The following is a 60948-nucleotide window of genomic DNA, read 5'->3' as shown; positions in this document are numbered from 1 at the left end:
TGGGTAGTTCCTTCACATTGATTAATATAATAGGCTGGGTGCCCTTCTTAAACTGAGGGAAAACCAGTAAAACTTGAAAAAGACACATGCTGGTTCAATTTGTTTTTTTTGCACACCTCTGGAGTGCTCCAGCATGTCCTGGCCAGTAATTCATTTCCAAGTATTACTTCAAAACGAAACTTTATTTTCTCTCTCGGACTTTATAAAGGGGGTGGGTTCTGCAGAGGCCGGACCAGTGTCTTTGAGAGCTTCAATGGAGCCTCGTCTGCTATTCCTTACGATTTGCAAAATGCGTAAACATGAATAGACTTTGAAATACTATGTTTGGCAAACGATTGGTGTGAACATTCGCCTTGGGTTTGGCACTGCCGACATTTGGGAACATAACCCTACAGCTTTCTTGTGATTGGTGCTTGCAGTGAGATGAAGCTCCTCGATGCTGCCTGAAGTGCTGTGCTCTTCCAGCACCATTGATCCAGAATCTGGTTTCCAGCATCTGCAGTCATTGTTTTCACCCAGTGAGATGAGTCAGCCTAGGTTGCGAAAGAGCGAAGCAGTCCTTCAACTGTTGAAGCCAATGTCCCCAGGAGCGGATTTCCACAGATAGCGCGGCGCCTCACCATGGTCCTCTTCTCTTCTCTGACCCCCGTTATTATTGCACTAATGTGCATTTGTCTGGCTGCTCTGTGGAGCAGTAAGCGAAAAGCAAGGAGAGATCGAAAAGTGGGAACCGAAGACAGAGTTAATTCCAAACCCTGGGCGGATGAAGATTTGCGAGTTGACAAGGGTAAGGTTAAAAACAAACTAGCACTGGGTGTTAATCTGTTCATGAAAATGGCGGTGAAGTTTACTTGAGTAGACAATATTGGAACACTCACTTAAGTCTCTGCTAAATCACAGCCCACCTTAATTCCCTGATTTTGTGCCCATCGATTTTTGGTTTTGAAATGTTTAATTTACTCAAGCTGAACAATCTCTCGCGGAAGAGAGTTCCACATTTCCGCCAACCTTATCCTGAAGAAATATATCCTAACATCATCTCTGAGCAGCCAAACTTTAACTTTTTTAAAAAAAAATCAGGACTACCCCAGCTGAGGAAATGGGGTTAACAGGGTAGATGGAGACAAAACTATCTATTTTCTTAAACATATAAAAATGTTAACTGTAAGGTGCAGCAGGATGGCCCAACGTTTGCGCTGCTGCCTCACAGTGCGAGGGATCTGGGTTTGATTCCACGCTTAGATAACATTCTCCCCGTGTATGTGTGGGTTTACTCCAGTTTGCTCCCACTGCCCAAAGATGTGCAGGTTTGGTGGATTAGCCATGCTAAATTGCCCATCGTGTCCAGGGATGTGCACACTCGGTGGGTCACCCATGGGAACTGCAGGGTTACAGGGATAGGGTAGAGAGGTGAGTCTTGGTGCGATGCTCTGCAGAGGGTCCGTGTGGACCCAATTGGCTGAATGACTTGCTGTAAGGATTCTATGTAATATTTTATGTCCATAAATCTGCACAATATGACCTCATAATTTATTGTTTTCTAGTTCTATAGTACCTGCACTGTACTGTCCCAGAGGTTTCTGACGATTTTGCAAATTGTGTCTGACCAGTGGATCACATAAATGCAAATCAAATTCTGCACTTTTCGTATTACAGCTCCCTCAAGATAAAATTATCTCTTCTGTTTCAGAGGAAATTTACTGTGTTGAAATTTGTCTTTGGCCCTCTATAAAGCAGCACTTGGAACTGTGTCAAGTCCAAAGTGCAGAGTGGATAATTAATTTCTTTCTCTGAGCCCCAGAGCAGTACAAATGCCATGCTGTAGCCAATTTGATTCACTCCATTTGATATCAAGAAACAATTGAAGGCACGGGATACCACAAAGGCTGTGGGCCTTAACAACATTTTGGCAATAATACCTTGTAGGAGCCGGTGATGCACACTGAAAGAAGTAACAATACAACAGAATATTCAGTGAATGATAAGATGCTAAGAAGCTCAGTGGAGCAGAGGGGTCTTGGGTTCCTTTCCATACCTCACTGAAGATGGCAGGACAGATTAATAGGGTAGTGAAGAAGGCTTGCCCATATCAGCTGAGGCATAGGTTATATGAGCAAGGAGATTATGCTGGAGTTGTTATGAAGATGTAAAGGGATACTGTACCTTTAAGAGCTGGCAGAATTACCTGAATAAGGTACAATGTAACCTTTTAGTCCAGCAACTAGAGTAGCTGGTTGCCTGGAGACAAAAACACATTTGAATGCAGCCAATCAGTTTAAATTCTATCCCCAAAAATATTAAACTCCAAACAAGTCTTAATTTAGTATATTGACAATATTAAAAGCCAATGACACAATCTGATGCTTTGTGTGTATAAGACCGGGAAAAACTTGAACATTTGAGGGAGAACTGCCAAGCCACCAACACATGCTGACTGCCCACAGAATAGCTCTTTTAAAGGTACCTTTATTGATCAGTGACCTATGAAACAGAAATCCCTAAGAAGAAGAAAAGAAGACAGAGGGAGATATAAAGAGAAGATTCGACAGCTGGCTGGTTTTGAAATTTGAATTTTTGGTAAATTTTAATCAGGGGTTTTATTGGACTAGTATTGTAGAAGGGGAAGGTAAAAGAAAGGTCAAAGAAAGGAGTTGTGAATAGTTGTTAGTTAATTATCCACTTATACTTTAAGAAATAATGTTGTTAATTTTTACTTTAAATAGAGACCTTTGGGATAGTCTTGGTCTCTCGAATTTTCACAGATTACTGCATGGGATTTGCTGGTTAAAATGAAGCAGGAGGGTTTATCCCATGTCGTAACAGAGTTGTTCAGAGGTTTAGTTAGGTCTCAGCTAGAGCACTGTTGAGGTTCTGGTTACCACACTATAGGAAAGATGTGATTGCACTGGGATATAGAGGAGATTCACCAAGGTGTTGCCTGAGATGGAGCACTTCAGCTTGAAGAGGGGGTTGGTTAAGTTCGGACTTTTGTTTTGGAGCAAAGAATGTTGAGGGGCAGGGCCTGATACAAGTGTAGAAGATTTTGAGGGGCATAGACAGATGGATGTTAAGTAGCTATTCCCTTGCGTTGAAGGGTCAGAAAGTTTAGAGGGGTTTTGAGGAAAATATTTCTCATCCAGTGTTGGTGTTACTGCCAATGTTGGTAGTTGAATCTGGTAACAATCACAACCTGTGTGATTCTTTAATTCTAGCTGTGTCCCTGTTTGAACTGTTACTGTGCAACCGTAATATTGGCATCTACCTGAGCAAATAAGAAAAAAATACCCAGGTACATCATGACCACATAAAGCAGGACAAATCTAATATGGTCAATTACTGTTCTGTCTTTTTTCTCTCGATCGTCAACAAGTTGTTGACAGTGCTTCAGGTGGCACTTACAAAGTAATAACCTGCTCACAAATGCTCAGCTTGTATTCTGCCAAAGGTCATTTGTTCTTGAACTCATTATAGCTTTGGTGCAAACATGGACATAAGAGCTAAACTGGAGGTGCAATGAAAGTTGTGATTACCCTTGAATTAAGGCAGAACTTGATCATGTGTCCTACAGCCCGAGAAAAATGAGTTAATGGTAATCAAGTGGAAACTGTCCAGTGGTGTGAGTCACTTGTTTGTGTTCAGTTCTGGGCATCTCATTTAAAGAAGGATGTTAAAGCCCTGGATAGGGTTCAAAGGAGATTTACTAGAATGATACCAGTAAATTTTGGATAGAAGGAAAGATTAGAGAAATTGGGGTTATTGTCCTTGGAGCAAAGACAGTTAAAAGATGACTTTATTGAGGTGTTCAAAATTATTAACAATTTTGACAGAGTGAAGAAGGATATTTTGTTTCTATTAAGTTGGTATGTTTGTAACCAGGGGTCCCAATTTGAAGGTTGCCAGCAGGAGAACTAGGAGTGAAATGAGGAGAAACTTCTTTCCTCAGAGAATTGTTAGGATTTTGAGTGTGCTGCCTGGGAGAATGATGGAGGCAGATTCCATAGGAGGTTTCAAAAAAGTGCCAGATATATATTTGAAAGTGATGAATTTAGAGGGCTAGAGAGTTAGGGCTGGAGAATGGGACGAGCTGGGTAGCTCTTTAAAGACTTAATGGGCCAAATGGCTTCATTTTCTGCTGTAAAACTCGATGATTCTATGACTAGCACAAAGGAAGATGGTGTGGCTGTTGAAGCTTGTACCTTCAGATATTGCTGCATGAGCTCCTCAAGATAGTATCTTAGGCTCAACCATCTTCAAAGGTCATCAGGTCAGAAGCTATCAGTCCTCTGGAAGAGAAGGAAGTGTTTCTGCTCTACTGTAAAAAAGCATCTCAACCATGGTAGCCAGTTTATTTCACCTCATCTGTTTCTCTGAGCTGTGTTTTTGAATTAATAAGTCAGAGACCTTTCATAACTGTGAAGCAATCAACCTGTGCTTTTTGCAAATAAGTGAAAGCACTGGGAGAAGGACTGTTCTGGTCAACAAAAGAATCATCTCAACTAACCCTGTGGATAGGGACCACTAAACTGCCTTTCCAGCCTTTCACTGCCCATATCACCCATTTTTTTCTCTGTCTATATATGTGTGTAATAGAGCCAGAATAATACAGCATGGAAACAGACCCTTCAGCCCAAACCGGTCCATGCTAACCATGGTACTCACTCAGCTAGTTCCAATTGCTCACATTTGTACCCTATCCCTCTAAACCCTTCCCATTCATGTACCTATCAAAATGTTTTTTTAATTGTTGCTATTGTACCTGCCTTCACCACTTTCTCTGACAGCCCATTCCATATATGCACCACTGTCTGCGTGAAGAAATTATCCTTCAGGTCCTTCTTAAATCCTTCTCCTCTCACTGTAAACCTGCCCTTTAGTTTTCAACCTCCCATCCCTGGGAAAAAGACTATATGCATTCATTCAATCTATGCCCCTCTTGATTTTATATACCTCAATAAGGTCACCCCCTCATTCGGTTACGGTCCAAGGAATAAAGTCCTATCCTGGCCAACCTGTCCCTATAATTCAGGCCTAATAGTCCTGACGACATTCTTGTAAATCTTCTTTGCACTCTTACCAGTTTAACTCTGCCTTTCGTATAACAGGGTAGCCATAACTGCACACAATACTCCAAGTGTGGCCTCACCAATGACTTCTACAACTGTAACTTAACATCTCAACTCCTGTAGTCAATGTCTTGACCGATGAAGGCTAGCATGCTAAATGCCTTTTCACTGCTCTGTCTACGTGTGACGCTGCTTTCAAAGAACTATGTACTTGTACCCCTAGGTCCCTCTGTTCCAAAACAATCCTCAGGACCTTACCATTTACTGTACAAGTCATACTTTGGTTTGACTTTCAAAAATGTAACGCCTCCCACTTATCTGTATTGAATTGCATTTCCCAATCTTCAGCCAAATTCCCCGTCTGATCAATTATCCCTCTATAATATTTGATAACCTTCCTTGCTATCAATGGTACCTCCTAATTCTGTAACATCTGCAAACTTACTAATCATGCCTTGTATATTCACATCCAGATCATTTATGTAAGTAGGAGAAAGTGAGGACTGCAGATGCTGGAGATCAGAGTTGAAAATGTGTTGCTGGAAAAGTGCAGCAGGTCAGGCAGCATCCAAGGAGCAGGAGAATCGACGTTTCGGGCATGAACCCTTCTTCAGGAATGAAGGGCTCATGCCCGAAACGTCGATTCTCCTGCTCCTTGGATGCTGCTTGACCTGCTGCGCTTTTCCAGCAACACATTTTCAGCATTTATGTAAGTAACAAATAACAAAGGTCCCAGCACTGACCCCTGTGGCACACCACTAGTCAGAGGCCTCCAGTCCAAGAAACAGCCGTCAATCTTCAACCATCATCCTCTGCTTCCTATCATTGAGTCAATTTTGAATCCAATTAACTTGCTCTCCCTTGATCCCATGACTAGCCTGCCATGTGGGACCTTGTCAAAAGCCTTACCAAGTCCATGTAGACAACATTAACTGCCCTACCCTCATCTATCATCTTGATGACCTATTCAAAAAACTTTAAAAGATTTGACAGACATGACTTCCCACATACAAATCCATGCTGACTATCCCTAATCAGACCTTGACTGTCCAAATGTTGGTTGATCCTGTCCCTCAGTATTCTCTCCAACAACTTGCCTACCACTGATGTCAGGCTAAATGTCCTGTAGTTCCCTGGCTTGTCTTTGATTAGATTCCCTACAGAGTGGAAACAGGCCCTTCGGCTCAACAAGTCCACATCAACCCTTCGAAGAGTGACCCACACAGATCCATCTCCCTCTGACTAATGCACCTAATACTATGGACAATTTAGCAAGGCCAATCCACCTGACCTGCACAGCTTTGGACTGTGGGAAGAAACCCACACAGACATGGGGAGAATGTGCAAACTCCACACAGATAGTCACTCAGTGAGTTATGCCTCACTGAGGTTGTATGTTGGAAATATTCCCAGAGTCACCACAAAAGTTAAAGATTCTTTTTAAAAATAACATAGAATTCCTCCATTTACCAATCTTTTTAACCCAGGTTGACAGGAGCAGGAGTAAGCCATCTGCCTACTCAAGCCTGCCCCACCATTCAACAAGACCTATAGCTAATCAGTCCCAGTTCTCAATTCCTGCTTCATGCTAGTTCAGTATACCTGTCCACTTCAAAAATCTGTCCACCCCTTCTTCAAATACATTCAGTTATCTAGCAACAGGTTTCTATACTTAACCACAATAACTATTTATTACAAATAAATAGATTCCAACTACAGATAAACAATTATGAACCATTGTGATATAACTATTAGCTAAACCTCGACCGACCCCTAAACCTTCCCAGAATCAGAGGACAGTGGAGAATCATCACAGCAGAATTCTGGGAGACATCACCACAATTATCACAACTGTACAGCAGGTCAGAGCTTTGCTACCCTTCTTAAACAATGGAACAACATTAGCCACCCTCCAGGCTTCCGCAACTTCACCAGTGGCTAAAGATAAACCAAAAATCTCTGCAAGGGCCTCTGCAATTTCTTCCTTAGCCTTCCACAATGTCCGAGGATGGACTTGATCAGGCTCAGGGGATTTATCCACCTTAATGTGCTTTAAGGCTGCAACACCTCCTCTTAGTAACGTATATGTGGTTCAAAACATCTTCACTTGTCACCTTTATTTCCTTAGCTGAAACTTTATTGCTGGAACAGCACAGCAGGTCAGGCAGCATCTAGGGAACAGAAGATTCGACGTTTCGGGCACATGCCCTTCTTCAGGATTCCTGAAGAAGGGCATGTGCCCGAAACGTCGAATCTTCTGTTCCCTAGATGCTGCCTGACCTGCTGTGCTGTTCCAGCAATAAAGTTTCAGCTTTGATTCCTGAAGAAGGGCATGTGCCCGAAACGTCGAATCTTCTGTTCCCTAGATGCTGCCTGACCTGCTGTGCTGTTCCAGCAATAAAGTTTCAGCTTTGATTCCTGAAGAAGGGCATGTGCCCGAAACGTCGAATCTTCTGTTCCCTAGATGCTGCCTGACCTGCTGTGCTGTTCCAGCAATAAAGTTTCAGCTTTGATCTCCAGCGTCTGCAGACCTCACTTTCTCCTCCTTTATTTCCTTAGCATCATGAGGAGAAATATTTATTAACAATCTCCCCCATCTCCTGTGGCTCCAAACATTGACAGCCACGCTGATCTTTAAGGAGACCTATTCTCTCCCTAGCCATTCTATTCCTCTTAATATAGCTATAGAACCTCTTGGGATTATTTTTAACCTTATCTGTCAGGTCCACCTCATACCCTCTTTTAGCTCTTCTGATTTCCCTCTTAAATGTGCTCCTACACTTTTTAAAGTCATCTAGGGATTCTCTTGAGCCCGATAGCTTAAACCCAATATATGCTGCCTTCTTTTTCCTGACCAGAGCCTCAATATCCCTCATCAGCCAGGGATCCCTGAACCTGCCAGCTTTTCCCTTTACCTTAACAGGGACATACTGTCTTGGACTCATGATATCACACTTTTAAAAGCCTCTCATTTGCCAATCGTTCCTTTTACTTTGAACAGACTCACCCAATTGACCTCTGCAGGATCCTGCCTAATGGGTCCAAAGCTGGCCCTGCTCCAGTTTAGTACCTTAACCATGGACCTGTCCTATCCTTATTCAAAACTATGTTAACACTAAGAGACAAAGTTAAAAATCTCACAATGCCAAGTTATACACTGAGGGACAGGATCAACCAACATTTGGACAGTCAAGGTCTGATTAGGGATAGTCAGCATGGATTTATTTGGAAGTGCAAGCTTTTGGAGTACTGCTCCTTCGTCAAGTAACTAGGTTGACTAGCTACCTGATGAAGGAGCAGCTCTCCGAAAGCTTGTACATCCAAATCAACCTGTTGGACTATAACCTGGTGTTGTGTGATGTTTAACTTTGCTCACCCCAGTCCAACACTGGCATATGTCCAAAACTAAGAGAGTTATGGTCACTGGACCCAAAGTGCTCTCCGACTGACACTTCAGTCACTTGGAAAAAGTGAGGACTGTAGATCCTGGAGATTTGAGTCAAAGAGTGTAGTGCTGGTCAGGCAGCATCTGAGGAGCAGGAGAATCGACGTTTCGGGCATAAGCCCTTCATCAGGAATGAGGCTTGTGGGCCAAGGGGATTGAGAGATAAATGGGAAAGGGTTGAGTGGGGTTGGGGGGAAGGTAGCTGGGAATGCGATAGGTAGATGAAGGTGGGAGTGAAAGTGATAGGTGGGAGAGGAGGGTGGAGCAGATAGGTGGGAAGGAAGATGGACAGGTAGGACCGTTTAAGAGGGCGGTGCCAAGCAAGAGGGTCTGTCCTCCCTTTACTGTGCCTCTGGCATCCCTGAATAGTAAACTTGCTCTCGGTGGCGAATGTACTTTCCCTTGACTTCCAGATGGCCCGTCTCTTATTCAGAGTCCCTAGTTTAAACACTCCCGGGTAATACAAGCAAATCTCCCCGCAAGGATATTGATACCTCCTCCAGATCAAGTGTAATCCGTCCCTCTTGTACAGGTCATCTCTCCCCCAGAAGAGATCCTAATGATCCAAGAAAAGAAAATCCTCTCACCTACACCGTCTCCTCAGCCATGCATTCATCTGGCTTAGCTTTCTATTTCTATCCTCACTGCTGGGTGGCACTGGAAGTAATCCAGAGATTTTTTTTAATATTTCAAAAATATACTTTATTCATATATATTTAATCTATACAATTGGACATGTCATCATTCTGTAAACATTCCATTTCTTTGCGTATCGAAACAGGGTAATCATTCCTATTCACAGGTTGGTGCGATTACATTGAGCTGAGGCGCCAGCGGAGCCCAAATGACTGCGTGGGCCCACTGTTCTTCTTAGGCAGGCAGATGTTAGATGGTGGTCTTTCCCCACCGCGCCTTGGCGGCAGCTGCCCCAAGCTTCAGCGCGTCCCTCAACACGTAGTCCTGGACCTTGGAATGTGCCAGTCTGCAACACTCAGTCGGGGTCAACTCCTTCAGCTGGAAGATCAACAGGTTTCGGACCACCCAGAGAGGGTCCTTCACCGAGTTGATGATCCTCCAGGCACAGTTGATGTTCGTCTCGGTGTGCGTCCCGGGGTACAGGCCATAGAGCACGGAGTCCCGCGTCACGGCGCTGCTCGGGACGAACCTCGACAAACACCACTGCATTCCTCTCCAGACTTCCTCTGCATAGGCACATTCCAGAAGGAGGTGTGTGACAGTCTCGTCCCCCCCGCAGCGGCTTCGAGGGCAGCGTGCGGTGCGGCAGAGAGTCCGGGCGTGCATAAAGGATCTCACAGGCAGAGCCCTTCTCACCACCAGCCAAGCCATGTCTTGGTGCTTGTTGGAAAGTTCTGGCGATGAGGCATTCTGCCAAATGGCTTTGACAGTCTGCTCAGGGAACCGCTCGACAGGATCTGCCCTCTCCTGGTTTTCCCGAAGGGTCTCAAGGACACTACGTGCTGACCACTTCCTGATGGACTTGTGGTCAAAGGTGTTTTTCTTCATAAATTTCTCCACGAAGGACAGGTGGTACGGAACGGTCCAACCACTCGGAGCGTTCCGCGGCTGCGAGGCCAGGCCCATCCTTCGCAACACCGGGGACAGGTAGAACCTCAGTACGTAGTGACACTTGGTGTTTGCGTACCGGGGATCCACGCACAGCTTGATGCAGCCACACACAAAGGTGGCCATCAGGGTGAGGGTTGCATTGGGTGTGTTTTTTACCCCCATTGCACCAGTCTTTGTACATTACATCTCTTCGGACCCGGTCCATCTTTGATCTCCACACGAAGTGGAAGATGGCCCGGATGACTGCGGCGGCACAGGTTCTGGGGATAGGCCAAACCTGTGCCACGTATAACAATACTGAGAGTACCTCACACCTGATGACCAGGTTTTTACCTGCGATGGAGAGCGACCGTTGCTCCCATCTGCCCAGTTTCTGTCTCACCTTCCTGATCCGCTCCTCCCAGGTCTTGGCGCACGCCCCAGCTCCCCCCGAACCAAATACCCAGCACCTTCAGGTGGTCAGTCCTGACGGTGAAGGGGATAGAGGATTGGTCGGCCCAGTTCCCGAAGAGCATGGCTTCGCTCTTGCCTCGGTTTACCTTGGCCCCCGAGGCCCGTTCGAACTGGTCACAGATGCACATGAGTCTGTGCACAGACAGCGTATCCGAGCAGAAAACGGCGACGTCATCCATGTACAGGGAGGCCTTAACCTGCAGAGCCCCGCTGCCAGGAATAGTCACCCCTCTCAGGCTCGCATCCTTCCTGATGGACTCGGCAAATGGCTCTATGCAACACACAAACAAGGCAGGAGAGAGAGGGCAGCCCTGCCTGACTCCAGATCTGACTGGGAAGCTATCTGATTCCCACCCATTGATTGAGACTGCACTGACAATGTTGGTGTAGAGCAGTCTGATCCAATTAGCGATTCCCTCCCCGAAGCCCATTTTGGAGAGGACATCCCTCATATATGTATGCGATATCCTGTCAAAGGCTTTCTCCTGGTCCAGGCTGATGAGGCAGGTGTCCACCCCCCTGTCCTGCACGTAGGCAATCGTATCTCTGAGGATTGGCCTTGCTAAATTGTCCATAGTATTAGGTGCATTAGTCAGAGGGAGATGGATCTGTGTGGGTTACTCTTCGAAGGGTTGATGTGGACTTGTTGGGCCACTCTTCCACTCTGTAGGGAATCTAATCAAATAACATAAGTAACTCTTCTTCTATTCGAATAGTTTCATGATAATTTAAACGTTAGCCTAAGAGGGTAGTTGGGTGCCATTATTTAATGTTGTACCATTGACAGGACAGCATTACTGAGGCATTGCGTCATCCCTAGTTTGACCTCTGGCATGAGAGGTGTGTAAAGTATCGAGAACCGGATTCAATTCCCGCCTCAGGCGACTGACTGTGTGGAGTTTGCACGTTCTCCCCGTGTCTGCGTGGGTTTCCTCCGGGTGCTCCGGTTTCCTCCCACAATCCAAAAGATGTGCAGGTCAGGTGAATTGGCCATGCTAAATTGCCCGTAGTGTTCGGTAAGGGGTAAATGTAGGAGTATGGGTGGGTTGCGCTTCGGCGGGGCGGTGTGGACTTGTTGGGCCGAAGGGCCTGTTTCCACACTGTAAGTAATCTAATCTAATCTAAAACCAGTGCTATGTTCAAAAGTGATACAGGGCAGCAATGGGATATCAATATCGATTTTGCCGCAGAGAAGAAAAAGTTGTGTGAGAGAAACCACATACTTTCACTGTTCTTAGATGTGGAATGTAAGAAAATGCCTGTTACTGTTATCTCAGTGAATTATCAACCGACCTTTAACACTATAAAAAGATAATTCACTAATTCGGCTGTCAGTGTGCACCTTTGGCAACTGATATCAAGACCAGAACTAGGCTTGAAATGTTTATGTACAAATAGATAAAAAGCACAGCATAAAAACAGACCATTTGGCTCAATGGTTGTTCATGCTCTGTACAAGCCTCCGCTTAGCCCTCTTCATCCAAAGTTATTACTGTAACCTCTATTTCCTTTGTTTTCATATGTCCATTTAGATTCACCTTAAATGCTTCATTCTCAACAAATTACTCTTTGTGATACTGAGGTTCACATTTTAGCCATTGCCTGAATAAAGATGTTTCTGCTGAATTCCCTGTTGAATTTATTGGCCACGGCATTATATTTGATCCCTAATCTTCATCTCCCAATCTAAAGTGATTATATCAACCAGGACATTGACCACATTTAAAAGGCAGAGTCTGGTAACTATTGTTTAACATTAGTTTTATTCAGATTGATTCTGGAATTGAGAGATTGGACCCATCAAGAAAAGCTGAACTGACTGAGGTTTTTATCTACAGAAGAGTGAAGTCTGATGCATTAAGCTGATAGAGGTCTTTAAGGTTATGAAACCAATTGATTGGATGAATATAGGCTGATTTGTGCCAATATTTAGTTTCATTCTAGCCTCCTCTGACCCTATTCTGACCCTATTATCTTGCTTTTCTATTCCTTTGTCTCTCACTGACTTTTCTAGCTTACACTGAAGGTATTATTTTACTCAACTCTTCCATTTATTAGTGCAGTCCACATTCTAATCGTTCTGTAAGCTACTCATTGATGCTTTCAAAGGATTTTTCTCCCAATGTTCAGTTCACTGCTTGGCTTCTTGATATTGACTTTGACAAATTGCTTAGGCTTGGCAAAGACAGTTCTTTTCAGACTTACCTCCATTCACCCATAGACCCTTCAATGTGAAGGACACTCCATTCAATGAATGGTTGCTGCTTGACATTGTGAGCACTTATTCCACCAGCGTTTGGAAACACTTCTTAGTGCATTGGTGGTCATTCATGTAGAATCACAGAATAATGCAGCACAAAAGCAGCCATTTGACCCATTGTACCTGTGCTGGCTCTCTAGAAGAGCTATCCAATTAGTTACACAGCTCTGCTTTCTCCTTGTAGCCCTATAAACAAACTCCCTTCAAGTATCCAAGTTTGTTTGGAATGATACCATTGAATCTGCTTCCTCCATCCATTTCAATCAGTGTAACCCAGTTTACAACAACTCACTGTAAAATAATTTCCAGGGTTTTCCAGGCCCTTTTCAGGTTAGGCTGGGAGATAAAAATCACTGGCAAAATGGTGTGGGAAAGTGTGAGGGTGTGCCTGATGTCTTCTAAATCTCCAGTGTTACCACTTGACCAGCCCAGTCATTACAGTCTGTCTCCCTGACCCCCACCATTCCCCAAATCAACTTACCTTTCTTCAAGGGCATCTGGGTGATGGACACATTATTTTACTATAGTTACAGCCTTGGCAATGGCCACTCTGATTAAGATGGTAGCTCTTGGGTGTTTGGTGCTATCTTTCACTGGTGGCTCCAGGGGCATTTGGCAGTATAGCTCCATTGGTCCCACTGCCTGTCTGAAGTGGGGTCACCAGCCACCTCCAGCTCCAGGGCCTGTGGTGTCTCCACAGAATTTTAATTCCATGTTTCAGCACATCCCCTCTCATTGTTTTCCCAATTGCCTTAAGTATATGTCCTCTGGTTACTGATTCTATATCACTGGAATAATTTCTCCTTATTTATGATGTTGAAACCATTCATAAGTTTGAACATTCCTTATTAAAACTCACCTTTGCATTAAATAGAACATTCCCAGTTTCGCTGTATATCTAAAATTGCTTATCACTGGTACCACTCGAATACATGTCTTTTTCACTCTTTTCCAAAGCTTAGACCTAGGGGTCACAGTCTAAGAATAACAGGTAAGCCATTCAGAACCAGGATGAGGAAGAATCTCTTCACGCAGAAAACTGCGAACTTGTGGAGTTCTCTACCACGGGAAGCTGTTGGGACTAGTTTATTAGATATGTTCAAGAGGGAGCTGGATATGAGCCTTGCAGCTAAAGGGATCAAGGGGTATGGAGAGAAAGCAGGCATGGAATACTGAAATCGCATAATCAGTTATGATCATACTGAATAGCAGTGCAGGCTGGAAGGGCTGAATGGCCCATTCCTGCATCTGTTTTCTATATTTGACTAACCTAATTACACTAGGCATTGTGTGATTCATCAAATTACATAAGGAGTTGCTAGTGTGATTGAGCTGATTGTAGTAGTCATTGTTTGAAATTGCAACTTCAATTACTAGGAGGAAAATTCCTTTTAGCTGTTTTGCACCTGAAACATAGGTAGTGAGATGGGGAAGGGACCCTACAATTGACTTGCAACACCTACCTGATGCCACAGAATGTGGTATCATGCACTGATTTTGAGTGATTGATGCACAATCCATGCATAAATGGGCAGAACAAGCATCCCGTACATCCACCAAAGTACTGAAGTTTATTGTGGGTCCAGCTCATCCCCATCCCTTGGTACAAGCTGCCTTGCAGCATTTTATTGACAGGCTCATTAGGAGAGCATGGTCAGACCACCTCTTTCTCAACTTTTACAGAAGAAAATGTCATTGGACACATTTCAGAAGCAGTGAGTTTCAAATTATTCATGAGCTACCTGTCACTGTGCACATCCTGAGGATGGAAGCTTTGCTCTTCCCTTCCCATTACTGAAGGATGTAACTGTGGGCCAGGTCAGTGCTGGAGCTGACCAGGCTTTGAATGATAAACTCCACCAAGGTGCCTGTTTGTTTTTTGTAAGTAATTGTTTCTATTTAAAAGTGGTCTGACACTAGTTTCTTTTGGTGTCTCAGACTGGAATTGGGCCTGTGTAAACTGACCCCTTCACTGAAACTGCCCGAAATAGGTGACAATCAGGTCCCTCTTTCACTATTTGATTGAAAACAGTTAATTACTGAGGCCCTAGGGATTACATCTTGGGGCTCATTTGAGTTTGAAAAGAGCTGGTGTGGAACTATTTTTTTAAAACAGAGGCTGAGCTAATGATCAGACAGCTAATTTAACAAGTTTGGGTGGATTTTGACTCTGCATGATAATACAAATCACGTGACAACAAGTCCTCAGCATGTTTTGGCTTTTGTGACATAGCAGTAGTGTTCCTGCCTCTGAGACAGAAGGTCTGAGTTCAAGTCCCACATGCTCCAGAAGTGTGTAATAACATCTCTGAACAGACTCATTATTTTACTGAGTGATTCAGTCTGTCACACCCACGATGACAGACAACATGAGGTCTGCTAACTGGAGTAGCAGTGATGTAACCTTAAGTACCCGCTTGGCCAAAACGTCCATGGATATTTTGTGCCGTCAGCTTTAATTCAGAATTTTTGTTTTTTGCATCCCTCACTGAATGTTTAGTTCTATGTGGTTCCGTGTAATGCACCAAATTTCACTCTGATCCTTCCATTTCCAGCTGAGAGTTTTCTTAATGATGAACCTGAGGTGCAGCATATTCCATATTCATCACAGCGTTATTCAGAGGATGAAATGATCCGCAGAGCCAATGAGTTTTACCAACTGATGAATGCACGAAGGAGTGTCCGCTTTATCAGTGAGGAAGCAGTGCCCAGGGAGGTGATTGACAGCGTCATTAGGACAGCAGGTATGACCAGTTACAGCTCTGACAAAACAAGAAGCTGGAAATTCAACAGCATTCCACAGCAGCGAGTTTTAAATGATTAGATTAGATTAGATTACATTACAGTGTGGAAACAGGCCCTTCGGCCCAACAAGTCCACACCGACCCGCCGAAGCGCAACCCACCCATTCCCCTACATTTACCCCTTTACCTAACACTACGGGCAATTTAGCATGGCCAATTCACCTGACCTGCACATCTTTGGATTGTAGGAGGAAACCAGAGCACCCGGAGGAAACCCACGCAGACACGGGGAGAATGTGCAAACTCCACACAGTCAGTCGCCTGAGGCGGGAATTGAACCCGGGTCTCTGGCGCTGTGAGGCAGCAGTGCTAACCACTGTGCCACCGTGCCGCCCACAATGCCGCCCACAATTAATTGGCTACCTGTCATTGTTGGACATCCCGAGGATGTAAGGTTCACTTCCCCTTCACTTCCTACTACAAATCGTGTGGCCTTCCTCTATTCTTCTTCCTTCTCACCTTCTTTCCTTCATTCTTCCTGGCTATTGCTACTTTCTGTCTCTCCTGCCTCTTAGCTTTCTATCCTATCCTTCCATCCTGTTTCCTGCCTTCTTTCCTTTCCTAGCTACCTCTCTCTCCATCCTTTTCCCCCGATATCTGGCCTCAACCCACTTCAATCCTTTTCTGTCCGTCCTTTCTTTTTCACTCTTTACCTCTCTGTTTTCTCACCTGACTTCTTCCTTTCTGCTTTTCTTTCTTACATCTTTCTTTCCTTTCTTTCTTTCTTTCTCTCTCGCTCTTTCTCTCTCAACCCCCCCCACTTCCTTCATTGCTCTTGCCCCCCTTCATTCCTTTACCTCCCACTTCTTTCTTCTATCCCTCTGCCCTTCCTTCCTTTCTGTCCTCTTTCCCTCTTTCCACATTCCCTTCTTTTCCATGGTCTCGTTCCCTTCCTGTTCCTCAACTGTTGGGACTTGCATGTTCACTCTCTTACATGCTGAATTTAAAATGAAGTGCACTGCTATTCTGAGAATTCACTGGCTGCAACATTGCTCAGACTTTTTCCTATCTTGTTGGTACTACCCTTCTGGAAGTGCCATGTAAAATAAACTTCCATTCAAATTACACCAGCAAAGAGTGAACAGATCAGGGAATTTTACAATCACTCTAATGTGGTTGAAAGACAGGCTGTGGATCACCTTACTCTCAGGGTTAGGTTGGAAGTTGGCTGGACAATCTCTGTAGATTAGACCTTGTCTGTTATTAGGCAAAAAAAACCCTGCAGGTGCTGGACTCCAAGGTAGACAAGCTGGAGACTGGGAGGTCACAGCAAGCCAGGCAGCATCAGGAGGTGGAGAAGTTGATATTTTGGGTGTAACCCTTCTTCAGGACTGGGGGTGGGTGTAAGGAGACCTGCAACTCCCCTTACACCCAACCCCAATCCTGAAGTCGGGTCATACCCGAAACATCGACTTCTCCACCTCCTGATGCTGCCCAGCTTGCTGTGTTCTCCCAGCCTTCTGCTGATCTACCTTGTCTGTTAGTCGGCCATTTGCAGATCAACAGGGAAAAATGAGACGCTTTGAGGGAAAATATCAGTTTTTGTTTTCAAAGTGTCGAGTGCCAGCAAGTATCTATGCAATGATCGATTTATTTCTCAGTTCAACATGAATCCAAACAAACGTTACAGAAACCCCAAAAATGCTTTACAGCCAATTAAATGTTTTTGAAATGTTACGACTGTCGGAAACACAGCAGCCAATTTGGTCAAGGTTCCATTAACAGCTGTGGGGGTGCTGTATTAACAGTGTTGGTTGAGTGATGCAGATTGGCTAGGACAGCGGGAGAACTCTCCTGCTTTTCTTCAAAGTATCACCTGCATATCTTTTTTTGTCTACCTGAGAGAACAGACAGAACTTCAAATTAATATCTCTTCTGAAAGGTTTGCGTCTTACATGGCTGCACTAATGTCATCCTGGACAGTGTACTCCAGTTTCTGAACAGGGTCTCTGATCCACATTTGTGGCTCAGAGGTGAGTATATCAGTATGGATCTACAGGAGACTGGTTTATCTTGATCCTTTAAACATCAAGGGAATTCAAGGCCTTGTGAAGACTGGACAGGGACAGTAGCCTCTCCACGGAATATAAACATTTTTGGCAAATATAGTTTTAAGAGATTGATTTACCTCAGGCTTGCTGTAGTACTCCAGCGAAGCAAAGCTCAAGCTTAAAGAACCCTCCAGCCTTCTGGACTCTATCAAGTTCAATAACTTTAGAGCTTGAGCCCTCCCAAGTCCTTACCCCGACATTCACACACCAGGCCTTGTTATCACATACTATTACACATAACCCATTGTTAGCCACTAACAGCGTCCATTAATAGGTATGCATCCTTCTAGCCCAATCATTGTCCACTTCTTTGTCTGTCCAACTGTTCTTCTCCATCTGTGGGCACTATAGCCACCTACTGTTTTACACCTTACTCTCTCCCTCCATCCTGTCTTCTTCATATAAACTAACATTTTCATAGCTACCATCAACTCTGAGGAAGGCTTCCTTGACCTGAAAAATTAACTCTGAATACTCTGCACAGATGCTGCCAGACCTATTAAGCTTTTCCAGCAACTTCAGTTTTTGTTGCGAGTAAATTGTAATTGTTTCCAGGGGAGCTCCTGATTTACAGGAAACAGCTAGAGAATCATTCTGATAGTTGGGGAGAATGCTACAGTGCCTGAATTGGTGACAATATTTATTGTAGACATTGTACAGAAGAACCTTATTGTCGGTAGAAGGGCTGAAACCTTAGATACTTGATTTCATAGAATCATAGAATGCCTACAGTATGGAAGCAGGCCATTCGGCCCATGAAGTCCACATACTCCCCCCAAAAGAGCATCCCACTAGACCCATCCCTCCACTCTATCTCTTTAACCCTGCATTTCCCATGGCTAATCCGCCTAGGCTGCACATCCCTGGACACTATGGGCATTTTAGCATAGCCAGTTCCCTTAACCTGCACATCTTTGGACTGTGGTAGGAACCCCCCCCCCCCCCCCCCCCCCCCCCCCGGGGTACCTGGAGGAAACCCACGCAGACATTGGGAGAATGTGCAAACTCTACACAGATAGTAGCCCGAAGCTGGAATCAAGCCCATGTTCCTGGTGCTGTGAGGCAGCATTGCTAACCACTGAGTCACCGTGCCGCCCCAACTTGATTAAAGTACCTGCCAAAAGAGATTTTTTTTTCCCATAGTGAATCATTCTGGCAAATAAACTGCCCTGAAAGGATGATGTAAGCATAATCACGAATATCTTTGAAAGCAGAATTAGATACACACTTGAAAAGGAGACATTTGTAAGCTGTGAAGAAAATGCAGGGAAGTGAGATTGTTCCGATGGCTTTAAAGAGCTGCCACAGCTACAGTTGGCCAAATGATGGCTTCCTGTGCTGTAATAGTCCGTGACAGTACGTTGACATGGTTAACAATGGCCTCATTAAATCAGACAATTTCCTGCTTTCTTAAAGGTACTGCTCCAAGTGGAGCACATACAGAGCCCTGGACCTTTGTAGTTGTACAAGACCCAGAAACAAAACATCAAATTCGTGAAATCATTGAGGAGGAAGAAGAGGTTAACTATAAGAAGAGGATGGGGAAGAAATGGGTCTCTGACTTAAAACAAATGAGGTATGTCCAATCGCATGATGAGATCCGTTCAATAATTGATTGGAATATGGATTAGTGGTACTAGAAGAGCACAGCAGTTCAGGCAGCATCCAAGGCACAGCGAAATCGATGTTTCGGGCAAAAGCCTTGATTGGAATATGTTCAGTTAAGTGACCCAACAGAAAGATGGCACACCCACAAGTGCAGAATTTCCTCCGTGTTGGTTTACAATTTGCGTTCAGATCGCTGAAATAATATTTCAACCCACACTCTTCTAATTTGGAGGCATTGAGTTGGGCCAATACTGTCCATTGTCCCTTCAAGGATACCACTAATGGCATCCAAACAGATGGTCTGATTAAACTAGAACATGCTTAAAGTGTTGAAACAACAGAATCCAAATGTCACCTTACTGATTATTGCTGGTTGACACAGTGTAGTATCCATTGGTCATGGATATCCCTGCCCTGAGTACACTGCTGGTACTGCATGCTTCCATTTAGTGCCATTCACAACCCTGCAGAAAAGAGTCAGGCAACCAGAGCTACACAGTCCCCCTCATGACTGGATCCATAGTTCCACATCTTGACCAAATTGAGGAGCAGATCCATGAAAAGACTTTACTTGCCTCCCCTTCCCAAAACTCGTGCCCAAAGGAGCGTGGACCTGATGTACCAGCAGGAATTGAGGAGATTCCCCCTGCACTAATTGAATAGAGATTTCCACACTTCACATTTTGAGCACATGTCGAAAAGCGATTACCTTTACCTCTGAGGCTGGGGTGGCAGCGAGATCTAGTGGAAATGTGGCTTTGATACCATGACACTTAAATAAATCCCCTAAACCTTCAGTTAAAGTCAATAAAATTAGTTGTGAATTGATCATTCAGAAATCCTCAAGTAAATGAGTGAAGAAGCTGGGTTGGTGGTGGGAGTGGAAGATATTTCTTTATACACAATCTGGGAATGGTCATCTTGAAAATGTGGTATAAACAAATTTTTAAAAAGGCATACTTGAATGAATAAATTTGCATGGTTGTGGGGAAAGATCAGGGGAAATGTAGAAATAATAGGATAAATTTCAAAGAGACCAAACAAACAAGATGTATTGAATGATTACTTTCTGTGCTGTTTGGTTCTGATAGCACAGGAACAGCTTTCTAAAAATGTCACAACTATCTGGTAAACTGACATAAAATAGTTTAAAATTTCGACAGATTATTTTCAATACACTCGTGAGATGTGGGTCATTGGCTGGCTCAGTGTTTATTGTCCTTGAGAAAGTGGTGATGAGCTGCTTTCTTGAACTCTGCAGTCCATGTGCTGTAGGTAAACTCTCAATGTTGTCAGGGAGGGAAATCCAGGATTTTGATCCAGTGACAGCGAAGGACCGGCAATATATTTCCCAGTCAGGACTGTGAGTGGATTTGAGAGAAATTTGAGGGGTAGTGTTCCCATGCATCTGTTGCCCTTTTTGGTGTTAGTGGGTTTGGGGGATGTTGTCTGAGGATCTTCTTGTGAATTTCTGCAGTGCATCTTGTAGATGGCACACACTGCTGCTATTGAGTGTCAATGGTGCAGGGAGTGGATGCTTATGAATGTGGTGCCAGTCAGGTGGGCTGGTCTCAAGTCTTTTGAGTGTCATTGGAGCTGTACTCATCCACATAAGTGGGAAGTATTCCATCACACTTCTGACTTGTGCCTTGTTAATGGTGAACAGGTTTGGGGAAGTCAAGAGATACGTTGGTGCAGAATTCCTGGTCCCTGACCTACTCTTGTACCCACAAATGAGTCACCGTGTGGTGAGTCCAGTTCAGTTTCTGGTCAAAGGTAAAGCCCAGAATATTGATTCAATGATTGTAATGCAATCAGATTTCAAGGAACTCTTAAGAATTGTAAAGTTTTGAGGTTTGCAGTCTTTTCGTACTGTTTGATTTTGTTTGCGGTTACTGATTAGAAGAATCTCTCCTGTATAAATAAAATTAAGTCTAAGCCCTCAGGCGTATATGTCATGGTACTGTCAATGCTTGTGACTGAAGCTATATAAGGTACATATTACTGTTCTCCTTTTTGTAGGACACACTGGATTAAACCCTACCTTGACACTGCACCCTATCTCATCCTTGTATTTAAACAAATTTATGGAATCCTACCCACTGGCAAGAAGACCCATTATTACAATGAGATCAGTGTTTCAATTTCCTGTGGTATTCTCCTGGCAGCTCTGCAGGTAATCCTGATAATGTAACATACTATGGTTGAAGTGAATAGGTTCGACAGAATTAATTATTATTTTTACAGACTCTCCTCCCAATGCAATCGCGACTGCTACCTCTAAGCAGCTGATATATCTCACAGGGAACATGAACTTGTTTAAAGTGTGACTGCAGATATGAGAAAAATTGGAGAACGTTAGAGTTAATAGATGCCACTTCCCAGTGTAAACCAAGTCAGAAGTGCTAGCAATCTCCTTTGGAAATAATTCCCAAAACTCATCCTGCAAATTGCAAATTGTAACCTCAACTTGAGCATACTCATCCCAGTCAGCCCTACAAACTTTTCCTCACTAATATTCAAAGATTTGTGCCAAACCTGTTCTGCAGACCAGTTAAGCAACAGCCTCACATTGTCATACTGATTGAATCGAGTAGAACCAGTATTCTAGACTCTTTTAGCATAATCCTTGGATTTGTCCTGATCCAGAGCAAGACAGATCCACCAGGGGCATTGGCATGCTACACACAGTCGCTTGGGAGTTGTCCTGGGAATCCTTAATACTGACTATAGACCCATTGAAATCTCATGGCCTCATGTAAAACACGGGCAAAAATAAGTCCTGCTGATTGTTACCAACACCCTCCATCAATATGAAGAATCATTACTCCTCCATGTTGAATATTACATGGAAGATGTATGCATACTAATCAAGGCATATAATCTACTCTGGGTGGAGAACTTTGATGTCTTTCACCAAGACTGGCTCCATTGGCATGACCAGTATTGACCAAGCTGGATGAGTTTTGAAGTGTATAACTACCAGACTGGACCCATGGCAGGTGGTAAAAGAAAGAACGAAAGGAAGCCCCTTCTTGACCCCATCTTCACTAATCCATCTGTTGCTGATCCATGACAATATTGATAGGAGAGTGACCACCACAAAGTCCTTGTGCAGATCAAATATCAGCTCACATTAAGGATGCCTACCCTCATGTTGGGTGGTATTTCAATTATGTTAAATGGGATAGTTTCAGAGTAAACCTAGCAGTTCAAACACTGGGCACTCAATCAACTCCAGGGGCCATTAGCAGCTACAGCAGAATAGTAGCTAACCACAGTCTGTAACCTTGTGTTCCAGCATATCCTTAACTCTACCATTGTCACCAAACTGGGGGATAAACCAAGGTTCAGCGAGTGCTGTGGAAGAGCTTTTCAAGAGAGGTCAAACCAAAAATAAGATGTCAGCCTGGTCAAAGTAAAGACAGGACTGCTCGCAATCTAGGTAGAGGAAGCAGCATGCGATTGATGGACATATTTAAAGAAATCCTCTCAACTGATGGGTCAGATCAAAGCTGTATAGTTATGCTACCCATACACACATCCCCCCTGTAAATGTCAAAACAGCCTTGGTTCAAGTATACATGAAAGAGCTGAACTCCAGAGGTGAGAGTGACTACCCTTAACATCAAGGCGCCAGTGTGACATCAAAGAACTCTGGCAAAGATAAAGTCCAATGAATCAAGGAAAATTCTTCATTGATTGCAAGCAAGTCTAGAACAAATTAAGATGGTGGTTGGTATTAGAGGTCAATCATCTTTGGCCCAGAACTTTCTTCAGGAATCCCTAGGCCTAGCCATCTTCAGCTGCTTCCTCAAGAACCTTCTCTCCATCATAAGTGGAATGGCCCCTACTGCTTGCACAGTTTTCCATGCCTTTTACAACACCTCATACTGGAGCAGTCTGTGGCCATTTGTAGCAAGACCTGGACAATTGGTGATGTGTGCCAGTTGCACACATTCCAGACAATCTTATTGCCCATGAATGCAAGTGAGCTGTCTCTAGAAGTGTCACTGTCCATGCGGAGTGCACCCACAGTGACGTCAGGGAAGGAACTCCAGCTTTTTGAACCAGCAACAATGAGGGAACTTGTAGTTCCAGGTCAAGGTGATACGTGACTTGGAGGGAAACCTGTACCATGCACCTGCTACCCTTGTCTTTCTAGATGGCAGAGGTTGTGGGTTTCATAGGTAGAGTTATGAATTCACATATCACGGAAACAGAACTTTCAATTCAACCAGTTCATGCTGACTATAATCCCAAACTAAACTAGTCCTACCTGCCTGCACTTGGCCCATATCCCTCTAAATATTTCTTATTCATGTACTTCCCTAAGTGTCTTTTAAACATTGTAAATGTGTCCGCAACCCACTTCCTCTAGAAATTCATTCCACTATGAACCACTCTCTGTGTAAAAAGCAATTGCGCCTCATGTCTTTTTAAAAAATCTTTCTCCTCTTACCTTAAAATATTACCCCCTTATCTTGAAATTCCCTACCCTAGGGAAAAGACACCTGCCATTCACCTTATCTTTACCCTGCATGATTTTGTAAACCTCAAAGGTCACCCCTTAACCTCCTCCGCTCTAGTGAAGCAAGTTCCAGCCTAGCCAGACTCTCCTTATAAGTCATTCCCTCCATTCCCAGCAACATTCTGCTAAATCGCTTCGGAACCCTCTCCAGCTTAGTAACATCCTTCCTTTAACAGGAGACAGTATTCTAGAAAAAGCCTCACCAACATCTGTACAATCACAACAGAAAGTCCTAACTACTTTACTGTAAGGTCTGAGCATTGAAGGCAAGCATACTAAACACCTCCTGACCTACATGTGATGCAAACTTCAAAGAACTCCGAGGTCTCTCTGTTCTACAACACTACTCAAGGCCGTACTTTTAATGCCCTTGTTTGTTTTACTAAAGTGCAGTTCCTCACATAAATCCAAATTAAACTCCATCTGCCACTCTTTAGCCCATTGACCCAGTTGATCAATCTTCGATAAACACTGTCCACTATGCTGTCAAAGGAACCTTGGCAAATTTTGTAGATCTTGTATTTCTGCCATGAGATACCAATGTTGAAGGAAGTGATGGTTTAAGATAGTGACTGGGAGTTAATCATGTGGATCATGTTTTTTCAGTGTTGTTAGAGCTTTATTCATTCAGACAAAGGGGCTGTATTCCATCAAAATCTTCTGATTTTGGAAAGATTTGGAGCTGGAACCCATTATAAATGATGAGACAGACTGAACTTATTATTCATGGAAAGACATAAACACTTACACTCCACCATTAAAGAAAATCATGAAAGTTAGAAACCATTATTAATGGAAACCTCTGGGGAGTGAAATTTTGAGGCCTGTTGATACTGGGAACATGGATGGACGGGAATCTAAAAATACCAGCTTTGGCTTTCTGACGGCATTACCTCCATTGACCATTTTTACCAAGCTGGGCAAAGGGCCTCTCTGGCCTACAAGTACCGAGGAGGTAGGCACCAATTAGACTCAGCAAGCGCTCTGTTAGCCTCAGTTAAAGTAGGCTGTGATTTTCCAGTTCCCCCAACACAACACCAGGCAAGTAGCCAGCAGCAGGCCAGGTGTCTGTGTTCCACACAGTTCACAACTTGCCCTGCCAGCATTGGTAGGCATGCAGTTAAAGACTGCATCTATTCACTCCCTCAAGGACGACTCCATATTGAAGTGCCCTCTGAGATAATGACCTTGTATTGCAACTTTCTATTCCCCTAAAGCTGGAGGGTCTATGATTTCCTGTTCAACTTGGCACACATTGTCGAATGGAATGTGGTGCTGAAACCCGTGCTTCAGGACCAGCCATGCAGGTAACCAGTAGCACTGTCCCATCTCAGCAATAATACTGGGACTCACCCAACAAAGGAGGAAGGCAGTCATGTATTGACAATGACACTTGATTAATGGTTCAGAACTCCAGGCTAATGTTCTTGGAGGGTGGGGAGTTATAGATTTGAATGCCATCGTGAAAGATGTGACACTTGAATTCAATTTAAAAAGGAAAATCTGGAATAAAAAGCTATTTTATTGGTGACAATACTGTCAATGATTGTAAAAGCCCATCTGGATCACTGATGGCCTTTTGGGAAGGAAATTTGTCATACATACCTGGTCTGGCCTGTAAATGAGTCCAGACCCACAGCAATGTGGTTGACTTGGGCAATTTAGGATGACCAAAAAATGCTGATATAGCCAGAGAGACTGACATCCCATGAGCAGTGCAAAAAAATGTGGAATTTGCCTAAGTATACCTTGTCCCTATAAGGCTGAACAGAGCCAGTCTGACCATTTAGCTCAATCATTGGTAACATGATGGATTGTATCATTGGCTTTTAAGTGGCACCCGCTCATCAATAACTGGCTCACTTATGCTCAGTTTGGGTTCCAAAAGGACCACGAACAGCACAGTGTGTGGATTAGGGATGGGTAATAAATGTTGGCCTTTCCAGCTACATTAACTTACCATGGATGAATAAGAAGTTTTATCACTGAGCCACAGCTTGAAAGGACAAATACATCAATCTTCAAGAACATAATTGTTGTGTAGTGGCCTCCTCCTAAAAAGAAAAGATTGTGCTTAGGCATGTTATGACCACCTTCAGGGTAGTTGGGACGTGAACCTTCAGACTCAAAGTGCAGCAAACCTTAACTGGCACCTGAATGAACTGTCACTTTTGATAAACCAGCAAAAATTTGTGCGTCAATACCACAAAGTTTACTCTCTTAATCTGTCCATTTATTACAGTTTATTTAATATATTTACCTTGATGTAAATATACTTGTTGCTCAATTGAGTGGCCACATGAAGTATCAACAATTGATTCAATTTCAAATATCCCAATCCACCACGATATCTGAGTGGTGAGAAGGCTCGCTGCCAGTAAGTTTTATTTAAGGCAAAGTTGCATTATTATTGAAGTGATTTATACTGTAAATAATGCATAACAGTGTGTACAGCCCCTGCATTGTGTTTCTCTTGTTTGGTGTGTGTTTTTACATTGATTATATGGACCTCTTAATTATCCAGAATATTTGATCAAATAGCACATTCCTGGTTCCATAAATGCTGGATAATAAAACATTTACTGTAATTTATTTTTAATTAACCTGTTCGAACATGTTATGACACAACTCCAGAGCAGATGGACTTGAACATGGACCCAGTGTAATTTATTTTTCATTAACATGTTATGACGCACCTCCTCAGCCATTACATCCTGAGGTGAGGCTTGAACTTGGAGCTTCTTGGCCCTGAAGTCAGGACAATATTACTGCATTACAAGGTACCGAGTATAGTATCCTCCTCTATTATTTTAAATGAACGTCATAGCCAAATCTTGGAATTGACAGCCACTTAGTGGCACTATAATCATATCAAAATTTCAAAGGAACCTTCTCAAATTTACATATTATTTGGAGGAGTGATCATACACTCCATTGCCATGTCTGTCCACTGGTTGTGGAAGGTCAGGAGGATGCTGGCAGATGGAGTAAAATCCTCCTCCACGGGCGCTCAGGAACAGGCATAACCACTAAAGAGAGGCAGGCATTCAGGTACAATCACCCTTAAGTTCCAGCAACAACCACGGTGAAAAATGCACCTGTGTCCCTGCGATGTTTGAGAAGAGTTGTAGCTCAGGTTGAGGTTTGCGCACTAAGCTGGAAGGTTTGTTTTCAGACAACCAGCAAAATGAATGGGAAATAATCGCAGGCTTTTATTTTTAACCAGTCTGCTCGGACATGTTATGATATGACCCTTTGTGCCAGTGGGGCTTGGACCCAGACTTCAACAGCACTACCTCTACCAGTACACTAACAAGACCCTATAGTAGCCTCCTCTCTGTAAACCATTTACAAAATACCCTGCAAGAACGGTAACAAACACTACATCGGACAGCCAGGCAGAAAACTAGCCACCACGATACACAAACACCAACTAGCCACCAAAAGGCATGACTCAGTATCACTAGCATCCTTACATACAGACGAACAAGGACACCACTTTGACTGAGACAACACATCCATCCTAGGACAAGCTAAACCGAGACACGCATGGGAATTCCCAGAGACCTGGCATTCAAACCGGAACTCCTTCACCAATTTGGACCCCATTTACCTACCTCTAAGACAAAGAACCAGAAATGATGTCACCTACCTTAAGAAACCAAAACACATAAATAGAAAGCGGGACATAACAACAGCGCTTCACTGGGTGCTCACTGATGATGTTACCTAGCATGGTGACAAAACATCTGAAAACAAACCTTCCAGTTCAGCGAGCAAAACTACAACCTGAACCTGTGTCTCTGTTTACTTGTCCAGTGACATTATTCTTGTCTGTCCACAAACTAATGCAGGTTGGTGAGCGCAGGTCAGAGGGGAAATAATCGCAGGCTTTTATTTTTAACCAGTCTGCTCGGACATGTTATGATATGACCCTTTGTGCCAGTGGGGCTTGGACCCAGACTTCAACAGCACTACCTCTACCAGTACACTAACAAGACCCTATAGTAGCCTCCTCTCTGTAAACCTTTGGACTCATTAGCAAATGGCAAGTTGGAGATTTGTGATAGTTGGGTTTTGATGTCGAAACGTCAAGTGCGTTGTATCAATTCCCAGCTGGAGTGGCTCCTAGTGAAACAGCAACTCAATTTAAAATGAGATGTCATTGACACGTGTTCTCAAGTGCAGGGATACAGGAGTTTTCAATGTCTCCATTAACAGCACCATCTTAGTACAAGGTACCGAGGTAAAATATCTTAGGAAAAAAGGAGAAAAGTGAAGACATAAATTAGAAGATCATCATTACAGTTCGTCTCAGTATAGAGTAGTAAATAAATAATTACGTTAAAAGTTCCAAATTACAGTCCTCCTTTAGATCTGGGCCTGCACTCAGTCCTAACTGGGCTTTCCCCACAAGGGCTCAATCTCTCTCTAACATACTTAGTGTTCTTAGCTCAGCCCAGACCTGTGTTGAAGTTGTGAAATGAAATGTTAATGAAGTGTTTAATTTCTTCACCCTTCTCACAGAATGCTGGCCTTGTGACAGTCACTACAACACCTCTGAATTGTGGTCCTCGGGTGCGTGTTCTTCTTGGGTGCCCAGAGAATGAAAAGCTGCTGCTGCTGCTGCCGGTTGGTTACCCAGCGAAAGATGCTACCGTACCAGACTTTAAGCGCAAGCCACTGGATGAGATTATGGTGTCTGTGTGACTTGGAGTATGTCAGAAAGTCTGCAGACTGGAAGTTCTTGAAGTAAATATTGTTTATAGCACTTTAGAAGCCGGAGTGTCTCCATAAAGTCTCTGAAGACAGGACTGCACCTTGACTAACCTCGTGATGTCGGAAATCTATGACACTTCATCCAGGGTCCTATTATGGAGAATTGAAGACACCATATCCAATTACCAAGATTAGGAATATTGAGCATCTTGTTCCAATTCCTGACCTTGGGGATATATAATACCTTGTAAATCCAATTGGCTATACCAAATACTCAAAATTTTGAAACTAGCTGAAATCCCTACATTTCAAAAGTGTTCAAACTCTCCATAATGGCAATATAGCGCAACTTTCTTGAAACTGTCAAAACTGTCGCTGAAATGTCACAAAGCTTGTTCTGATTCCCAAGAAAAGCAAAACTGGGAATATCTGGGAAATGAGCTGGTTACAACACAGACTGACCAATGGGGAATTGCTGAGCTGGGGGTTCACTCCAAAGGGAGAGACAGGGCTTTAACCAAGACGCAACCCAGTGGATCGTAAATAATCAGAATTAGTTAGATAGAAAGGGATAGGAATTAAAATGAAAAGGAGGATGTCATAAGTGGAGAGACTTGTGAGCAAAGTAATCAGGACAGTCATCTACAATTCCTGTGCCATTTAAACACCAGGAGGTTATCAAGTGACCTGCATAACCATGTGTGAGAAGTGCCTCTCGTTACTCAAGTTCAAGATTTCTAGTATTGAAGACCAGCAGGAGGCACTGCAAAGCAGACGGGATGACAATTTCTGGAAAAATAGGTTTTAGGAAGTGGTCACCCATGATTACAAAGTATTGAGGAGAATACTAAATGGGTGGCCTACCTAAATACCACCAGGAAAGGAAGAGGTAATAAGAGAAGGAAACCATTGAGAGTGTAGTTCTCAAACTAGATTGAAGTGCTGTAGAAGACAGTGATATCTCAGGGAAGTGCAGACTGGAACTCTTCCTCAGCACTATGGAGTGCAGCAGTGCAAAGTAATGCAGTGGTCATAAGAAAACACTATTCAGAGGGCGAGGCAGGTATTTCTGTAACCACTGACATGAGTCCTGCACAGTGTCTCACCTCTCTGATGCCAGGGTGAAGGACATCGCTGAGAGGATACAGAATATTTTGAGGAGCGAAGGTGAACACCCAGAAGTCATGGTGCATGGGGGAACCAATGCTGTACGAAGAAGAAGGGGCTTTGGTCATAGAGTCATCAAGATGTATTTCATGGAAGCAGACCCTTCAGACCAACTTGCCAAACAGCTAACCTAAATTAATCTAGTCCCACCTGCCAGCACCTGGCCCACAACCCTTTAAACCCTTCCAATTCATATACCCATCCAGATGCCTTTTAAATGTTGTAATTGTACCAGCCTCCACCACTTTCTCTGGCAGCTCATTCCATACACACACCAATCTCTGTGTGAAAAAGTTGCCCCTTAGGTCCCTTTTATCTTTCCCCTCTCATATTTAAGCCTACGCCCTCTAGTTCTGGACTCCCCAACCCCGGGGAAAATACTTTGTCTATTTATCCTGTTCATGCCCCTCATGATTTTATAAACTTCTATGAGGTCACCCCTCAGCCTCCAAACCCTCCAGGGATAACAGGCCCACCCTATTCAGCCTCTCCCTATAGCTCAAACTCTCCAACCCTGGCAACATCTTTGTAAATCTTTTTTGAACCCTTTCAAGTTTCACAACATCCTTCCAATAGGAGGAGACCAGAATATTCCAATAGTGACCTAACCAATGTCCTGTACAGCTGCAGCATGACCTCCCAACTCCTATACTCAATGCTCTGACCAATAAACGCATGCATACTAAATGCCTTCTTCACTATCCCATCTACCTGTGACTCAATTTTCAAGGAACTATGAACCTGCACTCCAAGGTCTCTTTGTTCAGCAACATTCCCCAGGACCTTACCATTAAGTGCATATATCCTACTCTGATTTGCTTTTGCAAAATGTAACACCTCACATTTAAAATGTAACATTCAAAATGTAACACCTCACAAGATCAATTCCTGGAATGGCGGGATTACCTTACACTGAAAGACTGAAGCGACTGGGCTTGTATACCCTTGAGTTTTGAAGACTGAGAGGGGATCTGATTGAGACATATAAGATTATGAAAGGATTGGACACTCTGGCAGCAGGAAACATGTTTCCGCTGATGGGAGAGTGCCGAACCGGAGGACACAGCTTAAAAATATGGGGTGGACCATTTAGGGCAGAGATGAGGAGAAACTTCTTCACCCAGAGAGTGGTGGCTGTGTGGAATGCTCTGCCCCAGAGGGCAGTGGAGGCCCAGTCTCTGGATTCATTTAAGAAAGAGTTGGATAGAGCTCTCAGAGATAGTGGAATCAAGGGTTATGGAGATAAGGCAGGAAGAGGATACTGATTAGGAATGATCAACCATGATCATATTGAATGGCGGTGCAGGCTCGAAGGGCTGAATGGCCTACTCCTGCACCTATTGTCTAGTGCCTATTATCTAAATTAAGCTCCATCTGCCACTTTTGAGCCCATTGGCCTATCTGAGGTACTTTGCTGTCCACCACACTTGCAATTTTGGTGTCATCTGCAAATGTACTAATTGTACCCACAATGTTCACATCTAAATAATTTACGTAAATGACAAAAGTCTTGCAGTCAGAGTTTCAGGAGCTCTTGAAGAAATTAAAGAGCAGGATCTCCAAGCTAGCAAATCTTCGATTACTCCCTCCGTCACATGCTAAGATCTGTAAGAATAGTACAATAAAGCTAGTTAACGCATGGCTTGAAAAATGGTGTAGGTGGAACGCTTCGACAGTATCACAGACTTGTTCATGGTTCACAGACTATATCTTGAAGCTAGAACCAGTGCCCGTGAAGGAAGCATAACTAGCACTGTGGTGGTGGATTTAACCTAACTTGGCAACTCGGTGGGCACCAGGCTGAAGAAGGGAGTAGCAGCTTATACATTGCCGTAGAGTAAAGAATAGCTTAGTCATGGTGGGAATCAAACAGTGGGCTAATTCAACCCAAGATGTATTTAGCAGTTCATGTGTAGATGGCAATTAGGTTACTGAGCTGCAGGCATAAGTCATAAAACAAGGATAGAAGCAGAGTCAGAAAGGACAATGTTGTCGTGGCAATGACTGAGGCCTAGCTCAAAGAATTGACCAATTGAGACCTTGATATTCTTAGGAACAAGGTGTTCCAGTCAGATAGGGAAGGAAGAAATAAGCTGGCACAGTATTGATCAAGAAATCTATCATAGCACTGAAGAGGATGTATAATTCAAAGATAGAATCTATTTGATTTAAACTAAGGAATACCTATTATACTTCTGTATGTACAGTGTAAGTCATCATATAGTGAGAGGGAATTGGAGGAGCCAAAGTTGCAGAACAATTTCTTCAGAATGTAATAACCACAGAATGTTGATACTGGGACCTCCAATCATCCATAATTGTAAGTTAGGATAGTAACAACATGAAGGGATAAAATTCCTGAAATGTCTACAGGAGTATTTTCTTGATCTGTGTGTTTACAACCCAATGTAGAATGAGGTAGGGACAGTTGTAGCTCTGGAAGATACTGTGGTGCAAGTGACGTGTCTTTCAGTTTGGAATATTTGGGGAAAAGTCACCATCATGTCATTTGGAACTCAAAAAGCAATAATGCATAAAATAATTAAGTGGAAGAGGGGCACATTCACTGAGTTGAAAAGGGGCCTGGCTCCATGTGGATTGGGATTAAAAATTGGCGTTGAAATTGTGGTGCTGGAAAAGCACAGCAGGCCAGGCAGCATCCAAGGAGCAGGAGAATTGATGTTTTGGGCATAGGCCCTTCATCAGGAATGAGGTTTGTGAACCAAGGAGGTAGAGAGATAAATGGGAGGAGGGTGGGGGTGGAGGGAAGGTAGCTGTGAGTGCGATAGGTAGATGAAAGTGAGGTAATGGTGATAGGTCAGAGATTAGGATGGAACGGATAGGTGGGAAGGAAGATGGACAGGTAGGACAGGTCATGAAGGCGGTACCGAGTTGGAAGGTTGGATCTGGGATGAGGTTGGGGGAGGGGAAATGAGGAAACTGGTGAAATCCAATGAATCCCGTGTGGTTGGAGGGTCTCGAGGCGGAAGATGATGTGTTCTTCCTCCAGGCGTCGGGAGGTTAGGGCTTGGCAATGAATGAGGCCCAGCATCTGCATGTCCCTGGCTGAGTGGGAGGGGGAGTCAAAGTGTTCGACCACGGGGTGGTGGGATTATTTAGTGAGTGTGTCCCAGAGATGTTCTCTGAAACATTCCGCAAGTAGGCACCCTGTCTCCCCATTGTAGAGAAGACTGCATCGTGAACAACGCACACATTAAATGATGTGTGGAAGAGCAGGTAAATCTCTGATGGATGTGGAAAGCTCCTTTGGGGCCTTGGATGGAGGTGAGGGGAGAGGTGGGGTGCAGGTTTTGCAATCCCTACGGTGGTAGGGGAAGGTGCCAAGAGTGGAGCATGGGTTGGTAGGGGGCATGGTCCTGACAAGAGAGCCGTGAAGGGAATGGTCTTTATGGAATTCGGATAGGGGTGGAAAGGGAAATATATGCCTGGTGGTGGGGTCTGCTTGTAGGTGACAGAAATAGCGGAGGATGATCTGATGTATCCGGAGGTTGGTGGGGTAAAAGGTCAGGACCTGGGGGGGGGGGTTCCGTCCTTGTTAGTTGGAGGGTTGTGGTTCGAGGGCAGAGATGCGGAAAGTGGATAAGATGCACTGGAGAGCATCATCAACCACGTGGGAGGGGAAATTGTGCTCTCACTACACCCCCATGTTGTCTCCTCTGCCCTGAAGCTCTTCAGCCACGTCCTAGAGCAGACTCGCTACCACAGCCACATCTCCTTCCTCAGTGCCTGCCTACAGAACTGACTGATCCCGTGTGGACTCTGGACTACATTCAGACCAACACAATTTGGATCTGACCAGGACAACCAGTACCTACTACAAATTCAAAACCTCCAGAAACGGTTCTCCTTCCGAATCCTCCGCTCCACACTCGCAGCAATGAACCGCCACCTAACCTCTCTACAGTCAGCCCTGTCTCAGCTGAGGGCCACAGTCTCTCAGAACTGCAAAGGATCCCTGCTGTTTTACATCCTCAGAAGAATTCACACACTCAACAAATGCTTTTTTCTACACCATATTGGACATCAAAAACTGTAAGTACCACAAACCTTCATGTACCTACCTCAATAGTCGGGATTCCTCGAACATTCCAGAAGCTTCCCCAGGCTTCCAGAACTGCTCAGCCACCATCCAGCCATCACCACCGAGGCAAACAATTACGTCACTTCTGTTCCCACAGCCACGGCTGACTCTGCTGCCGCCGTGACCACCAGCCAGGTAACCACCTCCGCAACCACTACTACATCCATCGTGCCTGAAACCAACGCGAGACCTAACCGGAACATCACTGCCCACGCTGTTGCCACTGCCTCAGTCACATCCACCCCCACTGACATCACCTACTGTGATGTCACTTCCACCCCTATAGCTGCCGCCGTCGCAACCACTTCCGCCTCCACTGACATCACTCACCTGAACACCGCCGACAGCATCGCCTACGTCACACATGATGCCACTTCCACCCCCATGCATCCCACAGTCACCACTGGAGGAAAGGAAGAAAACTTCCAGGCATTCAGCTCTTCAGATGACTAAAGTTATAACAGTTAAATAAGAGAAATAAAGGAGACATAAAAAATGTAAGATTTGTACAACAGATGAGAAACAAACATAAATGTTTCTTGGTTGATTTTCTGAAGGCGATCAATCAGTGTCACCTTTTTGGTTCACACAGAGGAAGATTCAGTAACATATTATTTAATTTCTATTCTCTGAACGTCCAAGAGCTGATAATGGATGGTTAGTATTATGGACCAAGTCAAACCAACCTTCCTACCCCAAAAGTATGGGAAGGGGATAGCCTATACCCAAACTTTTATAGTTACTTAAAGACTGTATAAGGTACTGTGTTCTAGATGTGATTAGATGGGTCCACCACCAGGATTTAACCAAAACACATTTTATTTCCAACACAGTTAAAATACAAAAACAAACAAAAAAGAATTGGCATGGCTTTAACTCTATTAAATTACTTAAAAATATAACATATTATTTAACCACTAATCATCAATTGTTCCAATATAGGCAGCAAACACATACTTTGGCAAAAATGCAATTCAGCAAAAACAAACTGTGGTACTCATGCACTGCCGCTGTCTGGTCCAGAAGAAAGGAACAATGTGCCTTTCTTGATTTTTAAGAGGAAGCTTATTGTCTAAGACTTCAGTCTAGCAGTTTTCAGGCCCCAACAGAAATCTTCTCACCAATTGAAAGCAATCATAAACCCCTTTCTGCATCTGTGTGAACCCTGACCCCCACCCACTCATGATTCTTTTGTCTCAGTTTACCACCTGCCTGTCTGAAGGAGACATTTCAGCATCATTGTGGCAATACCTGTCTGCAAGAGAGACAGGACAGCATGCATCTCTCCGACAGGCACAGAGCTATCACTCTAGACAGGGAGCTTTCAAATCTATGCTGGAGCATCAACATCAAACTTCTCCTCCTTAGAAACACAGTCCAAAACCCAGGTCAAACTCTTTGGACTCTCCCTCTGTTTGACCATCATGATCTCGCCCACTTGACCTCATTAATGGTCAAATATCTGCTATCTGGTTAGACATACTGCTTTCCTCCATTGTCCAAGAGTCTGCAGAATCTTTTGAACAAGAACCAATTTGCAATTAACTTCCAGGCCTGACCTTTCAAACAAAGACTGACTTGTTTGTCCCTTTCTTTTCAGCGCAAGTTCCTGCTCACAATCCAAAGGTCATTTTCGGCTCACAGTTCACAGCTCCAAAGGGTCATTTACATAAATGATTTGGATGCGAGCATAAGAGCTACAATTAGTAAGTTTGCAAATGACACCAAAATTGGAGGTGTAGTGGACAGCGAAGAGGATTACCTTAGATTACAACAGGATCTGGACCAGATGGGCCAATGTGCTGAGAAGTGGCAGATGGAGTTTAATTCAGATAAATGTGAGGTGCTGCATTTTGGGAAAGCAAATCTTAGCAGGACTCATACACTTAATGGTAAGGTCCTAGGGAGTGTTGCTGAACAAAGAGACCTTGGAGTGCAGGTTCATAGCTCCTTGAAAGTGGAGTCGCAGATAGATAGGATAGTGAAGAAGGCATTTGGTATGCTTTCCTTTATTGGTCAGTGTATTGAGTACAGGAGTTGGGAGGTCATGTTGCGGCTGTACAGGACATTGGTTAGGCCACTGTTGGAATATTGCGTGCAATTCTGGTCTCCTTCCTATCGGAAAGATGTTGTGAAACTTGAAAGGGTTCAGAAAAGATTTACAAGGATGTTGCCAGGGTTGCAGGATCTGAGCTACAGGGAGAGGCTGAACAGGCTGGGGCTGTTTTCCCTGGAGCATCGGAGGCTGAGAGGTTATAGATGTTTACCAAATTATGAGGGGCATGGATAGGATAAATAGGCAAAGTCTTTTCCCTGGGGTCAAGGAGTCCAGAACAAGAGGGCATAGGTTTAGGGTGAGAGGGGAAAGATATAAAAGAGACCTAAGGGGCAACTTTTTCACGCAGAGCGTGTTACGTGTAAGGAATGAGCTTCCAGAGGATGTGGTGGAGGCTGGTACAATTGCAACATTTAAGAGACATTTGGATGTGTATATGAATAGGAAGGGTTTGGAGGGATATGGGCCGGGTGCTGGCAGGTGGGACTAGATTGGGTTGGGATATTTGGTCGGCATGGACGGGTTGGACCGAAGGGTTTGTTTCCATGCTGTACATCTCTATGACTATGACTCTATGACAATCAGTGTTAGGGAAGCTTTTAGAGGAAATAATCTGGGATACAATTAATACCTATTTTGAAAATTGAGCTAATAAATTAAACTCAGATTTGTTAAAAATAAATCATCATTCATGAACTTGATTGAATAAGGTGACAAAATAATGTTCAGGGGTGATGAGGGTAATACTGTTTTTTTAGATTAGATTACTTTTTTTTAGATTACTTACAGTGTGGAAACAGGCCCTTCGGCCCAACAAGTCCACACCGACCCGCCGAAGCGCAACCCACCCATACCCCTACATTTACCCCTTTAACCTAACACTACGGGCAATTTAGCATGGCCAATTCACCTGACCCGCACATCTTTGTGACTGTGGGAGGAAACCGGAGCACACGGAGGAAACCCACGCAGACACGGGGAGAATGTGCAAACTCCACACAGTCAGTCGCCTGAGTCGGGAATTGAACCCGGGTCTCTGGCACTGTGAGGCAGCAGTGCTAACCACTGCGCCACCATGCCGCCCACAAATTGTGCAATTGGACTTTGTGCAATTGTGCAATTGGACTTTGCAATGTTCCACATTATGGACTTGCAAGAAGGGTGAAAGCCCATATGAGCAAATGGAAAGTGGGATCATGGATATTAAACCAACGGAGGGACAGAAAGGTGAGCGTAGTACTGTAAGGTTACTTCACTACTTAGGAACTCACTGGACTCACCACATAAACACAGTGACTACAAGAGCAGGTCAGTGACAAGGAAAACTGCAATGAATAACTTATCTCCTGACTTCCCAAAACCTGTCCACCATCTATAAGGCACAGGCCAGGAATGTGATGGATGGGTGCAGTTCCAACAACACTCAATTGACACCTTCCAGGATAAAGCAGCCCACTTGATTAGAAGCACATTAACAAGCAGCATTCTCACAGCACCAAAGCTTAGTGGCAGCTTTGTGTACTATCTACAAGATGCACAGCAGAAATGGACCAAAGATTTGGAGACAGCTCTCTGAGCCAATACCCTTTGTAAAAGTACAGCTGCGACCATGGAACTCCAGCTTCTGCTTTGATTTTATTTTTTAATTCATTCATTCGATCGTGTCAGGTTGACACACATTTGTTAACGTACATCAGTTGTTCCTTTTTGTTCGAGGCTGCAGATTTGTAAAGTGGTGCTGAGGGAATTATTCACAAATCTCTGCAGTGTGTTTTGTAAGTGCACCATTGCTGCTTCCACAGAATGCCAGCAGTGAAACAACTGTACGTTTACACTAGTGGATGGGGTACTTCTTGATGGTATTGAACTGAAGTGTTTTTGGAGATGCATTCATCCAAGCAAGTGGTGAGTATTCCATCAGACACCTGCCCTGCACCTTGTAAAGAGGGAATAGGTTTTGCCAGGGCATCAAAGGATGGGTTATTTGCAGCAAACTTTCAACCTTTTCCAGTCTCCACAATATACAAATTGCTGGTGCAGCTTAGTTTTCAGGTAATTGTGAATATCTCCACCCCTTACGTACATTTGCTCCCATGTAGATCTTTCCTGATGAAGAGCTTTTGCCCGAAATGTCGATTCTCCTGCTCCTCGAAAGCTGCCTGACCTGCTGTGTTTTTCCAGCACCACTATGTCGATCCCCATGTAGATCCCATGAGTTGAAGTGGGGAATTCACCAATGATAATCCTGTTGGACGTCAATGTGAGGTGATTAGATTCTCTCTCATTCAGGATTGTTACTGCCTGTATTTTTTATCCAACCTGTTCAAGTGTGTTGTACACTTCTGCAGCAGGTGGAACTTGAGACCATGCCTCCTGCTTCAGAGGTAGGAACACGACAAGAGTCCCTGGTCACTGTCTAATACTGATATAGAGAAAATGTTGCTTGCCAATTATCAGGCAACTTTAAATACAGTCAAGATCGTGCTGCGTGTGTACATGAGCTGTTTTATTATCTAAGAAGTTGATCACGGAACATTTTGAACACATGTCCTGATGTAGAGATGAGAATATTCCCAGTTAGCTAAGACTTAACATGCAAATATGTATCAATTTTAAAGGCAGATTTCATTATAAGTGTTTTATATAGCTGTGTCTCAGATTGTTTTCATTATTTGACATATTTAAAAATTGAAGACAATGGATACGTTATTATGTTTATCAATTTTTTTCTGAATTTACTTTGAGCCAGTGCATAAACACATGTGTTTGTACAGGAGCTCAGCAGTTGAAACATATCTGCAGAATATTCTGCAATAAGAAAGGGATCCGTGTACTGATGAGGATTGTATTGATTGTCTGTAATTCTGGAAATGAGGAAAAATACAACATATGGCATCCACAGCACGATGAAAGTGCCAGAAATGGCGAACAGTAAAATGATGGATTTCCTTCGGCTCTGCATCTCTGGATCGTCGCTGTTCTGGGTGTTGCGTTGACCTTGCAGTGCTCTGCGGGTTCGATTCGCCATCACAATGTGGCGAACAGTCAGTGCGTTGAGCAGTAAAATGAGAAAGTATGGTAACAATGGGTTTACAATTGTATCAAGCCAGTCAAAAGTCACCCATCCTGTTAATGTGTAATAAATTGGTTTGAACTGAGCACCCCACTCCACATTGTTAATTACATAGACAGGTTCAAAAGCAAAATACAAGGGCATGTTTTTGAAGCAGAACACAATACAGACAGTTGCTATAATCACAGCTGCAGTCTTCTCCCTACAATACTTCTCTCTGAACTTTTGACAACAAATGAGGACAAAGCGATCCACAGTGAAAGCAACTGTCAGCCAAACAGAGCAGTCAATGGCCACATAGTTGATCACCTCATTGATACTGTATATGGGAGTGTAGTCGAGAAATGAGAATGGTAAATAATATCCAAGCATGTAATAGATGATCACATTGAAAATAATGACCAGTAGGTCTGCTGTTGTCATACCCACCAAGTATAGGGTGATCCCTTTGGACAGACCACAGCCTCCTTGGGACAGAAGGACAATTGTCAGGAAGTTAGCTACAAAGAAAAGAGTCAAATCTCCAAATTAATGACAGAGCATTGCTTGGAAATTATTGCTCAGCATCAGGTCATTTATTCCAACAAGTCTGTGTGGGTGTTTGTGCTCCACAAGAATCTCCACCAATGTCACTTGTCTCAGATATAAAAATGTCACATAAAATTAGAAGGTGCTGGAGAAACTCAGTAGATCTAGTGGCATTAGTTGAGAAAGAAATAGCATTAATGTTTCAAGTCCAGTCCAGTATGACTCTTCTTCAGAATACTTCTTCAGGTTTCCAGCATCTACAATATTTTGCTTTTATATCAAAATGTTACTTCCTTCTTTATGTACTTAATGACTAGCTCCTAACTGATAATCACCACATCTATATGGGTGTGGCAAAACTGCACAGATTAAAATGAAATAAATTCCTCTCCTAAACTGGAAAAAATTAGGAACATGACCTGAAACATAGGCATTTATAGATAGAAAAGAGCAAAGTCTATTGAGTTTGCCCATCCTGATATTTGCCTGTTACAGGATAATGGAGTTGTTGATTAATCATAACAATCAATCTTTACCCATGGATCGACAACTGACCCAGACATATATGAGGCAAGGAAAACCATCAGTGATAGAGTCCTCTCAAACATTGCTAACTTACCATAAATCAATTCTCAAACATCTTATGCTGAATCTCAAACTGTTTTTTTGCAAGAGAATAAACTTAATAAATAGCAGAAAGAGTTGTTAATTGAAAGAATGCCCTGAAAGTTAATTCAGCGCAGAGAGAGAGAAATTGAAGTGTTGTATGTTGAGAGGGACATCAAGAGCAAGAACAGAGTTAAAAAGTCATTAGGATAAGAATAATCAGATTGATCTTCTTACCAGGGACTCCAAAGATAGCAAGAAAATGATAGTAAATGAAAGTTGTCTGTTCAATTATCGACAGTTCCATTAGATCCATTTTCCGGAAGAGGAGATGACAAAAATCAGTGAGGATGGACCTGAATCACCAGATGTTCTTCATTTGTGACAGCTCCTTAAATAAAACAACCAAATCCTCCAGTGATTCAATTAAATGGCAGAGAGAGTAGAATTAGTTTGAGGCATAATTAATTTTAACAGATATTAGGCAATATAATGTTTGTTCACACAGAAAGATCGGAAAACAACATTTCCAGCTGAAGAACTTTGGTCCAAAAACTTAAGTACAGGAAAAGTGGACATTTAAATTGCCCACTAATAAAGTGAAAGGTTGCTACTTACAAATTGTAACAAGATAGTTCAGTCTTTGGCACAGTAATGGTTAAAATCTCTTCTACCTTGGGACTTTATTAATACATGCCACAAGTTTCTAAAGTCAGGGTCAGACACCATGGAAGCAGACACTTTGGTCCAGCTCCTCTATGCTGACTACATTTCCCAAACGAAACTAATCCCATTTGCCTGCTTTTGGCCCATAACTTTCTAAACCTTTCGTATTTCCTGTCCAAATCTCTTTAAAATATTGTAACTGTACCAGCCTCTGCCACTTCCTCTGGCGGTTCATTCCACGTAAGAGCCACTGTCTGTGTGACAAAGTTGCCCCTCATTGTCTTTGTAAATCTTTCTCCTCTCAATTTAAAATTATACCCTCTGGTTTTGAACTCTTCAATCCCAAGCTATTCACCATATCTATACCACTCATGACTTTATAAACTTCAATAAGGTCACCCTTCAAACTCCTACACTCCAGTGAAAGATGCCCCAGTTTATCCAGTCTCTCTTTCTAATTCAAACCTTCCATTCTGGGCACATCCATGGACATCTTTTCTACACCCTCTCCAATTTAATAATATCCTTCCAATAGCAGGGCTGGAACACAATACTCCAAAAGTGGCCTCACCAACATTCTAAATAAGGGCTCATGCCCGAAACGTCGATTCTCCTGCTCCTTGGATGTTGCCTGACCAACGTTCTGTCCAAACTCAACATGACATCACAACTCCTGAACTCAATGATCTGAACAATCTTTGGATGGGAGAAACATACTGACTCACCCTGTCCCATCCCACTATTTCCACAGCACCCACTCCCCTCATATTCCTTTCTCATCTACAAATCCTTCATGGTCCATTTCCAGCATATTGACTGGTTTCACTTCTCTGCCTGATTGCCAGTCAAACAGCCAATTATACTCCCATCCCCACTATCTTTAGAATCCAGAAACAGAATTATTCAAGGAAAATGAAATTAAAAAAATTCAAGGCCTCTTTGAATTTTCTCTAACCTCTCACAATGACATTTGGATTAATGTTTTAGATTGTTGATGATTGGACAGTTCTGGCATTCACCATGAGCTATCAAGTCTGCCTGTGATATAATTTGTGGTAGAGCAAAAGTGCTCTTACTCATAATAAAAATAATACGGTTTTAAAATTAGAAGTCACCATTTTTGGATAGATAAGGAGATTTTTGTTGGCTGCAGCAAATTGGAACCTTGCCTCAGAAGGCAGTGGAAGGAGAGTCGTTGAATATTTTTATAGAGGTAGACAGATTTTTGTGAAGGAATGGAATCAATGGGTTCCTGGGGACACATGGGAATGTGGAATTAGAAACACAAACAGATCAACCATCATCTTATTAAATGGCAGAGCAGGCTAGGGGGCTCCTACTTCCTATATCAGCTCAAAGGTGAAGAATGATGAATTGTACTAAATCACACCAAACACCTTTTTCTACGTCTATGACATTGTGAACTAACACTTGGAGGACAGAAGGAAAATAAATGGGAGGGGCTGCAAGAGGAAGCACATGTAGAAGTGTACCACATGTAGAAGTCATGAAGAATGGATGTTCCTGTTAGATATTTGGGTCTCCTGTTTCCTAACAATATAAATAGTCTGAGAAATGAGATATTTCTGTTCCCCAAAACCATTTGTTCACCTCATATCTGTAGCATCAGTCCAGGAACTCTCCATATGCCATGATAGATACAGAGGTTACTGTCATGTTATTACAATACAGTTTAACACTATTATCGGGCATGTATCTGAGACCTTTTGTTTTTGCAATGTTTATTTTTTTCATGTTATTTCCACTGAAATTGAATTGATGAAAATGAATTCTAACATGAAATTAGACTGAAGTTTCAATTTGAGGATCTGATTTTCCCTGATCTTCATTTACTCATTGGAAGAAATCCATTTTGGTTTGGGCTGTTTTTCTGAAAGAATTATCCAATCATTCCCACTCCCCTGTTCATTCCCTGTAAATATTTCCTTTACAGATGTAACTGTGGCTCAATTGGCATCCCCTCTGTCTGAATCACAAGGCTCTGGGTTCCAATCCCCTGCAATTCTTCACTCAATGGCTGGTGACCCAATGTCATTCTCTCCCACAGGAGGCAGTGGAGGCCAAGTCACTGAATATCACCAAGAAAGAGATTGATCACATTTCAGGTATTAAGAATATGAAGAGGTATGGGGACAAAGTAAGAATATGGCATTAGGATAGGGGGTGAGGTATGGTCATATTGAATAGTGTCCTCGTTCTCCCAGTTTCTGTTTCTGTGCTTGAGCAGAAATGTCCAGTGTAGAATTGAAGGAGCACTTCACTTTTTGAGGTTCAGTTTTTAATAAGAAACCTTAAACAAGACCCTCTCTACCTTGCCAAGTTGCTGTAAAAGATCCCATGGCACTGCTTAGAGGTTATGTTCGGAGGGAGACTGAAGCATTGGTTTTGATTTCTGCAGCAAACTCTGTTCCTGAGCTTCTGATTCTATCCCTCAAACAACTGTTTAATAATAAAGCAGGCTTCCTGCAAATAGAGTCATATCTGACTCATCTCTTACTGAAACCCTCATTTGTTTCCATTCCCTCTAGGCTTAACTATAATAATGTACAGCTTGCTGGCTTCCCATATTCTACCCTCCATAATCTTGCAGCCATCAAAAACATTGTGGTCCATATTTACGTTGCACCATGTTCCATTCATCTATCAACTGACCTAAAACGGACCCCAGTCAAGCACTGCCTTGATTTTAAAATTATCATTTTTGTTTTCACATCCCATGTAAAACCCAATGGGGAATGGTGATGCTCACTAATACAATAATCAGAGGAAGAGACTCCACAAACATCCCCATTAGCACATTTGTTTCTGACCCATGTTTCTCCTGCTCGTAATTCACCTCCTGATTCCCCAAAGCCAGGTCACCATCTACAACACACAGGTGAGGAGTGTGATGGAACACTCTCCTCTTGCCTTGATGACTGCAGCTCCAGAAGCTTGATACCATCCAGTACAGAGAAGCCCATTCGATTGGCTCAACATCCACAAGCATCCACTCTCCCCACCACCGACTCAGTAACAGTAATGTACACCAGCTCGAAGATGAAGTGCAGAATTTCTCCAAGGTTCCTCAGACAGCACCTTCCAAACCCATGACCACTGCCATCTAAAAGGACAAGGACAGCAGATACATGGGAACACCACTATCTACAAGGTCCCCTCCCAAACACCTACCATCTTGACTTGGAAATATATCACCGTTCCTTCACTGTCACTGAGTCAAATCCTACAACTCCCTCCCTAATGGCTTGCAGCGGTTTAAGAAAGTGGCTCATCATCACCTTCTCAAGGGCAACTAGGGATGGTCAGTAAATGCTGGTCCAGCCAGTGATGCCCACATCCCCTGAATGAACTGTAAAAAAAAAGACGCTACTTGATAAGAGAAGTGCCTGTGGAAGCATTGATAGAAGATTGACTAACTAATAGATGACGGAGAGTTGGGATAAGGGAGACATTTTAGGAGGGCAACCTGTAACTAGGAGAGTGCCACGTGGGTCAGTTCTGGGGCCACAGTTATTTAAAATATGCATCAATGACTTGGATGAAGAAGATGGATGTGCTGTAGCCAAGTTTGAGGACAACACAAACTTGGTGAGAAGGCAAGTTCATGCAAATCACACAAAGAGTCTGCAGAGGAATATAGATGAGTTAAGCGAGTGGAACATAATGTGGGAAAATGTGAGTTCACGTATGAAGGATATAAGAACTGAAGATTATTTAAATGGGGAAAGACAGCTGTAAGCCACAGTGCAGAGGGATTCGGAGATCCTGATTCACGAATCACAGAAAGCTAGTATCCAAGCTTCATGGGTGATAAAGCTAACAATCAAAGTATTGGTCTTTATCTCAAAGGCAATGGGATGGAAAAGTATGGGGTTCTTGATAAAACTAAGACATTATGGACCAGGCCAGACCCATCAAAACATTTCAAGAAGGTAGCCCAACCCTAACTTATTTAGTAGTTTTAGGCAGATGTAAGGTGGAAATCCCAGGAGTGATGCAGCTGGTCAAACCACTTGACTTCAAGTAAAACAATTTATCTACACGCCAACAAATGAAACACGAGCAAATGAGAAAAGAATTTAGATTGACAGCAACATGAAAATCTAACCGACTTTGTTGTAATTTAACAAAGCTGATCCAATTTCCTGCAACATTCCCATAAACACCCATTCATAAAAAGGTAAATTCAAACACAGGGTCTTACAGGCAGAAGAGGATTCAGAGAGAACATTCCAGCATGATGTCTGTTGAAACATGGAACCTCTTTTCACTGTAGCTCCTTCTCTAGGTCTCCAGCTAAAACTAAACCAAACTAGAAAAGTGGGGTTTGGGATGTTGTTTGATGGTAACTGCATCATGCCAAGGCAAATTTGTAGAGATTCTGCTGAAAACTCAATGGAGGCAACTAATTATTGTGGCTAGGAACGTTCACTGAAATGCGTTAGGTATCCTCAATGCATCTGTAATGTTGGTCACAAGGAGCTGCCCTCTGAAGCCACACAGTATGATGCTTTCCATGGCAGTGTGCTGGTTAGGGAGGAGACCAACCTGGATTCAGTATGAAGAGGGAAAGACTGAGGGTTTACATGGTGAGAGACACACCAACAGCAAGGCAGGATTAAAGTATAATTAAAAACACAAGAATAATCAACTTCAATTTCCTACCAGGCACTCCAAAGGTCACAAGAAAATGATAGTAAATGAAAGCTGTCTGTTCGATTGTTTACAGTTCCATTTTTGGAGAAAGGAGGCAAAATGAGAACAATAATGACAGACCTGAAACCTCAGCCTTTCCCCAGATGTTACAGCTCCTTATACAAAGGAGCTAAAGGAGTAGAATCAGTTCAAGGTTTTTGAACCAATATGGGTGATTAATTTTAGTGCCTCTTAAGTAATACATGTTTTCTGAATGCAGGGAGATTGAAGCCAAACTATTCCAGTTGAAAAAAATTGCTCAGCAAAAAGTTGCAGTGAATTACTCTGGGTTAATCCATATGTTTACATTTTGTAATATTGAAAAATCAGTGGTGTTGCTTGGCAAGGCTTACAATCTATTCTAGCTGGCATCACACCGATACTTCAGTTTTGAAAACTGCTGCATCTTTTTGTGAAGCTCTCTCCTTTTACAGGTAGCAATAGCACAGACAGTTTCAAATAAGATTGTTGATGCAAGTGACATTTGAGGCATTCTACCTGATTTCCAACCCAATGTACATATAAGCCCCAGAAAACAAACTTCCAATTCTGAATTTTGCTTTTTGCCCATTTATATCTTGCTTTTGATTTAATTACTCTCGCCATGCAATAGAAGTATCTATGTGCATCATAAAATGTCTGAAAGCTGCTCCTCATGATTCTAGTAAGGCACGATAAGGTCTGCTTTTAACTGACAACAGACCAATTTTATTAAGACAGAACTTACCAAGAAGGACTAAATTCCAAAATTACCATGTAGCCCTTTATAAACATTTATTAAACTTCTAGAATGTTCCCATTCCATTTGATGTCTCCACTGGAGGAAAATGGTGTCATTTTTGCCACTTTCTAATCCTCTGGTACATCCCCTATACCTAGAGCAGATTAGAAGCCTCTCCCCTGCTAACTTCTTCCCCTGTATCCTTAAGCAACTCAGGATATAAGCCATCCCCAACCATACCTAGCCGTTCCATTACATCCTGCATAATAATTTTCAATTTTCACCCTGCCCATTATCTCTGCCATATTCAATATACTGGTGTTTTATTAAAATACTTTGCCTCAATAAAGACTCATACAAAGTACTCATTAGGTCATCTAGCCTTACCCTCTAGTATATCTCACCCTCTTTTTCTTGACAAGAACCTACACCGACTATTAATAGAAGCCTAATATTTATGTTGTGTGAAATGATAACTGGTTTCCTTAAAATAAACTTGCATATTATTTTTGTACTGTCTATTTTCTAGTTTTATTTTCTTGTTAACCTCTTCACCCAAGTTATTGCATTTGGCCAGGTTCTCACTTATAGAACTTAACTCACATGTACCCTCTTTTCTATGTTCTCTAAGGGGCCGATGTTCACTTTGGCCTCTCTCCCTTTCTGTGTGTTTAAAGAGAACTGTTGGGCGAAGTTCACAGCACAGAATCAGATAAGTTAATTGTTGTTTTAAGTCTGTCCAAGAGAAAGGCTGCAGAGTGGGTACAGTGGATTCTTTCTTGATTATATGTTTTGGAGATAAGTCTCTTGATTAAACTTAAAATATAAGCCATAGCTATTAATTTAACCTGCGGCAGTGTTTGTAGAGGAATACAACGGTGTTATTTTCTGGGTCTGTAGATTGTGAAGGAGCAAAAATGGCCTTTGCAGTGATATGTACTTCTTGTCAGATGTGGGAGTTTAAAGAGAGTTTAAGGGTTACTGCGGATTATATCTGCCATAAATGCTGTTGGATGCGAATCTTATCAGATTGGGTGGATCGGTTGGAGAGACAGATAGAAGCGATGAGGAATTTGCAACAGTATGTGATGGATGGCAGTTATAGAAAGGGGGGAAAGTCTCAGATACAGTCACATAGATGGGTTAATTCCAGGAAGGGTAAGAGAGGTAGGCAGCTAGAGCAGGAGTCTTTTGTGGATATACCCATTTCAAACAGGTATGCTGTTTTGGGAAATGTAGAGGGTGATGGTTTCTCAGGGGAACGTAGCACGTACAGCCAAGTTTCTGGTATTGAGACTGGCTCTAATGCAACGAGGGGTATGTCGGCTTCCAAGAGATCAATTGTGTTAGGGGATTCTGTAGTCAGAGGTACAGACAGACATTTCTGTGGCCAGTAGAGGAAAAGCAGAATGGTGTGTTGTTTCCCTAGTGCCAGGATCAAGGATGTCTCAGAGAGGGTGCAGAATGTTCTCATGGGAGAGAGAGGCCAGCAGGAGGTCATTGTCCACATTGGAACCAATGACATTGGAAGGGAAAAGGTTGAGACTCTGAAGGGAGATTACAGAGAGTTAGGTAGAAATTTAAAAAGGAGGTCCTCAAGGGTAGTAATATCTGGATTACTCCCAGTGTTACGAGCTAGTGAGGGCAGGAATAGGAGAATAGAGCAGATGAATGCATGGCTGAGGAGCAGGTGTATGGGAGAAGGATTCACATTTTTGGATCATTGGAATCTCTTTTGGGGTAGAAATGACCTGTAAAAGAAGGACGGATTGCACCTAAATTGGAAGGGGACTAATATACTGACAGGGAAATTTGCTAGAACTGCTTGGGAGGATTTAAACTAGTAAGGTGGGGTGGGGGGGGAGGGGGGGGAGGGGGGTGGGACCCAGGGAGATAGTGAGGAAAGAGATCGATCTGAGACGGGTACAGCTGAGAACAGAAGTGAGTCAAACAGTTAGGGCAGGCAGGGACAAGGTACGACTAATAAATTAAACTGCATTTATTTCAATGCAAGGGGTCTAACGGGGAAGGCAGATGAACTCAGGGCATGTTTAGGAACATGGGACTGGGATATCATAGCAATTACAGAAACATGGCTCAGGGATGGGCAGGACTGGCAGCTGAATGTTCCAGGATACAAATGCTACAGGAAGGATAGAAAGGGAGGCAAAAGAGGAGGGGGAGTGGCATTTTTGATAAGGGATAGCATTATAGTTGTGCTAAGGGAGGATATTCCCCGAAATACATCCAGGGAAATTATTTGGGTGGAACTGAGAAATAAGAAAGGGATGATCACCTTATTGGGATTGTATTATAGACACCCCCAATAGTCAGAGGGAAATTGAGAAACAAACTTGCAAGGAGATCTCAACTATCTGTAAGAAGAATAGGGTAGTTATGGTAGGGGATTTTAACTTTCCAAACATCGACTGGGACTGCCATTGTGTTAAAGGTTTAGATGGAGAGGAATTTCTTAAGTGTGTACAAGACAATTTTCTGATTCAGTATGTGGATGGACCTACTAGAGAAGGTGCAAAACTTGACCTTCTCTTGGGAAATAAGGCAGGGCAGGTGACTGAGTTTTCAGTGGGGGAGCACTTTGGGGCCAGCGACCATAATTCTATTCGTTTTAAAATAGTGATGGAAAAGGATAGACCAGATCTAAAAGTTGAAGTTCTAAATTGGAGAAAGGCCAATTTTGACGGTATTAGGCAAGAACTTTCAAAAGCTGATTGGAGGCAGATATTCGCAGGTAAAGGGACGGCTGGAAAATGGGAAGCCTTCAGAAATGAGATAACAAGAATCCAGAGAAAGTATATTCCTGTCAGGGTGAAAGGGAAGGCTGGTAGGTATAGGGAATGCTGGATGACTAAAGAAATTGAAGGTTTGGTTAAGAAAAAGAAGGAAGCACATGTCAGGTACAGACAGGATAGATCGAGTGAATCCTTAGAAGAGTATAAAGAAAGTAGGAGTATACTTAAGAGGGAAATCTGGAGGGCAAAACGGGGACATGAGATAGCTTTGGCAAATAGAATTAAAGAGAATCCAAAGGGGTTATACAAATATATTAAGGACAAAATGGTAACTAGGGAGAGAATAGGGCTCCTCAAAGATCAGCAAGGCGGCTTTTGTGTGGAGCCACAGAAAATGGGGGAGATACTAAATCCATATTTTGCATCAGTATTTACTGTGGAAAAGGATATGGAAGATATAGACTGTAGGGAAATAGATGGTGACATCTTGCAAAATGTCCAGATTACAGAGGAGGAAATGCTGGATGTCTTGAAACGGTTAAAGGTGGATAAATCCCCAGGACCTGATCAGATGTACTCGAGAACACTGTGGGAAGCTAGAGAAGTGATTGCTGGGCCTCTTGCTGAGATATTTGTATCATCGATAGTCACAGGTGAGGTGCTGGAAGACTGGAGGTTGGCAAATATGGTGCCACTGTTTAAGGAGGGTGGTAAGGACAAGCCAGGGAACTATAGACCAGTGAGCCTGACCTCAGTGGTGGGCAAGTTGTTGGAGGGAATCCTGAGGGACAGGATGTACATGTATTTGGAAAGGCAAGGACTGATTCGTGATAGTCAACATGGCTTTGTGCGTGGGAAATCATGTCTCACAAAGTTGATTGAGTTTTTTGATGAAATAACAAAGAAGATTGATGAGGGCAGAGCAGTAGATGTGATCTATATGGACTTCAGTAAGGCGTTCGATAAGGTTCCCCATGGGAGACTGATTAGCAAGGTTAGATCTCATGGAATACAGGGAGAACTAGCCATTAGGATACAGAACTGGCTCAAAGGTAGAAGACAGGGTGGTGGTGGAGGGTTGTTTTCAGACTGGAGGCCTGTGACCAGTGGAGTGCCACAAGGATCGGTGCTGGGCCCTCTACTTTTTGTCATTTACATAAATGATTTGGATGCGAGCATAGTAAGTAAGTTTGCAGATGACACCAAAATTGGAGGTGTAGTGGACAGCGAAGAGGGTTACCTCAGATTACAACAGGATCTGGACCAGATGGGCCAATGGGCTGAGAAGTGGCAGATGGAGCTTAATTCAGATAAATGCGATGTGCTGCATTTTGGGAAAGCAAATCTTAGCAGGACTTATACACTTAATGGTAAGGTCCTAGGAAGTGTTGCTGAACAAAGAGACCTTGGAGTGCAGGTTCATAGCTCCTTGAAAGTGGAGTTGCAGGTAGATAGGATAGTGAAGAAGGCGTGCTTTCCTTTATTGGTCAGAGTATTGAGTACAGGAGTTGGGAGGTCATGTTGCGGCTGTACAGGACATTGGTTAGGCCACTGTTGGAATATTACGTGCAATTCTGGTCTCCTTCGTATCGGAAAGATGTTGTGAAACTTGAAAGGGTTCAGAGAAGATTTACAAGGATGTTGCCAGGTTTGGAGTATCTGAGCTACAGGGAGAGGTTGAACAGGCTGGGCTGTTTTCCCTGGAGCCTCGGAGGCTGAGGGGTGACCTTATAGAGGTTTACAAAATTATGAGGGGCAAGAATAGGATAAATAGGCAAAGTCTTTTCCCTGGTGTTGGGGAGTCCAGAACTAGAGGGCATAGGTTTAGGGTGAGAGGGGAAAGATATAAAAGAGACCTAAGGGGCAACTGTTTCACGCAGAGAGTGGTATGTGTATGGAATGAGCTTCCAGAGGTTGTGGTGGAGGCTGGTACAATTGCAACATTTAAGAGGCATTTGCATGTGTATATGAATAGGAAGGGTTTGGAGGGATATGGGCCGGGTGCTGGCAGGTGGGACTAGATTGGGTTGGGATATTTGGTCGGCATGGACGGGTTGGACCGAAGGGTCTGTTTCCCTGCTGTTCATCACTATGACTCTATGACACTAAGCTCCTACTGCCCATTTCATATTAGAATTAGAATTAGAATTTATCGTCAAGTGTGCTGAAGTAAAGAGTACATGAGTACAAATGTTACTACTCACAGCACCTTTTAGGTACAAAGGCACCTAGGTACAGAGTCTTAGGTAAAAAGTAAAGAAACAACGTTAAAAGTTAAATATTACAGTCCTTCTTAGTATTAAGGAGAAAGCACTTTTTAAGTGCTTAGCGTACTGAGCTCACACTGCCTACAAGGATCCTAGTTAGTTTTCCCTCACAACTTAATTATCCCAACTTATTATTTTTTTTGGTCATCTTTTATTGATTTTAAAAAAAGGGTAATGATTATTGGCCTACTCAGCAACACCCACATCCCGTGAGTGAATAAAAAACTCGGTTGATTCTCGGTATGGAGACTGTCTCTTATGAGAAGAGGTTGAATACATTGGGCTTGTGCTCATTGGGGTTTTGAAGAATGAGAGACCACCTTATTGAAACATACATGATTCTTAGGGGGATTGACAGGGTCGATGGAGAGGGGGTTTCCCTGGTGGGAGGGTCGAGAAGCACAGGGCACAAGCTCACAGTCTGACTGTCAGAGAGCAGTGAATCGATGGGATTCTTTACCACACAGGGCTGTCGAGGCTGGGCCATTCAGTATATTCAAGGCTGAGATAGACACATTTCTAATCAGGAAGGGAATCAAGGTTATGGGGAAAAGGCAGGAACATGGGGTTGAGGATTATCAGATTGGCCATTATCTTAATCAATGGCAGAGTAGACTCAATGGGCAAAATGGCCAACTTCTGCTCCTCCATCAAATGGTCATCATTTAAAAAATAAGGGGGTGCCCATTTAAGACAGAAATGAGGAAGCCTTTTTTTTTCTCAGAACTTTATGTGTCTTTGGAATTCTCCTCCACAAAAGGCAGAATCTTTAAATGTTCTAAAGGCAGACAGAGAGAGAAGACCAAGGGGAGGAAAGTCCATCATTCTGTTATTGGAAGGATATTATTAATCTGGAGAAGGTTCAGAATGGATACACCAGGACGTTGCTGGGAATGGAGGGTTTGAGATATTAAAATACTGGAATGACTGAGACCTTTTTCCCTGGAGCTTAGGAGTTTGAAGGGTGACCTTACTGAGGTTTATAAAGTCATGAGGATCATCGATAAGGAGAATGACAAGGGTCTTTTCGCTCGGGTTAGGCAAGTTCAAAACTAGGGGCCATATTTTTAAGGTGAGAGGGGAAAGATTTAAAAAGGAAATGAGCGATAACTTTTTACACAGAGAGTGGTTCGTGTGTGGAATGAACTGCCAGAGAAAGTGGTGGATGTAGACACAGTTACAATGTTTAAAAGACTTTTTGATAAGTTCATGAAGAGGAAACGTTTAGAGGGATAAGGGCCAAGCAGAGGCAAGTGGGACTATTTTAGTTGGGAGCATGGTCAGTGTGGACTGGTTGCACTGAAGGGTCTGTCTCCATGCATATAACTCTTGTAATACTGAATGCTCAACCCCCACTCATGGGCGTGATGTTCTGATTTTCCAATGCAAGCTCATGTCATGATGAATAGTCCTCCCTTTCCACAGTCCTCCCTATGATCCCTGCCTCAGAAATAGAATGGTCACCTTGTCTCCAGCCCATTCCAGAGTCACCATCGCCACTGGGGCCAGATCACATTAGCCCAGACCCCTCGACCAGTCTTTGCCCTTTCCTGCCTGTTCAGGCATTTTAACCCATCCTTCTCTTTCAGCGTTGGATTCACTTTCATTGTTGAACCCTGCAGCCGCTCCCCTCCATCAAGACTTCCTTCAAGCCCTCAGTAGTTCACCTTGAGGGTCCTTTAGGGCCATCAGTTGTAGATAGACCCTCACAGAACCCCCCTCTCCTGGGGGGAGGTCACACACTGAAGTATCACTGAGCCAATGGGGTCATCCTTTGGCCGGACTGTGACAGCCCTGAGCTTTTGTTGATCTGTGTCCGGCTGGTCCCTAAACTCCCAGGAGCCTTTTGGGATCCATCCCACACAAAACCAGGATGGAAACTCACATGTATTCAGACTGAATACTCTCTCCTTCAACAGTTACATCAAACTGTTTTAGAGTTTTCACAGACTGCATGACTACATTTGTAATTATTAGTAGTGGTCACATACACTTTCAAGATTACACATAATTAAAATGGCTTTAAATAATACAATGATTTTAATAATAAATCCTTTTAAGTTTAAAGAAAGATCGAGTTGACATTTAGATAGGAAGTATTTTGACCTTAGTACATTCCTACTCACTTCACGTTCATCAGATTATATTGAAGTGTTCTCACTATTGTAATCATTGCGATGAAATGTAGAAATCATAACAATGAACAAATACATCACAGAGCTTCACAAACAGCAATAAGATAAAGAGCCCCACAGTCTGATTCTGATGATGTTGGTTCAGGCAGAAACAGGAGAATGGAAAGAGCTCCCTGGTTCTTTTCCATAATGATGCTCTGAGATCCATTCTGTTCACCTGAGATGGGAGGCTGACCCTGGGATATCTGCTCATCTGAAAGAGCATCACAGACATTACAACAGCTCTCCATGTACTTGAGCAGCAGTGAGAGGACAGTCACTGAGCTGAGGCTCACACAGGACAGGCTACAGTCTGAGGAAAGAATTCAAATTACAATTCAGGAGATTGCTGCCAAAGTGCAGCTGCTGTGTTGCGATAGTTTCTTCACAGAGTTAAAAAGTGCATAGAATGGATATGTTATGGCATCTCGCAACCTTTCTCTGAATTTAGTCTGGGCCAGTGCGTAAATACACGTGTTTGTACAGGTGCTCAACAGTTGAAACATATCTGCAGTGTAATCTGCGATTAGGAGGGGATCTGTATAATGATCTGGTTCATAAAGATTTCTTGTAATCCTGGAAATGAGGAAAAACACAACATATGGCATCCAAAGCACGATAAAAGTGCCAGAAATGGTGAACAGTAAAATGATGGATTTCCTTCGGCTCTGCATCTCTGGATCGTCGCTGTTCTGGGTGTTGCGTTGACCTTGCAGTGCTCTGCGGGTTCGATTAGCCATCACAATGTGTCGGACAGTCAGTATGTTAAATAACAAAATCATAAAATATGGTAATAATGGTTTCAAAATAGTACCAATCCAGTCGTAAGTGATCCATCCTGGCAAGGTGTAATAGGTTGGTTTGAAATGAGCGCCCCACTCCACATTGTTAATTATATAGATTGGCTCAAATGCAAAATACAAGGGAATATTTTTGAGTGAGAACACAACACACACAGTCACTATCACCACAGCTGCAGTCTCCTTCCTGCAATACTTTTCTCTGAAATGTTGACAACAAATGAGGACAAAGCGGTCAACAGTAAAAGCGACCATCAACCAGACCGAGTAATCAATAACCGAATAGTTGATAACCTCGTTGATGCTGTAAATGGAAGTGTAGTCCAGAAATGAAAATGGTATATAGTATCCAAGCATGTAATAGATGATCACGTTGAAAATGATGACCAGAAGGTCTGCTGTTGTCATACCCACCAAGTAAAGAGTGACCCGTTTTGATAGACCACAGCCTCCTCGAGACAGAAGGACAATTGTCAGGAGGTTAGCTACAACAAAAAGAGTAACATTTCCAAGTTAATGACATACTCTTAGCTGAAAATTACAGCAAAAAGTTCAAGTCACTCTTCCCAATAGTTGTATTCTGCTGTTTATGATCCACAAGGGCCTCCACCCACCTTACTTCAGCTTCCCATATCAAAATATCCTTCTCTTTGCTTCTTTATGCCCTGATTGAGCTTTCCCTGCCTGATAACTTCACAATATGTTTATGCACATGAGATATTACTGGTCAGATGGAAAACCATCATATTCCCCTCACAATCCAGAAAACATTCAGAAATAAACTGAGGACCTAGGAATTAAGAAAGTGAAGAGCACATTCCCTGCAGTTTGCATTCCACCCTCCTGGTATTTACAAGGTACAGATATCACCGAGTTGTGAACTAATCATAGAAATCAATGAATCAATAACAGACACAAACATGGGACAATGAAAAGCCCCAGCAGTGAAGAGCATCGGGAGCAATGGGTCTGGAAACATCTGTTTCTCCAAACATGGACCAGCACGTAATGTCCTCATGTACTGCATGTCCATACAGTTTCTGATGAATTTAAACTTCATAAATTGCAGCATTTTCTGTTTATTAAAGGAGTGCTTGAAACGGGATTGAAGCTGAAAGTGACAAAACCTGAGGTTTCCCAGGCTGAGTGAGAAGTAGAACAAGAAGCGAGTTAAAGATCGGTTAACAAGGAAATAAATAATCACCCGGCTTCAGTTTCTTACCAGGAACTCCAAAAATTGCAATGAAATGATAGTAAATGAAAACTGTCTGTTCAATTGTGGACAGTCCCATTTTTAGAGAGTGGAGACAACACCAAGCGTGAAAATAGACCTGAAGCACCAAATGTATTTCATTAATGACAGCCCTTTATATAAAGCAACTACATCTCCCCTGTGATTCAATTAGGTTTCAGAGGGAGTGGAATTAGTTCAAGGTCCCTGAGCAGAAACATTTGTACATCATTTTAACAAATATTAGGCAACACAATCTCAACAGATATAAGAAGTTTGAATCTAAAAATATTCTACTGAAAAATACTTTTCCAAAAACATGAATTCAGAAGAGGTTACTTTCCAAGGGTTTTCCTGCACATTAATAATTAGGAGGTTTATGATTTGAAATAGAAAGATTTAGTCTTGGACAGATGTGAAATGCTATGTATCCTTGAGAATATGTTAATATATTAAAGTAATAGTTTTAATGACAGAAGAATTGTATTGGAGCTATTATAAATGAGCATTAAAAGTAAGTTAAACAATTTGGATTAAACAAATTAATACCTGACATAATTATCACAACTCAGCACCTTCTTACCTTCCTATGTTCCTAAACTAAACTTTAGATAAAACATCAGTAATTACATTGCTATTTTCTCATACATGCACCTGCATACTTCGAGAAGTGGGCTGTGGTTTGTATAGATTAGTACTTCCCCCAAACTAAGGTTTACGTACACTTCGAACCGCAAGACTTAAAGCCTCTTTCTTGATGCTTATTAAACTCACTGGAACATTAGATAATATTCTCTCCATAGCAGCACCACCACATTAACAATATTGTCCATTGTGTTGTGTGACACTATCACTGTGGTAAAAGGAACATATTTCAATTAGATTTAGGACCTCAAGACTGAGCATCCATGTTGTGGGTGACACAGTGGCTCAGTGGTTAGCACTGCTGCCTCACAGCGCCAGGGACCTGGGTTTGATTCCAGCCTTGGGCGACTGTCTGTGTGGAGTTTGCATATTCTCACCGTGTCTGTGTAGCTTTAGTCTGGGTGCTCTGGTTTCCTCCCACAATCCAAACATGTGCAGTTTAAGTGAATTGGCTATGCTAAATTACCCATAGCGTTCAGGGATATGTAGGTTAGGTGCATTAGTCTGGGGCAAATGTAGAGTAATGGGAAATGGTTTGGGTGGGATACCCTTTGGAGGGTCAGTGTGAACTTGTTAGGGGAAGGGCCTGTTTCCACGCTGTAGGGATTCTATGATTCTATGCGGCACTGTGGTCATCGGTAACAGCAGCAGCAGAATTGTATTCCAGCATAATCTGTACCTCCTGGCCCAGCATATCCCTCAGTCAACCATTACCATTAAGCCCAGTCATCAGTCCTGATTCAATGGAGAGTGCAGGAAGGCTGGCTAGGAGCAGCACCAGGTTTAACTCAAAATGCGATGTCAACCTTCTGAAGCTATTAAACAGGACTACGTGCATGTCAAGTATCATCAGCAGTGAGTGATAGACAGAGCTAAGTTATCCCCCAAGCAACAGATCAGTCTAAGCTCTGCAGTCCTGCCACATCCAGTCAGGAATGTTGGTGGACAATTAAACAACTCAATAGAAGCGGACTCTCCTCAAATATACCCAGCCTCAGTGATGGAAGAGGCCAGCATGTCAGTGTAAAAGACAAGGCTGAAGCATTCGCAGCAATCTTCAGCCAAATGTTATGAGGGGATGATCCATTTCAATCTCCTCCATTGGTCCCCAGCCTCATAGATGCCAGCCTTCAGCCAATTTGGTTCAGGTGATGTCGCGAAACTGTTGGAGGCACTGGATACTGCAAAGGCTATGGGCCCTGACAGCACTGCGGCCATGGCACTGAAGACGTGTGCTCCGGAACTCCTGCCAAACTTTTCCAGTACAGTTACAACACTGGCATCGAGCCGACAATGTGGAACATTGACCAGGCACGTCCTGGATACAAAAAGCAGACAAATCCAACCCAGCCAATTACTGTCCCATTGGTCTATTCTCAATCAACAGTAAAGTAATGAAGGTGTCATTGATGATGCTATCAAGCAGTACCTGCTCAGCAATAACCTGCTGACTGGTGCCCAGTTTGGATTCTGCCGGGACCACTCAGCTCTTGATCTTATCACGGCCTTGGTTCAAACATGGAGGAAAGAGCTCAATTCCCAAGGGAAGCTGAGAGTGACAGCCCTTGATATTAATGTTCCACTTGAGTGAGGAAGGCATCAAGCAGCCACTGTAAAACTGGAAGCAGTGGGTATGAGGGAACACACTCTCCGGTGGTTGGAGTTGTACCTGGCACATTGGACGATGATCGTGGTTGTTGGAGGTCAGTCATCTCAGCTCCAGGACATTGCTACAGGAGTTCCTCAGAAACATCTTCTCGGCCCCATAATCTTCAGCTGCTTCATCAATCACTTTCCCTCCATCATGAAATCAGAAATGGGAATGTTCACCAATGATTACACAATGTTCAGCACCATTTGCGACTCCTCAGTTACTGAAGCAGTCTGTGTCCCAGTGCAACAAGATCTGGACAATTTCCAGGCTTGGGTTGACAAAATGCAAGTAACGATTAGAATGGCGCTGGAAAAGCACAGCAGGTCAGGCAGCATCCGAGAAGCAGGAAAATCAATGTTTTGGGCAGGAGCCCATCATCAGGAATTTCGCCAAAATAGCAAGTAGCATTCACACTACACAAATGCCAAGCAATGGCCATCTACAATAGGAGACAATTTAACCAGAGCCCCTTGATATTCAATGGTGTTACCAACACTGATCCCCCACTAGCACATTCCTGGGGTTACCATTGACCAGAAACTTAGCTGGACTTACCACATAAACACACTGGCTACAATGGGTCACAGGCGAGGAATACTGCATGAATAACTCACCTCCTGACTTCCCAAAGCCTGTCTTCCATCTATAAGGCACACGTTAGGAGTATGATAGATTACTCCCCAGGTGTATGGATGAGTGTAACCCCAACAGCACTCAAAAAGCTTGGCATCATTCAGGACAAAGTAGCCCACTTGATTGGCACCACATCTGCAATCCCTCTGCTCAGTAGCAGCCGTGTGTACTATCTACAAGATGCATGGCAGAAAATCACTGAAGCTCCTTAAGATAGCACCTTCCAAACCCATGACCACTTCCATCTTGAAGGACAAGGACAACAGATACATGGGAATACCATAACCTTCCATTTCCCTCCAAGCCACCCACTATCCTAATTTGGAAATGTATTGCCTTTCCTTCACTGTCGTTGGGTTAAACTCCTGGACTTCCCTCCCTAAGGGCATTGTGGGTCTACATACAGCATGTGACTGCAGCAGTTTAAAAAGGCAGCTCACCCCCACCTTCTCAAAGGCATCGAAGGACAGTCAGTAAATGCTGGCCAGCCAGCCAGTAACACCCACATCCCATGGGAGAATAAAGAATCAGATTCCAAGTCAATCCTCTCCAGAAACCGCCTCTGAGTGGTAAAGATGATGTGCTGGAACTCTGGAGGCAGGTCAAATTCTTTCTCACTGAGTTTAAAATGCATACATATTTCTCACTCATAAACTGGTGTCTCTGTGAAATGTCATAGAATCCTTACAGTGTGGAAACAGGCCCTTCAGCCCGACAAGTCCACACCACCTCATGAAAAGCAATCCACCTAGACTCATTCCCCTAACTCATGCATTCCTGAACACTACAGGCAAATTAGCACAGCCAATTTACCTAACCTGCACCTCTTTGGATTGTGGGAGGAAAAAGGAGCACCCGGAGGAATCCCACAGAGACATGGGGATAATGTACAAACTCCATGCAGTCATTCACTTGAGGTTGGAATCGAACCCAGGTCCCTGGCACTGTGAGGCAGTAGTGCTAATCACGGAGCCACTGTGCTCAGATGCTATAATACTTGAAAGGGTTCAGAAAAGATTTACAAGGATATTGCCAGGATTGGAGGATTTGAGCTATAGGGAGAGGCTGAATAGGCTGGGGCTGTTTTCCTTGGAGCATTGGATGCTGAGGGGTGACCGTATGGAGGTTTCAAAAATCCTGGGGGGAATAGATAGGTTATATAGACAAGGTCTTTTCCCTGCAGTGGGGGAGTTCAGAACTAGAGGGCATAGGTTTAGGATAAGGTGGGAGGATTTTAAAGCGAACTTAAGATGCAACTTTTTCATGCAAAGGGTGGTGCACAAATGGAATGAGCTGCCAGAGGAAGTGTTGGAGGCTTGTGAAATGATAACATTTATAACATAGGTACATAAATTCCTGATGAAGGGCTTTTGCCCGGAACGTCGATTTCGCTGCTCCTTGGATGGTGCCTGAACTGCTGTTCTCTTCCAGCACCACTAATCCAGAATCTGGTTTCCATCATTGTTTTTACCCCTTAGAGGGCTATGGGCCAAGTGCTGGTAAACGGGACTATATTAGTTTCGGATATCTGGTCAGCATGGATGAGTTGGACCGGAGGGTCTGCTTCTGTGCTGTACATCTCTATGACTTTACTGCTTTGAATGTTGAACATACTGTAGCCAAATCCAAAGGCGTCTGGCCTACCTGGTTCTTCATGGGAAGGTCTGCCCCAGGAGCCAGCAGCAGAGCACGGAGTTGTGTCCTTCCTTTCTGTGCTGCTTCATGCAATGGAGTGACAGCCCGTTTATCAGTTACATTGACACGGGTGTTGTATTGGATCAAAAGTGCTGTAATATCCACATGCTGAAAGGAAAACCAAATAAGGACTTAGAAATGTAATGTTCCCCATACACTTCTCGTTTAAAGTTGTGACTGCATTCATGAAAATTGCAATCTTTCATGAAACAATTTTAAGTGAATCATGAGTTCCATAGGAGTCAATGGGCTCCTTTTGACATTTAGGTGAAAGTGAGGACTGCAGATGTTGGAGATTCGAGTCGAGCTTGTGATGCTGGAAAAGCACATCAGGTCAGGCAGCATCCGAGGAGCAGGAGAATCGACATTTCTGATGAAAGGCTTTTGCCTGAAATGCTGACTCTCCTGCTCCTTGGATGCTGCCTGACCTGATGTGCTTTTCCAGCAGCGCACACTCAAATCCTTTTGAAATTTGTCACCCTGAAAGGGCAAAGTCTAAACTGAGATACCACACTGTATATGTGCAGCGCTGCATTCTGAGCTGAAATAATTCACAAAACAAAATGCATCACACAATGTTTTATAAAAAAGATTGTGGTTTGGAGATGCTGGTGTTGGACTGGGGTGTACAAAGTTAAAAATCACACAACACCAGGTTATAGTCCATCAGGTGTAATTGGAAGCACACTAGCTTTCGGAGCGTCGCTCCTTCATCAGGTGGTAGTGGAGGGCTCAATCCTAAGACACAGATTTTATAGCAATAATTTACAATGTGATGTAACTGAAATTATACATTGAAAAATACCTTGATTGTCTGTTGAGTCTTTCATCTGTTAGAATACAGTGATAGTTTCACTTCCTTCATGTGTAAATCATAAAACCTTTTTTTAAAACTTGCATTCTCAGGTTAGCTGTTAACAATGGGTGATAGCTAGACAAT

At 43.2% G+C, this 60948-nt stretch overlaps 2 protein-coding genes across 3 annotated transcripts; one reads left to right on the top strand and one right to left on the bottom strand.

The window, feature by feature from the left end:
• The first annotated feature begins 433 nt into the window (after positions 1-433).
• On the top strand, positions 434-32406 carry iyd (iodotyrosine deiodinase). Of its 2 annotated transcripts, XM_087991567.1 has the most exons (6): positions 434-787; positions 15364-15552; positions 19080-19239; positions 21294-21447; positions 26507-26582; positions 28330-28464. In XM_087991567.1, the coding sequence occupies exons 1-5, from the start codon at positions 622-624 to the stop codon at positions 26552-26554; spliced, it is 717 nt and encodes a 238-aa protein (XP_087847693.1). In that variant the 5' UTR covers positions 434-621; the 3' UTR covers positions 26555-26582; positions 28330-28464. The 2 variants fall into 2 exon arrangements, with proteins under 2 accessions (XP_087847693.1, XP_043552384.2); XM_043696449.2 differs by lacking the exon at positions 26507-26582 and having other exon boundaries at positions 459-787; positions 28330-32406.
• Positions 32407-38514: 6108 nt separating this feature from the next.
• Positions 38515-39342, bottom strand: LOC122553266 (putative G protein-coupled receptor 139). Its single transcript, XM_043696851.2, has one exon. The coding sequence runs from the start codon at positions 39340-39342 to the stop codon at positions 38515-38517; it is 828 nt and encodes a 275-aa protein (XP_043552786.2).
• Positions 39343-60948: the final 21606 nt, after the last annotated feature.

Source organism: Chiloscyllium plagiosum, unplaced genomic scaffold, assembly GCF_037043375.1.
Source record: "Chiloscyllium plagiosum isolate Xiang-an unplaced genomic scaffold, Cpla_swu_hap1 HiC_scaffold_10, whole genome shotgun sequence".
Lineage (NCBI taxonomy): Eukaryota > Metazoa > Chordata > Chondrichthyes > Orectolobiformes > Hemiscylliidae > Chiloscyllium > Chiloscyllium plagiosum.
Note: the sequence above shows the minus strand (reverse complement) of the source record. Positions and strands in the feature narration are given on the sequence as shown.

Bases quoted from the DNA above. Each gene is read 5' to 3' on its own strand.
- iyd (XM_043696449.2), top strand. From the start codon at position 622: ATGGTCCTCTTCTCTTCTCTGACCCCCGTTATTATTGCACTAATGTGC. The intron at 15,553-19,079 runs GTATGACCAGTT...GCTTTCTTAAAG, and splicing joins CAGCGTCATTAGGACAGCAG to GTACTGCTCCAAGTGGAGCA. The intron at 19,240-21,293 runs GTATGTCCAATC...TCCTTTTTGTAG, and splicing joins TCTGACTTAAAACAAATGAG to GACACACTGGATTAAACCCT.
- LOC122553266 (XM_043696851.2), bottom strand. From the start codon at position 39,342: ATGACAACAGCAGACCTACTGGTCATTATTTTCAATGTGATCATCTAT.